We start from the raw sequence: 72,089 nt of genomic DNA, 5'->3' as shown, positions 1-72,089 counted from the left end.
TCCAGGCTATAAGGCAGAATCTGAATTTACCTTACAATTTGAGGCAGATGTTTTGAAAGGTTCAAAGTGTTTGAAGTCCCATCCCTCTGCAGCCAAGCTGAATGTCATTCATTCTGTGGACTGTGAAGATGGAAGCTGTGTAAACATAAGCAATATCCGTAATCCTACATATAATTTTGATTTACAGGCAACTGTCTTATAGCTATATAGCTATTCCCTGTAGCCTCCCAAATAGCCATGTTCTTTTAAGTTTAGATTCCCCAACAAAGTTTGGCATTACTTATTTAAAATTTTAGTTATTTAGTATCTATTTTCCAATCCAAATATACAAACTAAATCCATCTATATAATTCTTATGTAGTTGGTAATTGTGGTCTTGCTTTTGTAGTGTCTATACCCATCCCTCCTTTAAAGCCTTGACTTCTACATGCTATGGTTGTTTAATTTTTCTTTAATATAAAGTCTGTGATAGAAATGGAATGGAAATTCAAGGGCTGAAGTTGGATGACACACTAATAAATACATGGGAAACTTGGACACATTATTTTAGGGAAATCTACTTGATTTAACTACTTTAACTACTTGAGTTGCAACTCAAGTAGTTAAAGACTTTATTACTGATATGATCTTTGTCTTTAGAATCCATTACTAATATATAGCTTTGGAGGTAATAAAAAAAAAAAAAAAAAAAAAAAAAAAAAGATGTTCTTTGAAGATTTCACATTCAAATCCCCTTTTTTGTTACTTACAAGCTTTGTTTTACAGTTCTTAAAATTCTGAGAATGTACTTCTATGCAATTAAAATAGACCTCTTTAGGTCTTGCAGAAAGAAATAAAAGAAAGATATAAATACTACCATGTACCTGAACACTGTCAGAAGTTTAGCTCAAGCAACTTTATACTTTTTAAAATTTTATTTTAATTTTGTGTGTTCGTATTCTACTTGCATGTAGCAGTATTCTAGCCAGCTGCTAATTGTTATACTTTTTGGCAAATTGTTATTCAAAGATAAAAATGAAAGGTTGTTCATGTTAAAGATGGTATTTTTTGACTATGAAATATAGGAAGAGCTCTACATCTTCTTTGTGGTTCATCAGGTGTCAAGGAACACAGCTATTTTGGTTAATGACAAACAGCATATGCTATCCATCTAGAGAAGTACACTATGCAGTCTGTCAGTTTCTGCACTTTCTGCTATAAACCTTCTGCATCTGAATGTGATTATCAATAAAGATTCTAAGAATCTGTGAAAAGTACTGATGACAAGACAGGATGGATATGTCTGATGCATGAAAGAAAGAATATGTGAAAACAGAAATCTGTACCATGGCTTCAGAGCATGAAAATTGCATAAAATCTGTAATCAAATATTTAAAATCTCCTCTGAACCTATGTTTAAACTTATACTGCAGATATTATTTTAAAACTCATCAGATGCTAGCTCTAAGCTAGCACTGCAACACAAGTTTGGAGAAAAGTGGATTTTTAAGTTTGATGGGCAACTTAAACTGCAGAAAAGAAATTAAAAGCTAAAATATTGTTTTAAAAGTGTTTTTAAAACTTTTAAGGTTAAAACAAAATGATTTATGTGATCTGAAATGTGACTAGCAAACTGTCTCTTTATCTTTATAAGAAAATACCAATATAAATAATAAATTCTTTCTCAAAATGAACAATGAATTGTTTAAAAAATGAAATACTTTAAAACATTCTAAAATAAATTATTCTGTTATAATAATTCAAAGAATAATGCTTTTACATTTTCAGTACTTTCTATTCTTTCTTATAGTACCAAAACAAAGATGCATCTGACCTCTTGAATCTCCTGATTAGATCCTCCTGAGATTATTTTTCAATTAATAAAAAGTCACCAAGTTCTATGTCAGTCCTCCAGTGACTGTAAATCTTCTGTTTACTAAACCATACACTCTTAGATGCTATCTCTTTCTGAAATGAACCTCAAGAAATCTCTACGTAATCCTAAATAGCTAAATTTAACCAAGCTAGTCAGGAAAAAACATGAGTTTTAAACTATGTATCCTGACATCTGTACCCACAGATTAGAAATAGTTTACTATTTCTAATAGTTTACTATTTCTAATCTGAGTCTTTTTTGTTTATATTTTGTTTATATTTTAATGTGACAAAATGATTAGTTAAAGTAATATCCAAATACTGATTCTGATTTATTAAATTTGTCCTTTCTTCACTCCCATTAAAAACAAAAACAAAAACAACTCCAATCCACTATTTTTAGATAAGATTTACTCATTATTAACTTGATTCATAGATAGTTTTAGTTAATGCATATGTTCACAATAAAATAATAGTGCAGACAGACCTCATAGCTCTTGTCATCCTTCAACATTTGGTTCCTGCCTCCTATATTTATATATAGAATATTTATACCCTGTACATACATATATATATTATAAAATATTTCATAATCTTTGTTTCTTAGTTATAATAGCTGAGAAAGTTTCATAATTTCCTTTCTGTGAAAAAAAAAATGGCAAAATCATTTTTTTTTCTCCAGAAAAAGGTAAAAGTGAAAAGTTTTGGAATGTAAACATGTTTTATTTTTACATTTTTAATTGCTATTACTTACTTTTTCACAGTATTAAAAGTTAAAGCTGATTATGAAGAGCTGCAGAAGTGTCTCTTAACATTAGGTGATCAGGCATTTACAAAAGCAATGCAGTTTGTAAACAGGAAAAAAAAAAAAACAAACATCTGAAAGAATGGAGAAAAAAATAATGTACTCATGCTACTGTACAAGTCTTCACTGATTATGCCTAGAAAGAGACTGCTGAATTGAATCATGACAGATAGCTATAAAATCATGAATGGCATGGAAAATCCAAAGAAGGGACTGCTGCTCAGTTTCATATATACAATTAAGAACTAAAAGAAACACTCAGAGATGGGTTAAAAGGAAAAAGAAAGCAGACTAGGACATTTCTTTGAGCAATGCATGGTTAAACTATGGAAACTACTGCACCAGGATTTTACATATGCTGAAATTTATGTAGACTCACATTGTGACTAAACAGTTAATAGAAACTAAAATATCAAAGACTAGTAAACATAAAAGAATAGTTTTTCCTTATGAAGTCTCTGCATGACTAATTGTGTCAGCTAGGTGTTTACAATGTCTGTATATACTTGCCCCAATCTCATTTGCTTCCAAGAGCATCAATTGTTAACCAGTGCTAGAGATAAGACATTGGGCAAGATGGACTTTTGGTTAGATGATGCCAGATAATCCCATGTTATGTTGGTTATTTTATATATTGAATACTCATGATCATCTCATTTCATTTTCTTCTTCCCTTTTTATTTATTGGAGGGTAAAGGGGTGTCGTTTCAGTCAGATCCATTTTCTTGTGATGAGTCTTTGGCCTAAGGAATAACCATTCCTAGATGGTTCAGGCCATCCTATAGAAATCCCTAGGAATTCCCAGGACTGAAGACTCCTAGATCTGATTTTCTTTAAAAAGATTTATGAAACAACTTTACTTCCCAGAACTCACCAACAGTCCTGTTACTCTTGTGAGGCTCTGTGCAGCTGAGCCAGACAGAAGACACAATATATGTGCCTGAAGTGGTTTTCCAGGTTGCCCTGTGTAGTGGAAAGAATAGGTGAAGGGCAAAGCTGCAACACCTGTAAAAAAGAGATAGGGAAATCCAGTTTAATGTTTTATTAAATACAGTCAAAATGAATGCATCCGCATAATTAAAACAATAATGATTTAGTTATGATAATTTGAAGTTCAGTTCTTTGTTTTGAATTCTATTGATAATAAAATCAAATGTTGTTCCACATAGAATTTTATTTTGGGGCAAACCAACTTTTTCTTCTAAGAATTCTTTGAGCAGATAATTCTAGACCAGTTTTGTCTAGAAACTGAAACACTGAATAATGCTGTCTTTTTACACTAGTGAGTGATCGCATGTGCATTTTTTGTCACCTCTTCTGACATTCTGACCAATGTGAGAATCAATTAAAATTACACTTTTCTAGGGATCATTATTTGAGAAAACTCTCACTGCTTTGTGCAGTAGTTGCTTCTTGCAAAGTGCATTGTCTTCATTACATACTATATTACAGTTTAGATTCACAAAAAAAATCACCAAGACATATTTCTGCAAGCCTACTGCTAAGGATAATGAAGGCTTGAGTTCTTTCACTTTTAACCAAAGCAAACAAATGATATGCGTTGTGCTAAAGGGAAAAGACACCACCATGATGCCTGATAATAGAGAACAGAAAATGCTTCTGGGCACTGCACCTCTTGCACAGTTTCAAAAATCACCATTTCTTACACTCTATTTTAAGCATTCACGCTGTTTTCATAACAGTGAATCTCTTTTGTCAAAATATAAATAACAGTAGTAAGAGATGGCTCTGTTTTCTAAAGGATAAGAGTTGGTGGGGGTTACACAGTTGTCACATATGATTACAGCAATTCCATCAGTCTCTTTTTAAGACTGTATATAATTGCCACATGTTCAGAGAGGTGCTTGAATTTCAGGCCCTCTTCCCATTTTTCTGTTGTTTAATGGCTGGCTATGGCTAGTGCTTGTCAAGACAGGCATCCTTCCACCAGCTGGAGATGCTGCCAGATGCCTCCTGCAGCTTGGAGGCGCTTGGCTGCCCCATGCCAATTTCTAGACCTAGAGACATTCAGTAACCTCTACATGCCAGGATGCTCCCCACCCCACTTTACTGGAAAAAGAGGTACCAACAAGGCAGTGAAGTCTCAGGGGGTTCCTCTAACACTTAGTTGTGAAAAGAAATTTAACAGAGGGTGTCATCTTACAACTTACATATTTACGAAAAACTGTTCTGGGTATTTGATATGTCATTACATGCTTTTGAAATACGGTTTGCTCACTGGGAGACACAGGTGGCAACATCAACTGTCTGCCTAATACATAGTACGTTCCTGCACTATAAATGCAGTTCCTCCAGCATCTCTGAGTTCATGCAAGTTTAACTACCTAAACTCTTTAATAACACAGAATCCAACGTGTTAGGGCTGCTGGCAAATGACAACTCTAAGAGAGGTTCAGCTAACTGGCAAGGGCATGGAAGACTACAGAGCATGGCATGATAAATTGATGGACGTGACAGAAAACCATGTGAGAAGCTGACAAAAGTTACAGGTACTGCTGTGAGGGACAGCTGGGTGGCACAGGTGGCAAAGAGAGGTCTAGATGAGAAGTGGCTCAACCTCACAGATAGATGGAGGGGACAACACATTTTGAGGAGCAGTCTTGCAAGGCCAGCAGCACCCAGGTAACCATAGCAGCAATTCCATACAAGGATGAGATTACCAAGGTAACTGTATCATGAGAACCAAATATGAGTGCGGTTGCAGCAAAGCTGGGAACAATGGGGCAAAGAATAAACAGCAGGTTGCTCAGCTGCAATGAGACTCGGGGGGAGGAAGAGGAATGAAGGTGAAAATCAATGTCAAGAAACAAAAAAAGGAATAGCAATGCATGCAACTCATGTGCTGATCCTGTCTGGAGGTATCTGTCGGCAGCCTTGGGCACGACCACTGCCACCGGAGCAGGACAACGAGAGACCTCTTTTTCTTACTGCATCACAAGTGTCAGACCTGCTCCCATGGTCACAAAGGCCACAGAGGGTGAAGCAGGTGCTTTCTCGGGTCAGCAAAGGGAATGCACAGATGGATGGCTCAAGCATAACAGTACCATCATGTCACTGACCACCACACGCCTGGTGGCATTTGCAATAGCCCACACTTCATAATACAAAGAAGTGATTCTTGTACAAATGTACAATCGGTCATATGAAGGCATACAACTTTTTACTAACTTTTGACAGAGAACAAATGAAAGAGGAAACAAAATGTATTTGAGAATAGCAATGGATACAAACTCATTTAATTTAGTTTAGCTCATTTAGTTCATTAAATACCATCTGCTGACATGAGAAAACTCCATCACAGAAGTCAGATGCTGAGGTGAATAACTTGGGCCAGGACCGAAGTTATTCAGTAATCTCAGTGCCAGTAGTAGCACAAAAGCTCCAGAAATATTTCAGGAAAGGACTGTTCAGAACTGATGACACAAGGAACAGTCCTAGGCTGTTCCTGAGCCCATCAGATCAGGATTAGGGAGACAAAACTTCTTTCCTTCATACATGTAATTCTGGACTAAAGCAGGTTAAAATGCTGCCAGAACCACTGCAGGCACCTGCATTGTTTCTAGACCACAGACAAGGCAAAAGTTAAAGTAGAAGTTCAACATCACCAGACACACGACGCCTGTATATTCTGGGTGAGGTGTTATCCCTCTTATGAAAGCAACTGCTGACTGTGCTGGAGAAGGTATGCATTTTATTTATTTTATTTAATTTTATTTAATTTAATTTAATTTAATTTAATTTTATTTTATTTTATTTTATTTTATTTTATTTTATTTTATTTTATTTTATTTTATTTTATTTTATTTTATTTTATTTTATTTTATTTTATTTTATTTTTAGCAGTGAACTTAAAATCTCTTATTTACTTATAATCACTGAAACTATTTTAATCTCCAGAAAGATATCAAAGCCCAGATCTGTGTACTTTCAACACATATACACATAATGGAAAATGTATATAGACATATGGGGGGAGGGAAAAAACGTTCCCTAATGCTGGGTGGAGATAAATCTGTGTATAATCTAAAGGATTCCAGTATTTGCAGGTACAATGTTTGGATTTGTGCCCTTCCCCAGTTACTGAAGTTGTGTGTGTTTAAAGTAACCAAATATTTACCTCAAATACCTTGATACATCTCCTCTAGGAAGCTTGTTGGGGTCAGTTTTATTATTTTCAGTATAACAGCTATAAAAGTCGGGCCATATTCTCTTGCTATTTTGAGTGGATTATACAGGTCCATTGATTTTATGGTTTTCTCTTAAAAGTCTAGTTTTATTTCTCTTACCTAGTTTTTCTGAACTTAGAAACAACACAAGAATATAAACCTCATGAAAATTGCTTATGGGCAGTGTATCCATAAAGATATGCCAAGACATTTACAGAAAAAAGCATTTCTGTCTGCTGGCCCTGAAATAAAACTTGATTAAGATATAAGGCACTCAAGCACACATTCAAATATACACACTGTATTTGTGAGACTGTTAGAGAGCTTCATATCGATCTGTTTGCTCACTGCTACATTTTCACAAAGTATGCACTGCAATAAGAGCCAAATGTCATCTGATAGGACAAATCATATGTGTGTGAGGAACATACATACCCACAAAGCTAGGGAGTTTAGCTATTGAAATCTTAGATGAATAATATTTTCTCTGAAACTTCATGATTTTCAAGCAATACTACTGAGCGTCATTAAACAGCTCACTAGACAAATCTGCAGGTATGAGTAACCATGACAAATTAGCATGTGAAAGCAAAATACCTTTCAGCTTCTTATGGAATAGAGTAGTATAGGAGCTGCTGGGAGAATGAGGAAAACAAAGAGGATCAGAGACATAAAATGATTGAACAAAATAGTACATATAATATCATCTTGCTCATTCTCAAGGATTTTATTTTAGTCAGTTTTAGAAATGGGGCTTTTACCCCATCTGTACCTTGTTAATTTTCCAAAAAAATAATAATAATAAAACAAACTGAAAGCCCACATCACAGAATGGTCTGCTCCAAATTAAAAGGGCTGTTATATATTGAGTAAATATATGCAAAAATTACATGCACACACATTTGTCTTGTCTTGCATCTGGTTGGTCATAGCTACAGTCTCTGTGGTTTCTTTTTGTTATCCAAATACTTATTTATGCTTGTGAGAAACAACCACTTGTTGGAAGAGATAACAATTGGTCCTGGAAGACAAAGCATAATTGCTCCAGGTTTGCCAGTTGGAGAAGCAGAGAACCAAAGGAGCCAACAGTTTGTCAAGAGCAGACAGCAAAACAAAACAAAAAAATGTCTAAAAGAAGGTGAAAGAGAAGTAAGCGGCAGGGCAAAAGCTGCTGCTGTAGACCCTGACAAGCCTTGTGGTTTGTATTTGTTGTTGAAGTTCTGCTTTGTAAGAAAATGTATTGTCACATCTCTGAAAAGTACTGCAATTTATAAGCTAACCTTCTGCACAAGCCAGTCTTGTGACAGCCTAATAGACATCACTGTCAGGGGAATTATTTAGTCTAGTAAAATATGGTGTGTCTTGAAACAATGGAGCTTAGATTGGGACATATCATATTCTATTATTCCATTAAACACCCTAAATAATCTTCTGGTGTTTTCTTATCCTTCAAATATTAGTAGATTTTTGTCAACCATCCAAGTTATGCACATTTAACTCTTCTAATTTTTCCTCCTAAATGATCACCTCCCTAATTGATTTTAATCTTCTTCTCTGAAATCTCTTCAATGTTTTTCTGGCAATGTGGTGCCCTACATTTAAAGCAGCATTCTGAATATAGTCACACTGCAGCTGTACAGAAAATAATATTCTTTGTGGCAAAACACCTGTGAGAATTTAGCCCCAAATTATTTTATCTATTTTTACTTCAATATCACATTGCATACTCAATGTTAGTTTGCTGCAATTGTAACCATGACATTTCTTTATTTGTTATTGCTTCCTAGATTTCTTAGATATTAATCCTACAAAGACCCACATGGTGCTCAGCAGAGAACATGGATGTGCTGCATGCTGTTGTTACTACTACAAACCACCACAGGGAGGTCAAGATGTGAAGGAGGAAGTTCAGTAAGGCTGGAATTTTATTTCCTTGTCCCATTTGGGAACTATACACTTGGATGGAGTAAGTGGTTCTACTTTCATGGCCATTTCCAGCTGTTAGTGAGCAACTAGCCATTCACTGCCACGGTACATGTCCAACCACTGCCAGCATCTTACTGCTGCTGTACCTGTTACCAGGAACCTCAACCACCCCTAGTGTATCTTCTTTTGCAAATACCTCTTCCACAGTTCTATTCTACCACAGGAAAATGAACCTCCCATAAAAGAAAACACTTGTCCTAGGTATTTGCCACCAGAAAGCAACAGTAAAACACTCCTTTTGTGTCTTCCCCCACCCTTACTATGTTGTCCTGATAAGTAACAATTCCCTAAGTTTATTCCAAAGTATCCTTCATGAGAGAATTTTACAACAGGAGGAATGCTTACACATCAGTATCAATATTTTTTGGTAGCTCTCAGTACTTTTGTTTACTGAGTATTCTTTTGGATTTATTTATTTATTTATTTATTTATTTATTTATTTATTTATTTATTTATTCCTTGAGCATACAGAATATAGCATATTGAAAAGTTGGTAGCTGCCTGTAATATCCTTTGTTCCACTTTCCTATACCATCTTTCAGTCAGCTTCCACTGGGAAGACACCCTGGATGTGCTCTGAATCTGTCTCCTAACGAGTAACTCCTTCAAAAACATTATTTATTTATTTATTTAACCAAGGTGTACAAAAAGGTGTTCATTCTACTTTTGTCCTACTTGTTCTTTTTGCACTGAAATATAGATTTCCCTCCTTCTGAGAGCACAGAGAGCACACAGGCTCAAGCATCAGTCCTCATGACTCACTCACAGCTATTGTTCTTCATACCTTGTTTCTGCCTGAACCTACTAATACAGCACTGAGATTCTGCAGTGAATGCTCAGAGAAAGCTGGATATGAAGCACTAAACCAAAAGCATAGCACTTTGTTCACAGATTCACATATCAGTTTCTAAAATTCATCTGTGTCATGCTGAATAAAAGCCAGAATATGCAAGAATATATAAACCATTCAATTCTCTTCCCATCACATCGAGTGCCTTAACTTTTCCCTAGAGCCTCTAAGACCAGAAAGAAATTGCTGAGGCGTATGTCTCTTTCCTCTGTCTTTTCTGAACCCGTGCTTGGTTACATCGCTGTTCCCCTAATATTCAACTAGCACCATTAGCACTGATGTTCTTCTGCTGGGAGTCCAAAGCACATGTCCCAGCATTGTGTTCACACTATTTTTCAGGTCTGATGCAGACCTGAAAGCATCAGATAGTCTCTTTGCAGAAAATGTATAATGTTGGATAAAGAATTGTTCTGTTGTCAGTAAAATCCCTGTCGTTTCATTTGCCTTTAATAATAGATTAAATCTGGCCATGGCTGAGGAGGCAGTCAATTGTCAGATGTTAAATACCTATCCCAAGGACATCACATGTGTGAAATTGAAGCTGGCTGGGCATTTTGCTCACGTAAAGTCTAGTTCTGTAGTTTCTCAGCTCTTTTGGCTAACATTCACATTCCTGCTGGTTTATATATTCTGTGATGATATCTACCTCCATTTTTCAATTGGTCTCCAAGTGCACACTGGCTTACTTGGGTGACAAGTTGGAAGTATTTTGAAAATTGAATTTGTTGGAAGCCTTCCTGCCTTTTCAGCCATAAAATAATTAATTCACAGGTTTGTATTCTCCCTTGTATCCAACTCTACTGCAAATAATAAATTAATCTAGAGGCATCCCTCCTGCAAAAATGATTTTAATCAAGAAGTGATTTGTGGCTGCATGTAAGTAGTGTCAGGTAGGGAAGGGATTCACAGTATTCATCCTGTTCCACAAACGGGAGCATGACACGAATATCAGCTTCACGTGCTGATCCACAGCAGGCAAGCTTTGCTGCACACAGCTGTTCTTTTGTGAATTGTTTGCATTTCAAATGTGCTCTCTGTCTGCATTCCGACTGAAGGATGATACCATTCAGTTCTTGCTGGGAGCCTTCTGGGTGGAAGCTGGAGAGAAGAGCTACATGGTCACACGCATATTCCTCACGGGCTCCTCCACTATTTTATTTTATTTTTAATTCAAACAGATACCTTGAAGGTGGAAGCATAAGTTAGCAGTCCCCATATTCTCTCAAATTATTTTCATACCCTTCTCACCCCTTCTCCAACTCAAAAAGGGAAGTTCTTTTTGGTTATGTTTTTTTTTTTTTTTTTTCATGATAGACCAAAATGAAAACCCTATACTATCTTGATTTTGAGGTTGCAAATGTTACAGCATGAGGTGAAGGTCTGCATGGGAACATGCCATCCTCATGTCCTGCTAAAATTATAATTCTCATTATATTCTGTGGAAGTTTTACCACTGATTTCAATAAAGTATGATTTCTTCTTAAATGTCCTCCCTTGCAGTAACAACTTTGCTTTCTCAAGCACCTATTTAATTTCTTTCTATGCATTATATTTTAAAGAAAAAAGAGGACAGGGAGTGCATAAGGAGCATGTCTGAGGATACAAAAGTTTAATTGTTTTTCACATCATGGCAAATTAAATAATGTTTTCTTTCTTCATTCTCCTTAGTCATTTTTCTAGGCAGGAGTAACCTAGGACATCCAGTAGAAAGTTTATTAATGTAGGATTCCATGCATATCTTTCTAACATTCTTATACTTCTATTTTTAGGATTCACTTGTGCTTTATAGAAATTACATTTCCAGTTCAGCAAAGAACTTAAGCATAAGTTTAATGTTAAACCCATACTTCATTATTTAATACAACATGTGATCTTATGATTAATACTTACTGAAGTCACCGAGAGCTTAGAATCTGCACAAGAATTCTGCTGAACTGCAGCTTTCCTCACAAAAGTTGGATTTTGGAAAACTTTACATAAGAGATGCTGTTGATATTTTTCAGCTTTCATTTAGAAATCAAGGTGATCTCCTGTATTAAAGTACACAAGTACACTTCACAGCACTTTAGCCCTTATTTTTTCTTTGAAGTTAGTATCCTCTGTAACTTAATTGATGTGTTGTTTAGAAGCGGAAACTCTTCTAAACCATTAGTAGAGGAACAGAATATAACCTGACCACCTTCTCTGGCAGTAACCCAGCAGTCATTTCCTACTAAGTCAGGAGTTTGCTGCTCATCATTTCCCTTTGTTTACTATCTTCAATCAGTGCTTCATCCACATGATAACATTCATATTGAAGACAATTTAAATTAATTTTGAGAGAAGAGTTTTATAGAACGCAGTATCAAATATTTTCCTTAATTAATTGGAAATGCATATCATATTACTCTTCTCTTTCATCCACTAATTTTATAATTCTATCAAAGAAGCAATCAAGTTTATCTGGCAAATCTTTATTAAATCCTTTTGCTGCTTAGCTCTAAAAATATGAGAATGAATCCCAAAGTTCCTTCTCACAAAAAAAAAAAAAAAAAAAAAAAAAAAAGCAAACAGAGCTACAGGATTCTGATATTATAGTTATAAGAAATGATTTACTGAAACAAACAAACAAAAACAATGTGGATAATGCAATGATTAGGGCTTTCTGCTTTGATTCTGGAAATGTTTTTGTACTAAAAACTTCCCAGCCAACCCTGGTAAACATGATTCTTCATGCTTCGGTACCATACATCTTCCTCTGTAATGTTTACTCCTTAGAAGTGCTTCTCCAACTCATAAAGGTGTAGTGAGAAAAAATAAAGCAAGTTTCTCTAGTAAGCAATGCCCCCATATTTCTGAAAGTCTGAATTCTCATCAGGTTATCCAGTGTATAGTGCTATCATGGATGCTAATATTAGACAGAGATAGCTGCCTGTATAGGCAGTATCAGTCTAGACTTAGCTATTTGCAGTACCACCACCAACTATGCTGTAGCAACCTGAGCTTTCTAGTACCTATACAGGACATCTGGAAATGCTTGAAAGTTATCTGGCTGCCAGAATTCTCTTCACCACTACCCCAGTGCTGTCAGTACCCAAGCTGGCATGACCACAGGGGGTGCAGTTATATCCACAGATATTGAGCAATCGATTCACTTTGAAAATGCAGCAGACAGTTGTTGGGGAAGAACACAAACGTATTGGCACAATACTACAACCTCCTGCAGCTGCCGCGTAGCTGCAGCAGGTAAATGTACATATCAAGGGAAGCCAAAGAAAGAAGAGACTACATTGCCTGACCTGAGAGCAAAAACCTCACTTATCTCACTTTCTGAAAGGCCTAGAATAAGGAATTCAGAGGCTTAGCCTTTCACCTCTTGGTCCTCAAGGACAAAGAAAATAAAAAAGAGACCTTCCAGACTTTTTTTTTTTTTTTTAAATAAACTCAGATGCAGGTTTTAAAATGCTAGTACTTGTAGCCTTATGTCTATGGTCTGAAATACACGTATTTTAATCCTTTGAAGAAATGCAGTGGAGTCAAGACAGCAACAGGAATGTTAGCATACAAAATTAGAACAAAATCGATGAGTTTTACAATGCTATCTTCCACAAATTACTAATGAATCAACAATAATCTTAGAATTTTCCAATTAACTAAGATTTTTTGCAAAAGTGAATAGCACTCAAAGGAGTCTTTCTATTAATACTGGTACCTTGCAACATTTTTTTATAAAGCTGATGTCTTTAACAAGGAGGTAAAAATCAAATAAATAAATATGCTTCTTACTTCTCATTGGTCTCTATGTCTTGGCAGCGACATGATCTGAACACAACAGGAAACAATGGAGGTACCTTCTCCCTGCGCTATTCCTGTATTTGCATACAGAGGGTGGGTGTCATTTTACTGAATTAAACACCATATTCTGCACATTCCCAACTCCACATCTTCATCATCCTACCGCTCACCATCTCTGGGGAAACTCCGAGTTCCTCTTCTATTAACCATTTTCACAGCTAACCAATCGTGCTATGTAGAAATACATACATTTAATGATCAGGTACCCTGTGCTCCATTCAAGCAAAGTAATTGATCCACATAAAACTAGACAACACTAGTTTAGACATTGTGGGATCAATGGGCTTTTTGGACCGGAACTTAGTTCACATAATCCAAGGAGAGTACTTACTGCACAAATGATTTCTTTTCGTTACAAGAAAGAGAAAGGAGCTTTTAATTTAAGCATATGTAATTGGCCAATAGCATAGGAGGATTTAAGTATTTGTTCACTGGTAACCTAAGCCTTATGAAGTCTTTAGAGGTAAAAAGATAAAATAATAACAGTAAGATAAAAGGTTTAGTAAGACCATCCAACACAAGTGGGCTCATGGACAGTAATTAGACTTAAGAGCTATCAAGTAAGAGGTCTTGTTGTCGGCCAACCTACAGGCTGGCTGATATAATTTTTTTCAATTGAAATTGACAATGCAAAGAGGGAAAAAAAAGAATCATTTATCTACACTATAATTACAGTAATGGTTTGTTAAAAATGGTTTGTTAAGAGCACTGACTCTTGAAGACAACTTCTGAAACAGTCAAAATTTTTACTATGGTCTTAAGAATCTTGGGGTTTTAATCTGTTTTTCTATAGGTTGAAATTAATAAAGACATGATCTATATAAACCCTCTGGGTTTTCTTCTTTAAATACTATTTTTGTGGGGTGGGTGGGGGGAGTCAGTGGGGAGGATCCTTATTTCAATTCACTTCCCCCCTGCACAGACCTTTAAAAAAAAATAATTGTCTTTTTCAAGACAAGCTCATTTTTGACCATCAGATATCTTTCATCAGATCTGTCCCTCTGATTTTTTTTCTGTAAGGACTACTAACATCTCAACTTAAATTGAGTAAATTAAGCAATTAAACTTTCTTACTATGTTCTCTAGGATGCCAATAATTCTCGCTTCCTTTAGCTTTCTGAAAGCTTGGTAAGTAAACTGCATATAGAACCTAAAATGCATCCATGTAACTCATATGAACAGTAAAGTAGAACACATAGCCTGGTTTCTTTCATATAACACATACATCAATATATCTTGGAAGAAATTTGTCTTTTTTATACAGCATTATTATTGTCTTTGTGATTCACTTTAACACCCCAAATCTTCTACTGTGCTTCTTAATTTTTTGTCACCTTGCATTTATGCAGTTGATTGTTTTTCTTAGTTCAGGATTTTTGCACCTTTCATCATGGAAGAAATGAAGAAAAGTGTTATCAATTCCCAAACAGCACTCCAGCATTCGTATAGCCTTTCCCAGTGCACTGTTAAGAGTGTTTTCCATTTCCCAAGACATTAATGAATTGATTACAACTTGGGTAAGGAGGACCACCATCTATTTCCAGGCCCTTTAGTTCTCAGAAGGAATCAGATACCATTATTCTCTGAGATTTTGTTCAGCTGTAACTCACACATATCAGTGTTTCCCAGACTTCTTACTGACAAAAGCCCTGTTTATGGCTATCTACTGCCTGGTGATACTCCCCATAGTATATGGGAATCAGGAAAAGTTAACTCTCTTTAATCTTTGGTAGGAGCTAAGGTCTCCCAGAGTCTAGCAGCAAAAAAGAACAACAAGAATTGGCTGTTGGCACATAGAGAAATAAAGCTGTTGCCAACATGTAGTCAGCATAATTTGTTGTTGTTGTTATTTTTCTTTCCTTTTGCCTTTTATTTTTGAGTAATAATTTCACTTTATATTTAATAATTTAATTAACACGACAGTTTATACAATTCTTTGTGATTCTTTTGACAATTTACAGCTGCAGCTTATCAACAACATACTTCCTATTTTACCTTGTTTGTCAATGATGTTTTAGCAGGAATAAACTAAAAGTTTTTTCATCTCAAGTATAGTGAGTCTTCTGTATTGCCTACCCACCATCCATTAGGCACACTGTCCCAACAATCAACAGAATTAGGATTTTATTTTTTCTTTCCTCTCTTTTTATGCTCTAGGCATTAATACCTCTCTCCTCCTCCTTCCCTCCCTCCCTCCCTCTCTCCCTCTGTCTCTCTCCCCCATAGGAGAGAGTATCTTCTGGGATGTTGTAATTCATCTGCCTGGTGTAGAAATCATTGTTTCTTCCCTTTTGTAAGCCTGCAACCATTCTGTAGTCAAAGAATATGAAGGTTTAAAATATGTAGCCCCGGAAATCTCAGGCACATACTACCATGAACAATGTGTTTCCAGTCAGTTAAGCTTTCTTTTTATTGTCACTATATTAAATTATTTTTTCTTTAAAATTAAATTATTTATTGTTTCACCCATGATGGTAATTGGTAAGTGATCTCCATGTCTTTTTCTTTACCCATGAGCTTTTTAATTCTACTTTCTTTTCTTATCCTTTTGAGGAGGGAGAGGGAGAGAGTGACTGGGTTGGCATTTGGCACACAGAAAAGTTCAACCCACCACAAAACTGCACATACAGTTCACAGTATGCATTAACTAATGTGGGTCCTTCAGAACAAATTCCTGAGCCACTGAGAATTCAGTGTTAAACCTTGCATAAACTGTTATGTATCTATAATTTCATCCACATTTTTTAAGGTACCGCTATATTAATGTTTCACTTAGTTGAGAAAAAAAAAAATTGAGAAAAAAAAAATATCGGATTATATTTTGTTTGAAAACTCAGGGCACAAGCTTTCAACGAATTTGATTTAATTTAATTTAATTATTTTGAAAAAAAATTATTTTGAAATTAAATTTTATATAATTTCAAATATAAATATTTCATATATACATTTGAAATTATTATATTATCAAATTATTTTAACTGTTAACAAACAATATTACGGATAACTATACTGTCTTCCAAATAATTTAAAATGTCTATAGTAAAGAAAGCTAGCAATACTTTAGAGTGCCTGAAATTTAAGAGCTATCTTGCTCCATCCTGTTCTAACCTGGTCCACCTATATTTAAATAAAAAGATAAAATGTGATTTGTAGTGAGAACTTACCTTGTATGCAGTCATATTCTGAAGGAGCTTTTCTGTAGTGATGCCAGAGAATCCAGGGAGATCAAATTCAGTAGGCTGTATTTAACCTTATTAATATCACTTTTAGTAGGTATTTCAGAAAATATATGTGATGATGATTTTTTTTAAGAGACAGTTTCATCAAAACATTAATTATGGGGCTGACGTAAGTATTTGCAGCAAAGAACTTTTAAGCCTAACAATAAGCAACTCACTTCTGTCAGCCATCATGGACAAGAAGAAAGGAAAGAAAGAAAGAAAAAAAGCACAGCACAACAAACAAACAAACAATAAAATAAAATAAATAAATAAAACACCACCACCACCGAAAATCCCAAAGACCTATTATCAGGAGACTTCGAACAAGTTTTTATTACTTTTTTCCTACTATTTCACAAGTTTTCTGGCCATTAAAACATCTTTAAAGCTAGATGGGGCATTTGAATTTTGAGCTTTGAAAACAAGAGTAAAACAATCTAGGAAGCAAATGAACATGAACTTCAAATCCTAATTATTGTTTATCATCGTAAAAAAGAAAGTCACAATTCCTTAATTTTCCTTGCTTTGGCACTTAAAGCAATTTTATCTGGACTGTATCTAAACTTTGATTAGAATTAATGTTTTTTAGATCCTAAACATTTACACCCAGGCTATATCAATTGGAATTATCAATCATGAAAAACAAAACAATACTAAAACAAACAAACAAAAAGTGTTTAGCTATTATAACCTCAGTTTCACACTTCTTGTAATATCATGCTAGGAATTGCTCTGACCTCTTTAACACCTATTAATATTGTTTAAGTGTTAACTTTTTATAGAAGTACATGTATATCTGCATTCCTTCTATTGACATTTACACAACCATCTACAAAAAAGGAACCATTACCTAATAATTTAACCATTTCCATAGATAACAGCTCAACGATGTTACCTACATATACTACCCATTCTAACAGACAGGCAGTCTTTCACAGATTCAGAGGTCTTAGCTTATTTCCACAGACCAGTGACTCTCTTCCACCCTTTGACAGATCATCCTTTCAAGCAAGAAAGTATAGGTTACCTCAAAATGAAGCTATTCCCATGTTTAACAAGAACTCCAGACATCCAGGTTAGCTAATCCTTAAACTAATCATGATTAGCTCCACAAGAAGTGTTCTTTGTTTTCTATGGTAAATCAAACAAAAAAAAATAAAAAGCTTAAATTGTATGCATAACACAAGCAGAATTAAGCACTGTTACAGGGAAGTTGCAGAGCAAGAGAAGTGTCATAATTAGGTGGTGAAGGCAGCCAAAATAATTTCCAAATATTTGTTAAAATGTTTAATCAGAGTATACTTGTAGTGCTCATTTGTTTCCTTTCATTCTACACTGTAGCAATCACATTTACTGTTAGGAACATTTACTGAAGATATGGCTTTTAAGTAACTCTTATGAAGTGGACGGGGATATTCATGTTGGAAACTGTGCAGATACAGTGTTGAGTCATCAAACAGAACCTTTAGTTCAGTCTATTCAAAATAGACAGAAAGTAAATAGTAAGTATGAATAGAACTCTTCCAAAAATACTTCCAAAAAAGTGCTTGGGACACAAGCACTTTTGAAAGACCAATGAGGGATATCTTCTGAAAATCTTCTTCCACAATGTACGTATATGCAACCAAATTCTTTGAACAACTGTAATCCTTGGGATACAACATATTTAAAATCTTTTCAGAATCCATATTGCAAGTCATCAGTGAGATGAGATGCATTATATAAAATATTCATAACCTATTTTGTGTATTAAAATAATTTTTGGCTTTTGTGGCATGTTTAAGAAGAAGAAGGTGCTATTTAACAAGCAGGCAGGCTGTGTTTTTTGTTTGTTTGTTTGTTTGTTTTTTCCTGAAAACCTCATCACAGATGTCATCTAACTTGAGACAAAGACAGTTTATTAGGTAAAGTAAAAGCCATGCGTGCAAACAAAACGAAACAAGGAATCTGTTTGCTACTTCCTATTGGCAAGCAGGTGTTGAGCAATGTCCATGAAAGCAGGGCTCTTCCCATGTAATGCTTTCTTGGGAAGACAAATGCCATCACTCCAGATGCATGTCCCCCCCACTCCCCACCCCCTTCTTCCTTCTTCATCTCAGCTTTTATTGCTGAACATGATGCAACATGGTGTGGAATATCTCCTTGGCCATCCTGGATCACTGTGTCTCCTCCCAGCTCCTGGTGCACCCCCAGCCCCCTTGCTGGGTAGCATAAGGAGCTGAAAAGGCCTTGGTTCTACACAAACACTGCTCTGTAACAATTACAAATATCACTACATTATCATCACTTAGATGTTTCTAATTAAAAATCTAAAACAGCATTGTGTGAGCCTCTATGAAGAAAATATCAGCCTAATAAGGTTCAACATGTCCAAGTGTAAGGTGCTGCGCCTTGGTCGGGGCAATCCCAGAAAACTGGACAGACTGGGAGATGAACTCATCGAGAGCATCCCTGCAGAGAAAGACTTGAGGGTTCTGGTGGACAAAAAATTCAACATGAGCCAGTAGTGCATGCTTGCAGCCCAGAAGGCCAACTGCATCCTCAGCTGCATCAAAAGAGTGGCCAGCAGGTCAAGGGAGGTGATTGTCCCCCTCTACTCTGCCCTCTTGAGGCCCCACTTGGAGTGCTGCATCCAGGTCTGGGGTCCCCAGAGTAAGAAGGATGTGGGGCTCTTAGAACAGGTGCAGAGCAGGGCCACAATCAGAGGGCTGGAGCGCCTCTCCTATGAAGAATGGCTGAGAGAACTGGGGATGTTCAGCTTGGAGAAGAGAAGGCTCCAGGGAAACCTCATTTGCAGTCTTTCAATACTTAAAGGAGGCTTATAAAAAAAAGATAGAGAGTGACTTTTTAACATGGGCAGATAATGACAGGACAAGGGATAATGGCTTTCAATTAAAAGAGGGAAAATTTAGATTAGAGGTTAGGAGGAAATTCTTCACTCAGAGAGTGGTGAGGCACTGGCACAGGTTGCCAAGAAAAGCTATGGATGCCCCATCCCTGGAGGTGTTCAAGGCCAGGCTGGATGGGGTTTTGGGCAACCTGATCTAGTGGGAGGTGTCCCTGCCCATGGCAGGGGGGGTAGAACTAAATGATCTTTAAGGTCTCTTCCAACCCAAACCATTCTGTGATTCTGTGACTGAACTTCATCTGTAATTTTTTTTTCCCCTTATCTAAGCTCATCTTTTCTGGAGCTATTATTTTACTCCCTTACACAAGCCAAAGCAAAAACTATAGAAACACTAGTATAGAAAGGGGGGTGAAGGTGTCATTAACATTTTTCCATATTTTTTTCCAAAATATTTTTAATCATTATTATTTCTCAGAGGTTTTCACAAGTCGGTAGTGCTTTTTGCTACCTAAACCTTAACACAGCAAACATATTTACTCATTTTGGATTTTGAATCCCAACAATTTATGGAATGGTGAATGAAGATGTAACTTTTAAGTTCTGTAATTCTAGCTTCCTCTCTGACTAGCTTCCTCTAGCTGACTTCCTCTCTGCATTTCTCTCCTGTCAGAACGCAGATTTTATTTGGCTTCCATATCTGGGTCTCAGTTTTGTAAATATTTACAACTCTCACCTTCTCTACTTTGAATGAGCCTACTGAAATCAAAGGAATTGCATGCATCATTAAGTTGTGTATAAGTATGTGGAAGACAGAGGGCAGACTCACCACTTTAATTAGCACTTCAACTGCTTTAATCACCATTTGATTCACTTTTCAGATACTGCTGAATTGAGTAAGTTATCCATGTTGTGAACAAAGTGAATGAACTATAACCATACAAGTGCAGTTAGATGAGGGACATAACCAACATTCTGATGAGATAAACTAAATTAGCATTTAATAACATTTTTATACCTGTAATTATTCATAATTGAAAATGTGACAGTTGCCTTCCAAATTACTGAGATGTTCATCAAATTGGTAACTGGATAATTAGAATCATAAATCCAGTCATGTATACCTATAACTAATTGTTGTTAATTATTATTAAGTGTGGATTAGCTCCCATCATAGTTTCACCTACACATTAGAAGCTGTTTTATAGTCATGAATAATTCTGCAGCTGATTTGGGTTGTTCTGCTTGTTTATATATTTAAAACATTTACTAGCATTGAGCTGGAATAATTTAAAATCATTTTTAACATTCTTTGTCTCAACTGTGCTTCAAAAACCTTGTGTCTTTCACTCCTTGATGCAAATGTGTTGTTTCTCTATGTATTAACCATCTTATGCTGATGTCAGTCATATTACATTGCTAATACTTCACAGTTTTTAGGATTTGCCATCACATAGAATAGACAGAGGTTGGCTTATTAACAAAAATTCATGAGATTTTAATTGCAGCAATTTCCCTGTCTTTTCTTCCTGATTGAAAGCTATAGTTTTTTCTAATTGAACTTGTTTTTTTTTTTTTCCTGAAAAAAAAGGAGTGAATCTTCATTAATGTGAAACTCTCAAGCTCTTACAGTGTTGCTTCAAAACCTCTTTGACAGTTTACTTTGTTTTCAATATAAAGAATAATTCACAGAGAATTTAAAGCTAGGTTAGCTGTCTTTCATGTGAGTGAAGTGTAAGGGGTAACCGAGGCTTTTCCAAGTGGAGATTAGTTAATCTTTTGAGAATCATTTAAGGGGATCACTTAATCCATTGCTTAATGTAATACTGTACACCAATCTGTATCTAAATACCACAGTGACAGACTCATTAAAATTACCAAAAGCAGATATGTATACCCATTACAATATTTTATGTTGACCTTCTGGAAGTCTAATGAAGTGGAATGAAATGAGCTCATATCTAAGTGGCAATGAATGAAAAAAAAATAATAATAATAAATCAGTAAAGATAACAAAGTAGCTACATAGAAAAGAAATGAGGAAAAAGCAGAAGCAGTGAGAGACTGGCACAGTTAGCTTCAGTGGTTATATTTAATGCCAGAGAGAATGGAGAAATTAAGGGGGAGGTCTTAAGAGATTGAGATAAAGTGCAGAGCAGAGAGAGGAGAAGGGGAAAAGAAGGGAAATGGCAGCTGGGAGGTCAAGTACCAAAGAAGCTATTGTGCTTCCATAATAAAGGAAGAGCAGAGAGTTCAGCAGTTAAGATAAAAGCAACCAGCAGATGATGATTCTATTTTTAACAGATTTTAAAACTTGACTTTTTTGTATCTGTACAGAAACGGAACACATTTGGAACTTCCCACAAAGGCACATTTTGAATATGCTTCATTTTGGAATGCAATATTTGGAAAAGCATCACCAAAAAAAAAAAAAAAAAAAAAAAACTTTACTTGAAATTTGGTGTCCTTGTTTTTTTATTTTTCTCATTTTTAGTTTTCAGAAAACTGCATTTTCAAAAGAATTTTTTTTTTTTTAACTGAATAGCTGTAGATGTGTTTAAGTAATAATGATAGAACAGCACCTTACAAAATCTAATATGAGTGAAAATAGATGCACATTTAAATAGGTATATATACACTCTTGGGGTTGGAAGGCCTCACATCCTAAAAACTTTTAGCAGGAGTTAATTTCAGAAGCCTTAAATGCTGAGGGGAAGAAAGGAGAGAGAATAAGAAAATACGGTGTTTATTTCTCATAAGCATTCAGTAAGTGTTGTAAACAATTAAAGTAGTAGAGGTGGCTAGTACACAGAAAAAGCTTTTTAAAGCAAATCTACTGAATATGTGTACAGGGTATAGTGGAAAGATATGCCGACTAAGTTAGAACACAGTAACAGGCCTCTAAAGAGGGCACAGTGAAAGCTACTTCAGAGGAACCAGCTCAAATCCCAAGAGAGGCCCATAGGGGCTTTTGTGGGGAAAAGTTAGCTCATTAGCTGGTGCTGATTTTTATTTGAAGGTAAAAGTGGGGTTCTTAGTAGGTTTTCTTATAAAGTCAGTATTGAAAAGCCCTTGGAAAATTTGCATTCTTTCTTTAGAACAGAGTTTTGATGGGTTCCTGATTTTAGATGCTTGTTGGTTCACTAATGGCCTGAAAATAAATTCCTCTTTGGGACTAGTTGAGCTACAGAACTGCTCAGAAATCTTCAGAGGAAATTTTGGACTGCTGGTCTGTACACTGTCTAAATCCTCTAATTAGTTTTTCATTTGCTCAAAACTTGGGCTACCTGTACAAGGAGAATAGATACAGCATAAAGGAGATCAACTGATTATTCCATGGCAGTAATTTTCATTACTATCTCTAATTTCGTTGTCTCTGTGAAACCAATTGAGAGAGACTACTTTTTTATCCTTTCATATAAGGCAGACTGTATTTTTGTTCATGGTTCACCTTCCAAAATGGGACGTTTCACTAGGCTACGCAGCTTTGTAGATGATGCTTTAACCAGCTTGAGTAAACACTACACAGTTTATAACTCTGGTGCATTGGTTTGTGTGGCAGTCAGACATATTTCCTATGAAAAATGTTACCAAAGCTACTGAAGCATGTGTCTGATCTTGCTTATGCTGATGTAAATTAGAGACAGAAGTCAGTGGGAGTATGCACGTGTAAAACTTATGCAAGAATTATATTCTCAGTTTGATGAGTCCTAGCAGTCTGCGTGAAAGAACATGGTCTCTCAGTGGTACTGCTAGTAGGCCCAACTAAAAAATTTCATAGAGAAGTTTGCTGTTTGAAAAGAAAGTTCCGTTGCAATTGAAGTATTTTGCAAGATCCTGCTGATTATCTTCAGTACTACCTAAGGAAATAGGTCAAAACAAATCATTCTGGATTGGCTCTGCCTTGATAACTAAAACTAGTCACAATTTTCTAACCACTCAGCTTTGTCATTAAGTGACAGTGACTAAACCTTGAAAAGTCTCTAAACGAGTCATGACCCAGATCCCTCACATATTCTAGTGATGCCAGGGCTTCAGCTGAGCAAAGACGCCCAGGAACCTAAATCTATTTGGCTCAAAATAAAACGTCAGTCCTGCATATCAACCATCTCTAAGGAACATTTTCATAATGTAAAATCATTATTGCTTACAAATACTTGAAATAAATAGAGTAAAATTATATACAGCTAAAATCTCAAAGTTTTCAATTTATATATATTTGAATGCTATTTTGACAATGTAATGACTGAGTAGCATTAAAACAAAACAAAAAAACCTGTATGTTTCTGAGTAATTTTCTTTCTTCAACATTTTCATTCTAAAAGAAGTAAGAAAGAGCTACTAATCCCATTTTATTTTTCTTTAATTCTCTTTCAGACCAAACTGATGGTCTTTTCAGATAGCTATATCACCTTTCTTTTTGGTGCATATTAACTTCTTGTTGAACAATTCTATAGTATCGGATTTTAAATCAAATTCTGGGAAGGAATTTAAAAGTGTGCGTATTCAAGGAGGCAACCTAGTTTACATAACTTTTTTTCCCATGTAATATGATCTTTTCTGCACAAACCCTATTGTTCCCTTCCCATCCCTATTTGTCAGCACTTTTCTTAGTTGTGCCTGCAAATCTTGTTTTGTTTTGTTTTTTACTTGTAGTTATTTTACTTGCCACTTGAATAAAATTATCATGTCTCCTCTATAAGACTTCTCCACTAGAAGTCTTGTCTTGTTGCTTCAGTGAATCAGTATGCAAAAATTCTACCTGTAGAGATGTGAGCTCTAATTCAACAAGCAATGTAGGTATTTACCTAATTTTCAGCTTGTGAATAGTCCCACCGAGGTCCTAAAATTATCCAGTGATTATTTTACAGATTAATTTATTCTCAGAATATCTCCAGAAGATAAGATTTTGAATTCAGTGTGAAAAACAGTTTCTACAATGTGACCGAACAGCAGCATGCACAGTATGTATGGAAAAACCTGAGGACAAAACTGAGCTCTCCAAGTCTAATTTATTTATCAAAATGTTGTACTTATTTTCAACATAGTAAATGCATTCAGATGGAATACACTTTTAATTTGTTGTTGTTGTTGTTAAAATACCAGTCCCTCCTCTTTCACTACTCAATCTGCAAAAGGTTGCCATAGAGATTAGCAATAAATGAGAATGTGTAGCCTATATGAGCTTCAGGCATAAAAAGTATAGATTTCCTTAATGAGTCATTTTATACTTCATTAATGAATGCACATAATGCACTTTTTCATTCTTCACAGTCTTTTTGCCAAAGAAAGATGTGATATCCAAAGAAAACTTTTAAGCAAACGAGAAAAAAATAAATCTTTATATATCAACATAGAATTGGTAGGATACAGTGTGTCCAGTTCTGTGGCTGTTTAAACAAAGCCCTGGACAAATGTCAAATACAATTGATGAAAAAGTTTCAAGAACATGTTATAAAATGATAAATAAATATATGAAGCTTACTGTAAAGAAGACCGAAGGGTGCTTTATCTCCATGCAAACATATTCTTCTATCTAAATAGTTGGGACTTCTCACTTTTTTCACTTTCTGTTTTTAAATTATTTTTTTATTTAACTTATTTCCTGGCAAATGCATAGCAACACACAAAGACATGATATGGAAAAATACAGGAAAGGCAATTGGATGGTGTATACTGCTGTCGTTTTCACGGTGGCTCATCCTGAGTAAGCTACAGGTGTTAGGACAGATGTGTTTCCTTGATTTGCAATTGACCAGATATATTTGGATGTAAATAATTTATTTTTTCCTGAAATTCTGGGAACTGACTACATAGGAGAGGACAAAATGATATCATATAATGTTCCTTTTTTCAGTGTTTCATTGTCAAATATTACTTTAGGTCAAATAGATTAACAGCTAGAAATCAGAAAGCAATCCTCACCTCCCTCTTGCCCCCTGATTATACTGGCCAAAATACCCCAAACAACACTCATATATATACGTATATAAACCCTCCTCAGAATGGTTTGCCTGCTTGGATATATTTCATATAATCAGTCTTTCACCATGACATATGTCTCAGAAATAGGTTGTCACTTCAACTATATCCAATATATGCGCCTAACAAGAATAGCAGCATACTTTTATATCCAAGACTAAAATATTTAAGTTTTTCTTAAGGTTGTTGCATTTAAAATGTAAAGGAGCTGAAATTAATAAATTCTCCCCTGTTTTTGAAAAGTATTTGAGGTCTCTTCCAACCTAGAAATTCTGTGATTCTGTGAAAAGCCCAACATGCAAGATGAAAACTTCTCCACTTTTGTCACTGATGGATCCTTCAGTGATAATTTTATATTGCACCTTTTTGACCAAACTGTGAGGATGAGCACAGTGTGAAGAGGAAGGGGAGGCAGAGAGGGGCTCTTAGGGACAGATCCCCCCATGTCCAAGACCCTGTGCCACTTGGGGGCATGAGGTGGAGGGGCCAGGGACAGTGTGTCTGGGCTGGGGAAGGTGGTGGGCAAGGCAGGGGGAAGGTGTTTTGGATTTTCTCCTTGTTTCTCTCCATCTAACTCTGTTAATTAACTCTGTTAGTTGTAATTTTTTTCTGTAATTTTTAATGTAATTTTTTCCAGGTTGAGTTTTACCCATGACCATAACTGGTAAGCAATCTCCCTGCCTTTATCTCAATCCATGAGCTTTTTCACTTTATCTCCATGTCTTCTTGTGGAGGGGCAATGAGAAGCTGGGTGGGCATAAAACCAGGATACACATGGTTAACACACTGATGTTAAGTAAAATGTAAAATCTATTTTTTTCTTTCTTTATTAAGGTCTAAATCTCTTAAAGACATATATGAAAACATAACTTATGGGAAGATTTAGGACAGAAAATCTAGGACAGAAACTGTTGTATGGGTGTAGAGTTGTCAGGTGGTATTTAGTGGCTCATATGAGTTACAGGTCAGGTCCTGTAACCTCAGGTCTTTAATGCTGGAAGAGGTAAACCAGCCAATTCTGGAAGAAAAGATTGTGGGGAAAAGAGGGAGACCCATGTATCTTTCTGTCAAGCTGCTAAGCAACAACAAGTGTTCTGAAACCAGATGTGCAAGGCCGTGTTACGCTTTAGTCAAAAGGTCTGAAGGGATCTGTTATTTTTATAATAGTTGCTGACAAATATTTAGAGAAAGGAACTGTAAATAAATGAAGGAAAGAGGATTAAAGTAAAGCTAGATTCAGATTTTTTTTTTTCCTTTGCAAAGTGGGCTACAGAAGATTGAACTGCTTACAGGACAAACATTTATGTGAAAAAACAAAAACAAAAACAAAAACAAAAACAAAAACAAAAACAAAAACAAAAAGATTATTTCAAACCTGACATTGAAACAAAATGAATGCTTCCATTAGAACGTTTTTCTTAAGGAAAAACCATTCTGTCTGATGTCCCTCTCCTTCTCTCCTCTATTTCTTTGGGCTTTTTCGGTACCCAAAAGGAAATGGAATAAAGATCTATGTTGACACGGAAAGTAAGCAGGAAATATTCATAGAAGGAATTTACTTGCTTTTTCATTCTTATTGTTAATTTAAAAATATAGTTGTATGACTTTATTTTTTTTTTAATCTTGGACTACTATAACATGGAACAAGAAGGGAGTCCCCTAAACTTCAGTGATATTTGGAACTAACTAACAGTGCATTGGATTTAGGTAATCCAATATAGCTAAGTCCTCTCCTCTCACAACCCTCCTAACTAATGATTTTACAAGTTTTCATTACTATTTAAACAGTTATTTTTACTGATTTTATCACTGGTCCTTTCCTTTAATGGACCAATGTCTGTCCTGCTTGTCCCTTTTTATTCAGAATAAATTAATTATTTATGTACTAAAATTTGTATCACACATCTAGAAATCTCAGGATTGTGGACAGATGTCACACAATGGGACTACACAAAATGCTCTTTGATTCTCTGCTGCCAGCAATGGATCTTAGCCTTTTTGCAAGAGTTGCAGTTGAATCCCAGACTAAGTCTGCTCATGAGAAGACTTATAACCAAGAGTTAGTGATTAAATGGGGTCTTAGAGCTGCTATTAATGGGTAGAAAGTCTCTATGTATGTATTTATTTATTTATTTATCTTCGAAGTGGAATGATTTGATACCAGAACATGAATTGCACCTTTTATAAGTCCGTGCAACAAATTCCCTTGAATCACAAAATCAGAACGGCAATGGGAATGTTTTGTCTTTCTCTGTCATCTCAGTGTTTAGCACATTCCTCTGAGAAGTGGAGCAATAGGAGCTAATCTTTCTTCCATTTAATATTTCAGTACAGGAGGTACAGCAGATACTGCAAGTACTATTCTGGAGTATCTTATAAATCTTCAATTTAAAACAATCCCATCAGAATATTAAATTGTGGTTTTAAACTCACCTAAGACAGGAGGGTAAATGAAGCTGTAGTTTCATGTGCATTTAGTTGGCATTGCCACCAAAAAAGAAATCTCTTGTTTTGCCTGCCTTATCCCTTCCCTGCACAACTGCTGAGAAAGAAAAAAAAAAATTTATTTCCTATCTTTCACTTTCTCTCTCTCTACTCAAGAACCTACCAGGTCTGTCTGAGTGGGAAATTAATTTCTTTTTAGTTTGTCATTACAATTTTTAACATAAATTCATTTCATTTCAATTCATAAAACCTTTTCCTTACAAAATTGAAATTTTACTTTCACTACATATAAGTGTATCCTGTCTGTAAATATGTCCACATACTTGCACAGGACTATGTTTCTACACTGCAGTGCACAGTCACATACAAATATATGTAGAACTGTTCTATTAATTTTAAAGTCCTTGTCAAAATGGATGTACTCTTTCTATTCAGTTTTGTTCTTTGAGAGCTTTAAAAGCGAATCAAAGGTGGTTGATGCTCCTTTCACTACAACCTGATACACTACTGCCTTTGTAGGAAAATATTTGTCATTAGGTTGATAAAGAACACTTTGAGCTTTCATGATTGTGATTCATACAGATCCAAGAAGTACCACACCGTTTTTTATAAAACAAAAATGTAGTACTTTTTTAAAGGTACAAAAATAAAACCTCAAAACAAAAACTCACAACACAACAACAAAAACACAAGAAACCAAAAGGACAGAACATAAGTGTAAAGAAGACTAAGAAGACTTCTGGGCATCTCAGATAATTTCAATTTAAAGTGCAAGATCTGAGTCTGGATCTTTCGAACATTACATTCTGAGATTTTTTGCTTGTTTGTTTACTTTATTTTATTTTATTTTATTTTATTTTATTTTATTTTATTTTATTTTATTTTATTTTATTTTATTTTATTTTACCTGCTATTAAGAGAGAGCTCTCCAAGCTTTTTAAAAGTTGCAAAGTATCTTCAAAACTCTGGTCACTTATCAGCAGTCTGGGCACTCTCTGTTTTTTAAAATATTTTGACATTACAAATGTACATATTTCTAAGAGCTTTTTCAAAACAGCAGCAATGGATCTTTTCAAGTCTCTTGTGAGCTATCCAAACCTGACAGTGTTATTAATGTTCCTGAGTATCATGTCAATTCTATATTATTTTTCTTAAGTGTGTCTTCTATTTTATTTTTGTTTGTGATAATTCTGATCATTTTCTTCTCTAGCAGTGTCAAATTGAGAACACTGGGAACACTAATTTCTCCCAAGGAGATGGAGTGACAATAAAACACTCTTAAAGCAGATGAAATATATCCCATCCTCTCAGCAGGTAGGAAAAGACTTAAGCAGCAGTAGGCAGAATCAGAAGAAAAAATTCATTTTATTATAAATAAATAAATAGGAAGTGTAAAAGAAGAGGAAGAAGAGAAAAGGAAGCCTCTTCTCAGGTAATTCTGTATTTCAGGAAATTTATAAATCATGGCCTAAATAATAACTATGCTCTGTATAAGAAGGAAGATCCTATTTTTCTAGATGTTTGTTCAGAAAGTACCTTCAACTATGGTGATTCGTTCTTTACTTTTCTTTAAATATATGCAAAACTTAGGGCCAGGTTTCATAAATACTCATTTGCATGCATATATCACAGTGAATGATTTGTGAGAATAGGCTTTGGTGGAAGTGTTAAGAGAACTTTGTAAAACAGGCCTGGTTTTTGTGACAGACAAACCTGTTTGGATTAAAATCTGTGCTTATTTTTGTATCCATCTGGATACATTCTTTCCAGAGCCAATTTTTTCTTTTCTTTTTTTCTAATTCTATAGGCAGTTTGGCACATGTGGTGGTTTTTAAATAACTGGCTACTCCTTCAAATACTATTAGCTGAACTTAAAACTTCCCTAGTTTGCCTAAATTGTAAAAGGTAATAGATTATTTAGTGAGATAGCACAGTTGATGTAATAGCTATTTATTATTCCTCCCTGTAATGTATTTAATATTAGAGTTGATTCTATGCCTCTGGTATTCATCTATGGCTGACTGAAGATGAGCCTGAGAAAAAAATCTCGAATCTGTTTCTGAAGTCTGTGTGTTTATGAAGCAAGGTTCAGAAAGTTCTGAAAACTCACTTCTCATGTTTACACAGCAGTTTGCACACACATCGAAGCCAGTACGTTGTAAAAGAGTGAAAGAGAAATTCCTTGGGAAACTGGCGTATGTAAACATTTCACTATAATATTTGAAGTAATCTATAGCCAATGCTTCTCAGAAAACCATCAGAGAAAGGGTTTACAGTTTTTTTCATAGTTAAGAATCTGAGACTTGTAATACAGCAGATTACTGTTCCAAAGTAACTACAGCCAACCTACTGAGTTGGTAATCAAATAGTTCCTCCTCAGCTTTCTTCTTCTGAATTTCATATAAATTTTTAATTAATGCCTTACATTACTTGAGTTTTTATGCAATTACATGATAAATTATTCATTTTTTGATGTTATGCTTTAGACAGATGTTAAATCAAAGAAGTTAATGATTAAACACGTTTTAATAGATTTGCCACTATAGCTTTTACTTACTTTAAAAGTAGTTTCTGATTGAATTTTAGTGCTCGTGAAAGTGAAAGGCTAAGGACTATGTTTTCAAAAGGCTCTTTACTGAGTCTCTGACTATAATCACACAGATCTGTAGACATTTATGAATTATATACCATAAATATAAACTAAGATAAAAAGGAATTAAATTGCATTAAACATGACATCCCCCTCTCCCATAAAGCCTAAAAGACTTAAGAAATAACAAAGTACAGGACACATCTTAACCTCTGCCCAAAAGCTACACGGTTTCTGGAGTTTTTCTCCATGTCCTAACCATGGCATTTCTCCTGCTTCTAAATAATAAAGAGACCTGCTAAAATTAATCACCGTTATAGTGCAAATCAAATCTTTATCCACTTTTTTTCTGTGAGCATTAATGCTATCCTAGGGCTGTTGCAACTCAGTATCGTTCAAGCTATGCTTCCTCTTCAGAGCTTCTCTCTGGAAAGTAGTGTGATTGGGTGAAAATAGCAGGACAGGATGCAGAACTATTTCACCAGTTCCACTTCATATTCTTTCTCTGGCTGGCTGGCTGGCTCCAGCACACACTCTGGTGCTGAACCCCTGCAAACCCACCCAAACAGGAAGCCAAGATGCAATTCATTTCAATTTTTTGTTCTACGAAGGAGAAAGTATTATGTCTTCAGTTACATGCCTTCAGTAACTTACCTTTCTGCAATAATGGCTGTTTTGTGCTTGTGTGCAAATATTGGGGAGAATAGTACCTAGTGTTGTACTTAGAGAATACAGGACATACTGTAACATACTGTCAAAATGGACATGGTGGAAATCAAACTATTAGAGTATAAGCTATCTATATTCAATGCCATTGACTGTTAGAACTCAGTCCTTCAAGCAGCATTGTCTTTGACTTCCACTTGGTACAGAACTTGAAGGGGAAAAGGAAGGTGAACGGGCAACTGGCCTTTACGGCTGGCTGTGTGCTCTTGGTGTGCTGCCAGCCCTGCCCAGTGGAGCTTGCTGGCTGCCTCTTTTACCTGTCCACAGCTTCCCACAACACCTGCCAGGAATTACATCACCAGTGAAAGAGCCCTTTGCTGCTCTGCACTACTCCACGCATTGTGGTGCATACATAAAACTACACTGCCAGATGTTTATGAGACTGCAGTTCCCTCTCCATGCAGACTGGACAGTTTCAAACTATCTGCAATAGCATTAGAAGTCATCATAGAGGGGCACAGTTTTAGAAATAATCATCAAAATGATGTCCTTCTCCAGCAAGAATACATGACAGTAAGTCAGTATTTTTTTTATCCCAAAATTATGTCAGTTGAGCTGAGGGGACTAGAAGGTGGGCAGTAAAATCTACAACAATAGTTAGACCTTGACTTACCCATATCAAAGTACCTGTATAACAAAGAAAAGATTCTAAAGTACTGCAAAGCTCATAATCAATTTTATTTAAAGACCAAATAGAAATCTACCAGCAAATACAAAGGCTTCCTCCTGGATACAGGCACGTGCTGATTTTTGGATGTAATGTTTTCCTCCTGTCTTCAGAATGATTTTTTAGCATGTACCTTCATTGCCTTTCACAAGTACACATCATTTCTAAGTATCTTCACCTTAAAATGGGCTGCCCATGTGGACGGACAACACTTTCACACTTAAAAGGTAATACACAGCATGTCAAGTGATGCAACAGGAAATCACTGCCTTATTCAGTCTGACAACTGTTTATAGTTTCTCCATGTGTATTCTACCAATATAAAATAGATTTTACTGCTCCAGAAACTTCTCTCTCTCTCACACACATACACACACACACACACAAAATAGAAACCTTTACACTGGTAGCATAGAAATATAAAATCTCCACAGTATTGAGTTCAAGCATACAAACAGCCTTGCTTTTCTATTGTGAAACTACCTGATATCTTTAAATATTATGATCAGATTGGATAGAAGCAAAAAATTCCGAAGTGACCACCCATGATGTTGGTTAGACTAGCAACTCAGATATAGATAGACATATTGCGACTTTTCATCTAAATAAATGACTCCAAAATTCCTAGCAATCACAATCTGAATCACTTTACCCAGTATGGGTTATATTACAGACTTTACTTGCATAAGATGCTACAATATACAAACCTAATCTTTTACAGCCTCTGCCTGTCAGTTTTGAGAACTGGCAATTTTTAAAGCTTATATTTGACTGCAGATTTTTTTTTCTTCTTTGTCTCTCTGTAGCATGCCTCCACTGCATGACTTGGGGTAGGTCATCCTTCATAGATATGGAAGGCATGCTGATTTAGCCAGCAAATGTGAAATGAGAATAATGTTATATCTGATTTCTAATCTCATTCTGTAAGACTGGGCTGCACATAACTTGAAATGGAAAAGAAGAAGTGCTGAATGCAAGACACAGAGCATCACTTCTTAATATGTCATTTTTTTCAGTCGTTCCATCAGCATGAATGTTGGTTCCCAACTAATGACATTGCTCCAGAACTGATCAGGCAGAAGAAAAATGCACAAACAGAATTCTATGGAAATAGTAATTCTCTCAGAATCTGACAAATATCTGCCTGTACTAATAACTAGGTACTGCAGATTTGGGAAGTCATAAACATTCTAATAAACAATTTCCCATTTTTAAAAAGGAAATATTGTGAGATCAATACGCCTAAGCTCTGCTCATCTTTTAATATTTATATGTATAAATATATATACAAGTAATGTATATATTGCTTCCTACGGCACCATTTGTTCAAAGAACATCCATTACCTTACAGCTATTAACAGTTTCAAAAATATTCCTTCCTACATACATCTTATACAAATCAAATATGTTGGTTGTTTTTTTTCATTTTCCCAAGACATCACAAAACAACATTTACTATTTTATTCTGAGTAGTTTCCTAACTGAAGAACTTCCATAAAATTAAAATTTTCACACTCTGAATAATCAAAAAGTGAAAAGTTGCAAGTTTGGCAGCAAGCTATTTTCATTGGAAATAAAATTAAGCCTACACAAATTCACACCTGTAATAATACACTTTGCTTGAAATTATCAAAAATAAATGCACAGTTACAGGACAAAGTGATTTAGCTTTCCATGTTGTATTTTTGAAAAACTGTTATTCATCACTGGAAAGCATGTCTTTGAATAGAAGACAGTAAAACTAAACAGCACATATACAAATATATGTTTATTTTGTACCTGATTTTATTTTTGCTATTGAACATAGATCTATTGATGAAGGTAGAAAACATTGTTACTAAGAATTATTTAATTGAAAAAAGAAAAAAAAGATTTTGTCTAATTTGCATTAAAAAACAGATGTCTTCATTCCAAAACAGAAATTAAATAGCTTTCATTTTGTATTACATTATCCATACAACGTAAGGTGAAATCTTGATAACACTATACATGTATTTAATTTATGGATAAATCTAGAAGCTGGAGCATTTCAACATGGAAAACAAATCAGAAATGAATTATGCAATATTCTGATGAAATTTATCACTTTGATCATTTCTTGAAAATTTTATTTTTCCTATTGTTTATATTCCTGTCCAACTGCAAATTAAATTATATCACATGCAGTATTGTCATTCAGTATCATGTTCTTGACTCTGTGTGCACTCTCAGAACAGTTATGCTCTGGGAGGCAGCCCTTCAGGCTATCTGGTAATGCAGATTACAGCATAGCAAAAGGTTGCTGTAAATCACACTGCACATTTCACCAGATCCTGAATCTGGAAGTAGGTTAGAACAAAGAAGAATCTCTCTTTAATCACGCTCCATATAAATGTGTTCAAACCATGTTAATGAGAACCAACTTCCATGTGTAGTAGAATGACATCACAACATGAAATGGTGAGAAAGCATGTGAAATGGTCTGGAAACTAAAATCAAATAAATTTGGATGAATAAGCAAATTACTATTATAGCTAATATTCTCTTTCATACCTACTGGCAAATTAACAAAGTTATTGACTGGATACTTAAATTTCTACAGGTGACCTTTCCAAAACAAATACAATAGCTTCAGAATACAGCCATTGCTTATATTTCTGTTTTCTTACAAAATCATCATGAAGGGTGAATAATACTGTAAATTTTTAATGCAGTGAGGCAATATTAATTCTACTGAAATCCTCTGTAAACCACACAATTTTGAAATAATTTCTGCTTGGATCAGAAGAAAATTTCTCTATGAAAATCAAGTAACATCACTGCCTCATGGTGATTTTCTATTGAACATCAAGAATGTAAGGACTCTTTACCTTAATGTCCTTTCTTTGATTAATTTTTTTACTCTTCTGCAGGCTCATACCAGAGAATATAAACACATGCTGTAGGAGGTGACTCTGAGTTTCTCACAAACAAAAGACCAAAAATTTTGCATTTTTGTAAACAGAGAACTTAATATTTTATTCATCAGTATGAACCCCAATCTTGGTACTGCTGGGAATCAAACTTCCCACTCAAAAGAACATTGGAGAAGCTAGCAAAGGCTATGGCAAGAGTGAACATGAAAGCAAAAGATTTAGAGTATTAATCAACAGGAAGCTGTGCAATACTCCTTCCCTGAAGAAAAGGCAGGATATAATCCTGCTGTCTTTATTATCAAGCTCCAAGCATCTCTCTCAGTGGGCTGAAAAATTGTTTACTTTTTGATTCAATCTACCTTTTCTACCCACAGTTATCTGCTGGCAGGGAGCCTGGAGAGTATTTAAACCCTTCAGATATATGTCTACAAATGAACAGAAGTTTTTTGGATTGAAATAAACACTAATAAACCTTCTTTTGGAATTAAGGACCATCTCAGAGGAAAACACTGATGAAGAAGCTGGAAGTTACTGGCAGGCTTTTTTTTTTTTTTTTTTCTCTCCATAATTTTCATGCAAAAGTGGGCAATTCTAACAGATGTACATTTATCTTTGTGGTTTTTGCTTCCAAAGTGGCATGCATTCAGGACCATACTAGTGCACAGGCTCAATCACAATTTCTTTGAACTTTGAAAGAACTTTTTTTTCCTGCCAGTAAAGCTGATGCATCCCTGAGTTAAGCTATTCTTGTAATGAAAAAGGACATTCAAAACTGAGTCAGAAGGAGCACGCCATTGCAATGTATTCAGTAGGGCCCTTCCTAAACAGGTACTCAGAAATAAACATTACTAAAAGATTAAATTCTAGTTTGTTTGTAATTTTGCTGTTGTTTTTGTATTTTTATGAAGGTAAGTTCTGATTCAAATGATTCAAAAGACAGATTTTTTTCCCCCAGTAAAATAAAGGCTTAGAAAATACTAGCTATACTGTTGTGTAAGAAACCTTAATTCTGTTTTTACTGTGATATAAATGAGATAATGGTATTTGAAAAAAATGTAGAATGTGTCTTTCAAGTTGATCACCTTGAAAATTGAAGAAGGTATGAAAACACTGTAGTAAGCAACTGCAAATGTACCATTTCAGTCTTGCACATAAATGTGTTGTGTTTTTTTTTTAATAACTTTTTAATTTTTTTCATGGTTAATTCACTTTTTATATCAGAAAACACAGTTGTATGTGATACTATTTGTTATGCGTTAATAGCGTAGGAGTTCAGCACAGAAGCATGTTACTGGAGCTACAGGGCTAAATACCTTCATTAGCTGGTTATAGCAGATGGGGAGGTACACGTTTCAAGAAAGAAAAGGTAATGATACATACCAGTCTGCAAAGGGAAACTCACAGCTTCTTTCTTCCATGTGGAATATCTGGAGTAGTGCACTGGGTACCTTGATTTCAGTAGAATTACTTTGATTTCTGTTTGACAAAGAAAAGAAATAAAGAAAAAGAACTGTTTTTGGTAAAGATGGATTCTGTGTCATCCACTCTGTTCTACTTAATAAACATTACACAGGCACTAGCATCTTTTCTACAGTTGCTAGGAAGATTATGGCCACTCTCCTATAATCACAATACGTTTTTTTTATTGGGGAAAAGTCTGGACTGTCTTTATGATACCATCTACTTTGCAGATAATTTCAGACAGATGGAGTATCTGATGAGACATAAAATGATACACTCTTGTACTGAATACTCTTGTATTCAGTTCACATTGTTATTGTGAACTGAACTTGCATTTTAGATAACACTCATATTGTAAGAGAGAAATCCATACAGTTCCTTGCTTAAACTCTACTTCTACCCAGAAAAACAGACCTGTGCACTGTATGAGGCCTGAGCAGGAATTTTTATTAACTATTTTGAGATTATTTGAGAAGGAAGCCACAAGTTAAAATGAGTACGGGTAACAGAATATCCTTCAATGTGAAATTGTTGGGGTACATAGTTTATGTTCATTTAATGGAATTTGCATTTAAAATGGGTCTAGAAATGCTTTCCATGACTGGATGTGTATCAGTCTACTAAGGACTACCACATCTGGTTTCTGTGATGCATTTACTCTACAAATAGTTATGCCATCTAAGGTCATTAAAGAAACTTCAGAAATAAGACTCAGCTAAAACAAGTTTGATTTTCCACTCACAGTTGTGAGATTTCGTACTCTTTGAAGTATTGGACCAAAGTAATAGGGTTACTAGAATTTTTTTGAAAGGCGAGGAGGAGAGACACTAGGTTACTTTTTGAAGTAAATCATGATTATCACAGGATAGTTTAACACAAATTATGACACTTTAAAACATATCTACTTTTAAGATATATAAGTGACAAGCAACAAATAACAACTGAAAACACATTGCACAGAAAAGAGAACTCCCCGTTGCATTTTCCCCATAGCTAGAAAAAAAAAAAAAAAAAAAAAGAGCCTTTTTTTTGGTGTTACAAGTAAAACAAACAACACATTGGTTTGAGAATTCTATGTGTGTCCAAAACCAATTCTAAACTTGATCATGTTAAAATAACCAAGAATTGCTCTCAAGGAAAAGAAGCTTTTCATTAATCTTCATGAAGATTGGATTCACTGGTATTTTCAAAATTTATCATCTTTTAATTTATCATCTTTGGTTTTGGAAACTTAGACAGTGAAGAAGGAACTTAATCAAAATCTGAAAAAAGCATGTTTCTTGTCCTCATGAATACCTTGGAGCTTTGCAAGATAACATATTGTCATCTAAGGCCTATTTTATCAATGTTTTAAGGATTTAGGATCTGATCCAAAGCATATTAATGTTAATTAGAGTCTTTCTGTTGACTTTGGCTGGCTTGAATTTTATATATAAGTCTCTATTTATGAATTCATAAGAACAGGAAAAAATGTATATTCTAACTTTTTCATTATAATTGCTTTGCTTATGACATTTAATTTTCCCTCTGGGATTGCCATTAATCATTAGCTAAGCATAAGTGTGTTTCCGAACTCTTTTGAGATTGAAAAAATATTTTGTCTCAAATAAGAAAATCAAAATCTATACAATCTAGAAAAATATTAACACCTCAGGTCATACAAGCAAACTTCATATCTTCCACATAGTTTATTTCCATATTAATTGTTTTAATTATATGATAATTAGCTAAAGTTTCACAAGATGCTGTGCTCAGGTAAAATAGTTTTGAATTTGAAATGTAAAAATATAATGTTTTGATAATTTCTCAAAGACAAAACAAAACATGAATTTTGCCACTTGATCTTTTTCTGTTTTCCGTTTGCATAAATCAAGTTTGTCTAGAGAAAAACCTCACAAGAAAAAAACAATAACTACTCTTGATTAGAAGCTCAGCAGACTTAACACTAAAAGTGCATTGAATTCTGTACAGCAAAACCCGGAGAGATTTTGACTGAGGTGCTATATGTATCACCTTGCCTCCTTCTATAGTAGATGATAGACAGGTAGTCAAACTTCATGTATTATAATATAAGATTTCTTCTTTCTGTATTAATTAATTGCATTTTCTCTTTTAAAGGAAAAAAAAGTAAATCACATTATTTCCTATCCATTTGTTTTTATTCTTAAGAATTCTACTGACATTATACTAGTTTTAATCCTACAAAAAATAAAAAGATAAATTTCACCTATGAAGTGTAAATAATTTTAAATATCCAAACTACTGAAAAAATCATCAAAGAATATCTAAAATGATTAAAAACCAAGCAATGCTCCAGAAACAAAGAAAAAATAAAAGAGGAAGGGACACCATGTCCAGGCCTCTCCCAGAGCTGTTACAGGAGAGTCTCAGCCCCAGTGTGCAGGTGTGAAACCCATCACCATGACTCAGCCATGAAGCACATTGCCAACGAAGGGGGAGGAGGGGATGCTTCCTAGGGGTATGGGATGCATTATGAGAAGCAGAGGAAGAGCATTTAGGGATTAAATGCTTATGAGAGGAGGCATGTGGAGAAAAGGTGAGATGAAAGTGGTTTGGGGAGGAACAAGTGTGGGAAATAGAGGCAAAATGGGATAAAAGGGAATAGTCACAGGTGAACAGCTGCCAAGTCAGTTTACCTGCCTGCCCATGTCGACCTGATCAGTGTTGACAGTCCTGTCTTCTTATTATCCTGTCTTTTTCCTGGGCAAGAGACAACCTGTGTGCATGTGTGTGTATGGGGGTATGAGTGCCAGCAACTGCAGTAGGACCATGGGCTAAGAGGCTGTGCACCTGTGGTGCCAGCACTGGGAGAGTGCAGGAATCCCAGTGTGTGTGTGAGTGCTAGCAAAGAACCATCCAGATCAGCTTATGAGTAGGTGAGTAAGTGGCCTTGGAGGCCACTGGTGGACACCAAGTTGAGACCATGAACCACCAATATGCCCCTGCAGAAAATAAATAAAATAAAATAAATAAATAAAAAATAAAATAATAAAATAAAATAAAATAAAATAAAATAAAATAAAATAAAATAAAATAAAATAAAATAAAATAAAATAAAATAAAATAAAATAAAATAAAATAAAATAAAATAAAATAATGCCTGGGCTGCATTAGGCAAAGTGTTGCCAGCAGGCTGAGGGAGGTGATCCTTCCCTTCTACTCAGCACTGGTGAGGCCACACCTGGAGTACTGCATCCAGGTCTGGGCTCCCCAGTGCAAGGCATGGACAATTGGAAAGAGTCCGCAAAGGGCCAAAAGACAATGAAGGAACAGGAACATCTCCCCTGTGAGGAAATCCCAGGAGAGCTGGTACTGCTCAGACTGGAGAAAAGAAGACTCAGGAGGACCTCATTAATGTGCATAAATACCTGAAGGGAGGTTGCAAAGAAGGTGGAGCCAGGCTCATCTCAGTAGTGCCCAGTGACATGACAAGAGGCAATGGGCACAAACTGGCACACAGGAGGTGCTGTCTGAACATCAGAAAACACTTTCTCACTGTGCAGATGACAGAGCACTGGCACAGGATGCCAGAAGGCTGTAGAGTCTCCATCCCTGAATGCATTCAAAATCCAGTGGGACACTGTCTTGGGCAGCTGGCTGTCAGCGTCCCTGCTTGAGCAGGGCAAAAGTCCTTTCCAACCTCAATTATTCTGTGATAAAGACATTCTGAACAGGGTCCAGGTGTGTCTCTATGGGTGAGAGCATGGGAGGAGCTGGCTATTGAGGGATCTGAGGAGTCCAAAGCAGTTGCTGGAGATACTAGAGGGTTTGGGAGTCTCTAGGATTGTATATGTGCGTGAGTGAGTGTTCCTCTCCCTCCCTATCTCACTAGGGTTGAGGCACCTGAAAAGAATGAAATCCAGTAACAAGTATTGAGAGAATCAGTTGTCTGTGTGTGACTGTGAGAGGGATTGTATGACCAGGTGCCAGCAACTGGGAAAATCTGGATCCTGAGGCTGCTGATGGGCAGTCTCAGTGCTTGAGTCCAGCTGCCAGAAGGACCCATATTGGACATATATGTATGGGGATATACATATATTTTCCACTAATGGACCTTCATCCTAATAAGAAAGAGTGGAACAGGATGAGGCCATTGATGCTGATTTTGTTTCTGTGAGTGGTAAGTGTGTCTGTCTATGAAGACACAGCATCATCTAAAGAAACAGTGACAGTGACAGCCAGTGATGAGTGGTGTTCTTCAGGGGTCGGTACTGGGTCTAGTGTTATTTAACACTTTTCTTAGTGACATGGACAGTGGGATTGAGTGCACCCTCAGCAAGTTTGCTGATAACACCAAGCTGTGTGGTGTGGTAAACACACTGGAGGGCAGGGATGCCATCCAGACGGACCTGGACAGGCTTGAGGGGTGGGCCTGTGTGAACCTCAAGAAGTCCGCAGCAGCCAAGTGCAAGGTCCGGCACCTGGGTTGGGGCAATCCCAAGCACAAATACAGGCTGGGTAGAGAATGGATTGAGAGCAGCCCTGAGGTGAAGGACCTGGGGGTGGTGGTTGATGAGAAGCTCAACATGAGCCAGCAATGTGTGCTTGCAGCCCAGAAAGCTAACCATATCCTGGTCTGCACCAAAAGCAGTGTGGCCAGCAGTGTGAGGGAGGTGATTCTGCCCCTCTGCTCTGCTCTCATGATAGCCACCTGGAGTCCTGTGTTCAGCTCTGGGGCCCCCAACACAAGGACATATACCTGTTGTAGAGTCCTGAGGAGGGTCACAAGGGTGCTGGAGCACCTCTTCTATGAAGACAGGCTGAGGGAGTTGGGTTGCTCAGTCTGGAGAAGAGAAGGCTATTTTTTTTTCATTAGATTTTTTTTTTTTTTAAGTAAATGTAGGTCTATCAAGAAAGATTTCCAATTCTTTTCTCCCAAACTGAACACAAGCACTTTTTCACACTAAGATGAGTCTACCAGTTTCTTAATTAAATTAGAAATTCCTAGTGTTAACACATCATTTCACAGCAGGAGCTGGCACTAGCTTTGAAAGTATTTAAAGACACGTTTAGTCATGAGAAGTGAAATACACACTGGTACAGACTTACTCTCCTTATTGCAATGCTGAATCCACGAGGAAAGAGTATGACACCTAAGACACCTAAGACAGGTAAATGTGAACCAGCTTGAGTCTAGGTGCAGTACAGTACAAACTAATAAGTCCAATGCAGGCTCAGTGCTTATTAATTTGCTCACAGCACTGATTCAGCAAAATTATATTTCCTTCCGATCCAAGCTAGGACGTTTGCATTGTATTGTATGAGATTTAACAATTTTGTTCTCTATGTGGATTAAGCATCTTTGCATTGTGCTCCATTGCTTGTTGTGGGCATACAATAATAACCTTGTAGTCTGGAAAGGACTCCTTTGTTGTTGTTAGCAAATGAGAACTGACAGTAGGAAAAGGCAGCAGGGAGAAGAAGCCTTGTCTGCTCTTGATGGACATAGTTGCCTGATTATTTTCTCTCACCAGTATCATTATTCCATTGAATTTCTGATAGTTACTCCCAATTTACCCTACTTTGAGAGCAGCTTGTCTCCTAAAGATGCCATTGCACTTTCCTCAGCAGCAGGGGCTTTCCATGATGTACTAAAACTACATTTTCTCTCCCCTTTCTTTCCGGCAGCATGCTGTGAACATCAGCTAACTAAGAGCCTCCATCCCAGAGGAGGCTGCATTTCATTAGTAATGTACTGTGCAGATATATAGTTCAAATCTGGTCTGAAGATAAAAATATTAATAATTGGATTGGTAGTGTTTTCAATTCTTTATAGCCTCTATTTCAATGCTGCCGTCATCTCTCTGTGCAGTACAAGGAGGACGTGCACGGATTGCTAGCATAATACACTCTGTCCTGAACAAGCAACAAAACCCTACAGGGTTTCAAGGGACCATTTCATTTTTTAGAACAAGTTTTTAGCTTACTTCATTGCCCCACTCAGGGAGCTTCGTACCATAGAAGCTACCAGCCTCTCTTTGGGACTTAATAGGAAGCCTTTGCCAGAATACAGATCAATGTGTACGAGATAATGATTACTGCTGTCACACTACTCATTTTGAAATGTGAAATCTGGACTGCCTTTGTTTGGTGCACCGTATGCAAGAAATCCAATTTTTCATGTGATCAAGGACACACTGATGGATCGTGCTTGATATGACATTAAACTAAGTGCTTCTTAAAGGCACCTTTAAAGGAAACTATTACCGAACTAATGATGTACAAGTGATTGAACTTGTTCACTTCACATCTTTGTGATGTCATTCTGATGAACAAGGGAAATATTGGCATGTGGCTGGTAGTTAACGGAAGCAGATCTTGGCCTGGCATGTATCTTCTATGTTTAGCAAACTTCCCTGTAGACAAATTTTTAATAACAGCAAAGGGCTTAAAAAGAAAGACTTAATAGCATCAGATATTTCTATAATCATAAGCATTCTGACACTCTTGGCACTTCAGTTCTTCAGGAAAGCCATTAATATTAATTTACCTAGGTCATTTCCTGAACCCTTCCTTATATTGTGTCTTTCTAGTGATAGCTATCTTTTAATACAGCTTTAAATAAAGAAAGAAAAAATACTCTTTTTAACAGGGAACTAGAACCTGAGAGGAAAGTTAATTTCCTTTCTAAGCTTTGCCACTGACTTTTTGAGTGACCATCAGCAAATTAATTAATTCACCATGCCTCAAGCCTTGCCTTTAAAATAGAAATTGCATTTCTTTTTTTTTTTTTTTCTATATCTCTTCTGTTTAAATTCATAGCTCTATGGAGAAAGCATTATCTGTTGCTCTATGCTTTTTGAGTACTCAGAACAATAAGATGCTCATCTCTCCCATTTCAGCTAAATCCTAAAGATGTTACTGAAATGCAAAAATTCAATAAAATATACATAGTCAACATCTGCAGTGAGAAATTATTCTTCTCTGACTTTCTTTGCTTGCTGTCTTTTAGAAAAAAACAATAAACCATAATTCACAGTCACTTACTATCAGTACTACAGGGAGGTTTGAGAAGTTTTGAATGAGGCTGGGTGCAACCACAGCCCCCCTCAACTCACACCAGTCTTCACTCCTTTCCTTTATTCCTTCTCTTACCAAAACGTAACACATTGTCAGCTGCGAAGTGCTGGAGCACCCTAGGAAAAGCAGAAAAATGTTCTCCTGAGATACAAAGGGGATGATTTTTTGTACCACCAGGAAGGAAAACAACATTTTCTGCGCCCATTATTATCCCTATATCTGAGGGAAACAGTCTCCCTTCTTTTCCACTGACAGCAGCCTTGCTTTCTCCCTGCTAGAAAGCAGCACGACTGGTCAACTGAAAGGCAAACTCCATTTAGGGACCAGCAGCCCTTCGCTCTTGCCATATTCCTCTCTTCCCACGCTAAGACTGACAACCTAATAGGTCCTGCTATTAACTTGGATAAAAATAGGGTGAGATGGTTGCTTCCTGGAGTGCTAATAGAAGAGACAGCTGACTATTATCTTATGTTTTCAGTTTGGTCTGGAGTCCTGTGCAAAAGATATGGAAAGAAGTCACAATTCCTAGGGTTTATCAGCTCCACATTTATCTTGTTCCATCCATTTTCCCACGATGAATTTAATAACAGATGTAGCATGAGAGGAAAAGGAAGCACGACTTTTGGAATTACATGGTGCAGTTTGTAAAACTGGATATGATGGGTTAAATAAAACATTTTTATTTAATATACCTTCTTTAATAAGGTAAATCTGCAAATCCCAACATGTAGTGTTATCTCCTGCAATGATATAAAGCCAATGTTTGGCAGTTAATTTTCCACTTTATTTTGCATTTTTTTACTTCTCAGCAGTCTTCCTTCTCTCTCCTAGATATTTAACAATGCTGTGACTGCAAATATACTTTAAAATAAAATTAATAGCCCAGCTACATATTTTTTGTTGATCTGACATTGCTCTTACATTCAAGTATGTGCACTGCTTACCATTTAATTCTACGGATTTAAGTCTGGAGTCATGGAAGTTGAATGCCCACTGTGGTTAAGTGCTGCTTATGTGTCACGTCTTCAGATCTTTTTCCTTGTTTCTTCTGACTCTTGGAAGAAAAGTCACTAACTGTTCTGGTGTTTTGCATGAAGTTTTTTGGGGGTCAGATCATACTCTGCCATTCACACTTCAAGAGTCAGTGTCTCTTGTTGCAAACAATAAGACTACTAAGTATTTGTAAAAATAAAATCCTCGAGTGCATGTCCAGCTTTTTTTTTTTCCAAAATGTACCTTATGTTTTTATAGGACACACACTATTGTTACGTATGACATTAATAGCCATTTGTATAATGTGATGTAATGTGCTCACACGTACAAAAATCTTTTTTTTTTTTTTTTGGTTGTTGTTGTTTGTTTTGTTTTTGTTTGTTTTTGTTTTTGTTTGTGACCATGGTTTCACAAGGGAAGTTGAGCCAATATAACTACTTCTGAGAAGGGGCTCTCCTGCTCCCTTATCTCACCTTTCTTCCAAGCACATACTCCTCATCTTCTCCCTTGCACCTAGTATAGTATCAACCCAGGAAGAAAATAAAAGGTCACTTTTGTGGGCTTACTGAACTGAGTTGGTCCAGATGGATCTACTGTGTACCACAGTGGGAGTGAGGGAGGCTGCAGGGGTGGAAAGGACCCTTCCCTGCTGGCAGAAGGAAGAGATGAATTATACATGAAATGGTACCTTCATGCGGAAGACATATTAAAAAAAGAACCTGGTGTGGTAGACAGTAGATATATAACCAATTAACTTAGTATAATGAGACCATTATCTAACACGGATTGATTAAAACAAACAAACAAACAGGAAAAAAAAAAGACATACAGGATTTAACATTGCTAACTTCTCATTAGATGATTTCAGTCAAGATGATGTCTCTTCTGTAAAAAACATTAGTGATTTTTTTCCTAACTAATACAAAATCAGAAAGCTAGGTTTGTAATCACCTTTTCTATCTAACATATGACAGAACGACTGTAGACTAATAGTGACTAGGTAAGGCTCTTCCCCTTTCCTCTGTAACATTTTCTTTTCTCTTCTTCTTCTTTAATCTTCTTGCATTGATAAAAATCTCCTGTGGTGAAATTCGGCCTAATACAAAATACCAGAACAAGCTCTGTGTAGCTCCTGCTTATGCTGTCTTCTGAAGAACAGATTTAAAGAACCAGCAAGAGGGGAACAAATAGACATGTCCATTGTTCCAAAATCTTGGCTTTCAAATCTTGCAACAGCTGATAAATCTCTGTTACATTCACTAGGGAAATAACCAAAAAAAAAAAAAAAAAAAAAAAAAAAATAAGATTCCTTCCCCCACAAAAAAATCTCTAAGTCAATATATCAACTTCACAGATTATACCAATGTATGAAACAAACAAACAAACAATATGAATATGAATTCATATTAATATGATTTTTTTTTCATTTCATTCATCTCTCCATTTTCTCTCTTACACACACGTATTTGGGTGTGTGTAAGGAAGCCAGAGAAGTTGTCAGTAAACAGATGAGCCACAAAGACCATCCATACATCCATACTATCTAAGTCTTCCATACTATCTAAGTCTTAATGATGTATAAGTATAATGATGACACTGTTGTAAAGGTCTTTTGTTTTCTTAATATGGGACGAAAGCTTGACAAGCTTTGGTTTATGTATTATTTATGCTGTGGTCTCACATATTGTCCTTGTTGCAATCGAGCCAAGTAAGAAAGTGTACTACCATAAACAAGTCTTCATCATAGTCCTTCCTTCAGTATAAGCACACCACCACAAAAGATGGTCCCGTCTCCTCACATCTGTCAGACTATGTGCATGGCCACTTACACTGGATCAACCAAACCAGACCGTGCTAGAAAACTTACTGTTGTACCATCAGACCAGGATGCGTCACCCTTGCCTAAGCTGTGTCTCTCCTCAGCAGAAGGAAGAGCAAATATCACCCACAATAAACCAAAAAGCAACCCCAACACAGCACTCTTCTGAGGCTGGACAAATTTTTAACAGGAGCTTTTCAAATTTCTAGCTAATGCATGTTTCATAAAAATCAGATCCTTCCAGTCAAAAGGAATTTTAGTTGCAGCTATGTGGAAAAAATGTTTCCCTAATTATAACTATCAATACACACTCAACTATACAACTGGAAAATAAATTATTTAAATACCTTTCCCCATTTTTTTCTTTGGAAAGGAGCAGGGAGTGTAGCATTCGAAAGTCATCTGAAAGCTGCATTTGTTACACCTCCCAGTTTGATCCTCCCCTACAGACACAGATTTAAACCATACATATAGAAAATATATATATATTTGAAAATTTTACAGTCAAAAACTGTTTGTGAAGAGGTTTGAGATGTCAAAGAAGGCAATAAACGGGAATATTTTAAGATACATGACTCATCTGTATTGGCCCAAAGCTCACACTAAATCAAAAGCTAAAATAAAGCTACATACACTTTTTCCCTACTAGTATATATACAATTTTTTCAGCATGTTGCCTGTGTGTTATATCTTAAAGGGGAACTTAGTTTCTACTGCAATTTTAAGCAGTGACTGCTGGGTACTTGTCATTCTGGTACTCTGTGAAATATGCAGCTATCTGCTGTAGATTATAAATGGGCTTCTTCCATTTTTCTTGGCCTATTGAACTCTCATGATGATATGGATACCTTTTGCTTTAATGAAAAAAATCATAACATGAAAGAAAGTTTCGGCTAAAAGTACAGAGTATAAATTAAATGGATTGTTGTTTTTTTTGGGGGGGAGGGGGAAAGAGCCTGACAGGACCACCTAGAGCTGATATTTGTATTCCCTAACGCTGCTCCCATACAGCATGATTTAGTGCTCTGCATGTCTGAGACTATTTGGCAGTGCCGTGGTTACTGAAGGATCACTATAGTTATTCTAAAGAAGTACCTGTATGACAAGAAAACAAAACAGAACAAAACAAACAAACAAAAAAAAACACAGATCTTTAATATATACTTGTTTATGCCTAGCCAAAAAAAAAAAAAATCTTGAATTTTCTAATGTCATGATTAGCAGATTGTTGCAAATTGCCCAAAGGAAGCAGGGACACAAAATGCAGCTCTCTGCAGTGGCTGTGGCAAAGAAGCAGTCTAATAAAATAGACTTTCATCCCTCATAGTTAAGAGTGACAAAGGGCAATCCAGTTTGCAAATCAATTTCTTCAGAGACTATCTTCTGCATTGAGACCTGAGGCTCTGTCCAGTTATGCCTGAACTAACTCTTCACTAGAAAAGGTGTGTCAGAGTTGCTCTTTACTTGCACTATGTTTATCTGTTCTGAGGAAAAAGGTTATAACACCAGTTCTTCTTGGGCCCCCAAACTACCAAATGTCCAGAGCTATGCCTGTAAACATATTAGTTTGCTAAGTGGATATTCTTGGTTATTGTCAAAGCTGCCATCTCACAGTTGTTCCAGAACCAGCAATACCTAGAGGAAAACAGAAGTATATATATTATTGATATGTGCCTTGGATATTAGCGATTGCTTTCTAGATATCAAAAAATAGCTGGTGACCTAGAAACTGACGTTAAAAAATAACCATAAACATTGCACACATAGCACTGGTTAATTTAGTTGTTTCTCTCAAACCTACATCATTTTTGCTTGTTTTGACTCTGCATTAGATAACCCTCATCAATATCTTTCCATGCTGATAACTGTCCTTTTAAAGTTGGGTCTGAAAGACAAAGTACAAAGCCAAAAACCATTAAAATGTTGACAGTACCAGTACTATAAAATACACTGATCTACCTCAAAAACTGTTACACAAAGAAGCAACAGAATATAGTGCTGAAAGTACAGGGATATCCTTGGATGCTTATCTCTCTTTCTCAAACACCAATCTAATCCTCAGTCAGAGACTTTCTGCAATAGAGAACTCACCAGGAATGCCACTAGTTTGCCATGAGCTCCATATAAAATCTGTCAGCAGGTAAATTAAGAATGAATTGCCCTAGGGCTGTCATGGAGATGCCATGATGATATTTTTCTTAATTTTAAGAGGTTTTGCAAGTGCCAGATGGAATCATTTAAAGATAGATGATGTATGGAAATAAACCTATGAGCCTGGCAAATAAAAATAATGGCATATCCTTGAAGGCATTAATTTAACTGAAACACTTGCAATTGTCATTTTTAAATTTGGTCTAAAAGTATTGCTTAGCTTAGATGCAGTGGAACATATCTCAGTAGGAATCTTGTTTCATTTTACAACACAACTTTCTTTTTTATATATCTTCCTTGCACCTCAGATTACAAATATTAAAATATGAAAATAAGACTATTTACAACAGGCAGTAGTCACTGCCATATTTATTCAGCTCATGATATACAAACAAACAAACAAAAAAATTCCTCAGCAGTTCTTTCTGTAGAAAGAATATGTATTCCATGAGACTTCAAGGTAGAGCAGACTGATCTTGCTCTAACACAAATTTGCTTTCCTTATAAGCTGAAACCTTCCAGTTAAAAAAAAATAATAAATACATAAAAATATAATAATAAAAAAAAATCTTTGATGGGAAATAAATAATGTGGAACATGTAGGTGACATTTTACAGGGTGACTTTTACAGTCTGTTACTATGATTTAAAATGTAATTCTTCCTCTGTTGCCTATCCATTGCTGTTTGGCTATTTCAAATGTTCTCACACGTGAAATGAAATCATCACTTGTCCTTTATTTGGAAAGAAAAATTGAAGGAAAAAGTGTACTTCTACACTAGAATTGTCAAAGCTGATTCTGATAAGGCAATAGTAAATCCACTGTAGTCTACAAAGTGGTATTTATATGAACAGTGTTTTGTCAAGGAAACCAAAACTGGGCATGCATTGTCCAACAGTGTTTGATAGATATTTACTAACAATTATTCAAAAGATGAAAAGTAAAATGCTAATGCTTCTATTTTAAAGTTCCTTTTTTATGCAAGAGCTACATCTTGAAAACAAAATATGCATCCTTAGCATTTGATAATGCTTCCAGTGAATTGGACATCAAGAAAACATCCTAAATGAAAAAGGAACATAGCCTTCTTTTCATAATTAATGACTGTCAGACATTACATTTCACAAATTAGAAGTCAATTGAATAAAAGCATCACATAAAATAAGTATTCTTCAGACATCTAGTCAAGATAATATTCATTCTTGTGTAGAATCTAAGACATAAAACCTAAACAAAGGGAAGAAAAGCAATGCACAGAACATAACACAGCTGAGGGTATACCATCCTACAACAGCCTCACTCTATACTTTTATGTCATGTGGAATATACTCTTTCAATAACCATCACAGCAGTCACTAGCTGTTTCTCCTTAGTTTCATTCTGCAGACTTAGTTGTACTGTGATAACTGCAAAGACCTGGTTTGCTGACAATAAATGCTCAGAAGCAGCATAAAACATAGTTGACTTGTGCGTATTTTAAAATAGCCGAAAAATATGGCCTTCTTTTTAAAACTGTAATTTAGAAGTTACACATGGGAGTGCATTTAACGTTCTCTAATACAGTAAGCATACTGTGAATGATTGTATTTCATGGATTTCACTCTTGCCTCTCTTCACCATCCTTCAACTCTAAGAAAGAGGCAAATCTTTTGAATTTGAATGGCCATGGCTTGATCTGCAGTCTACTTGAATGCTGTTGCTAATATATATTTTCAGCTGTATTGGCAGAAACTGCCCCCACATAACAGCTACATGCATGGAGCAGTTTCAATGAAGCTTAGTTGTTCAAATCTTAGTTGGTAGATAGTGTATTGAAAAAACATTTATCCCATTGCTTTTCTCTGATTTATCTCTGCTCACCATTTTCTAACATGCCTTGGATAACAGGCTCATTGTAACACAGTTTCTGTCATTCCTCTTTATTACTATCTTTTAAAAAATGTGCAAAGTGAAGCGAGGGCTTACAAAATGTTTTAGACAACTGAATTTAACCACACAGTCTAAATAACACCTACATGAAGAATGTAAATAGAAGTGTGCTTATATCCCTGCTGCAGAAACCACATCTAGGAAAGATATCCCAAACCACTGTACAAAGAATTTTAGAAAAGCGTATGATGATATTGGTTATGGTTTACCAAACTGTACCAACATAAAATAAGTCTCTCTGTAGGTTACCCGAGACAAATGCAAGTTTTAGATTTCTTCTGTAATAGCTAGTATCTCTAGTTTTTATTTCATACATTTAATGCTTAAGGGAACATAATGGGAAAACAGCAAATCTGTTTTGCTTGGCAAGTTGATAAGCATAGCTAAATAGGTATGCCCATGCATCAGTCTCATTAATATAGATGTTCAATTTACTAGAAAAGGGAAGAACAAGATTTATCTTGGTCCACATTTCAGTGTCATGAAACATCCACAAGACTAATGATTTAATGATTACATTTTGGCTGTAAGGAGATCAATGGCAAAAAAAAAAAAAAAAAAAAAAAAAAAAAAAAAAAAAAAGGCAAAAATCCCTACACTTTAACAAAGATGGGAAAGCTGAGACAAAGGTGAAGCTCTGGGATGAAGATAGGTGGGTATCATGCTTCCTTAATTCAGCAGGATCAGGAATGAACCCAAAAATGTCCATTTCAATCAAGAAGAATAAAAGCAAGCCACTATTGGCTGTTTTTGAAAATCCTGGATCAAAGTGACATGGGAAAATTAGGGACTGTATTAATAAAGCTGTTCATTGCAAGAAGCACCAAATACCTAAGGTTTGTTCAAAATAAAAACAATTTGACCCCAACAATCTTAACAAAGAAACCTCTGTATGTTTGTTCTCCCCGAGATTCACAGATTAGGTTTTTAAACTCCTTAAACAGATCCAATTCAACAGAATCACTCTTTAGATTCAGGCGGAAAAAATTCCACCCACTTAAGAATTTTACATAGCAAGTACAGGGATTTTCTGACATGAGTTTAAACTGTAAAAAAATAGTTTTATAACAATAGCACATTGGAGTTTAATGATTCTTGGCTCAGAATATTCATTTCTAAACAGAAATAGCATTAAAAATAAAATAACAAAAAAATCGGGGAAGGAAAGAGAAGGGAAGGGAAGGGAAGGGAAGGGAAGGGAAGGGAAGGGAAGGGAAGGGAAGGGAAGGGAAGGGAAGGGAAGGGAAGGGAAGGGAAGGGAAGGGAAGGGAAGGGAAGGGAAGGGAAGGGAAGGGAAGGGAAGGGAACTGAGACCAAACCAAAATTCCCTTCTACATCTGGCAAATATCACTTAATCCCAGAAAAGCAAAATGCAATCTGAGAATAAACCTGTACTGGATGATTTTTATTTACCAGTGTCAGATTTTCAAACTCAGCAATCCTTTTGTTTAGAAATATGCTGCCTCACTGGATTCATGAGATTCCATCACTGCTAAAAAAGAGCAGAATTTACAGTTGCCACTGAAGCGTCAGTACCAATACTCCTGAGGGTAACTGGTTCCCATTTTTTCCATTCCAGCATTCTTGCAGTGCTGTCTCTGCTGTGCTAAGAAGACAAACGTGAAAAAAAATGCAAACTGATAAGACTGATTATGCATGGGGAACATACCAGGTAAAAAAATGACAGCACCATTTTTTACCAGTAACTTATCAGAAAAGAGCAATCCACGGCCAGAAAAATAAAGAGAAAAATAAGAGAAAATCTGATGTAGTCTTTGGGAGAAGGAACCTCCCCTCCTCCAACAGCCAAACAGCTTTTGCTCTGATGAAATTTCTCTCAGCTTGCAGATATATGAGAAGTGACAAGACAGGGAAGAGGGGAGTTTGTACTTTAAATTAAAACTTATTCCCCAGTGTACAAAGGAACCTGTATAGTCTATTAAAGTCATTTAGAATAATTCTTCCTACTAGGGAGTAAATCTGGACTACCACTAGTAAATGTCTGAGTTTCATTTACTATTCTACTATTCTTGTCAAGAGACAGACTGCTGAGTGGTGAAGAAATGTGTAGTAACTTTTTTTTTTTTTAATAACAAGTTATTAGAAGGTGAAATTAGAGCTCTTTTTAAAAGTAATTTATAGCAAGTTAAAATCAATAATTCAAAGCCTAGAAAAAGGAACCTTGGTACAGACACATACCCAGGTGGACAGACAGATACAAATGGGCTTATATTTAATTACAGTAATGATGCAAAGAATATAGAACTGACAATTTTGAAGCTGTAAAAGGAAATAATTAATATTTATTCTCTTATTGGAATATGCATCAAAAACAATTTCATAATTATAATACACAGTTTGGTGCTTGTGGTAGATGATTTACTTATAGATCAGACTTAAATAGGGAGGAAAGCACAACAATTATACCATGTGATTCTCTCCAGCAGAGATTTTAATTCTATTCACAGAAAAATAAAATAAAAAACAGTCTAACTGAAGATTTAATATGACATTAAGACAAAGGAGACAAAACAAATGCTCTATGATGACATGCAAGGAAAAAGCCAGTTCAGGATTTAAATTCAGTACTTTTGTTTTCTCCAATATCAATGCAAGGAAATGTCACAAAGGTTCGCCAGGGGAGGTTCAGATTGGTCTTTAGGAAAAATGTCTTTACTGTGAGGGTGGTCAAACACTGGAACAGGCTTCCTGGTGAGGTGGTTCATGTTCCATGCCTGCCTAGGTTCATTAACATGTTTTAACTTTTGGTTGGCCCTGAAGAGGTCAAGCAGTTGGACTAGATGATCTTTGAAGGTTCCTTCTAATTGAACTATTATCTGTTTATTCTAAATCTGTTTTGTTTTGTTTTGTTTTTACAATTTAATTTTAATGCCCATCTAGCAAGATACAAATTTCTAATGTGAGACCAATTCCCACTGAAACAAATAGATGGGAAAGATTGCAAACAAAATTTAACTACTTTTTATCCAAAAAAAAAAAAAAAAAAGAAAAATCTGCTGTTCTTCTTTAGGTACTCCAGTTACTCTGGAGATTTTACTGTGAGCATTTTAAACCTAAGGAGCTTTGGACTCCTACATGAAACTTGAACAATGTTCCAAACTGGCAGCATAGTCTGTGGTTACTGTGAGGAAGTTATACTTATCCTTTCCCCTCACCTTGAACCGGCTTATTGAGTTCAAGGACAGATGAATTGTCTTGCTCTGTCTTCAGCACTTGTGGAAGACCCATAACTGAACCTACCACGAGTTCCTACTAGAGTATCAGTTTAGACCACTGCCTGGTGACTTGTGGAGCCAAGGATGCCAATCACAGACCAGAAAAGACACACAGCAGCTGCTAAAACAGTTTGATGTCGCTCTTCCCAGCACATAATAGAAAGTTTCAAAGCATTTAAGAAAGGTTAGAAAATAAGTCAAAAACTGCTAACACCTCAATTCTTTAACAGAATAATTCAGCGTAAAAAAGGAAAATACAGTTTAAAATGTGTGGTATTGGGTAGCAATAATACAGCTCATGGATTCTTTGTTTCTTAGGAACATTTAATGAAAATGCTTTCAGTTGGCAGGTTTGATTAGACTTGATAGTATTAAAGCTGAAAGCATAAGACTCCATTCAGTGTAATAGAGACAATTGTGTTCCTCAAGCATTTACCTAAAAGTTTCTGAAGTACAGTCTGCTGGCTGTGCTGCCAACATTTCTTTTGTTGTTTTCTTGTGACTGACTTGGGTTTCTTTTATATAGAAATAAAAGTTACTTTCTAAGGACCAGGAAGAAGGACTTTAGAGATGTTCCTTGCCTCTCTGACTCATGTACATCATAGCTATGAACAGATGTAACTAGAAACAACCTCTTTGGAAATTTAAAATATGTCTGGAAAACATTAATGTGCTGATACCAACAGCGATATTTCTTATTCCCAAACACATGTGATTACAAAGAAGCAGGAAGTAAAGAGGACTGCTTCCCCCCCCCCATCAAAAGAAAAAAAAAAAAAATCTTGTCCCCATTTTGAGTATTTGTGCTTAGTTTTAATCTTTGTTCCCCCTCACTTTCTTTTTCACAACAAAGTAATGCTACACTCATCCCTGTGTTTATCAGATGCTTTGAAGATAAACCTGTTTTAAAGGGTCATTTGAGTACCCTTGTCCTTGAAATATAGTCAATTGTTCATCAAAATAAATGCAAGTCGCATGGGTGTTGGTTGATGTGAAGCTCAACATGATCCACCAATGTGTGCTTGCAGCACCCAGAAAGCCAACTGTATCCTGACTGCATCAAAAGACATGGGGCCAGCAGGGTGAGGGAGGAGATTCTCCGCCTCTGCTCTGCTCTTGTGGGACCCCACCTGGTGCCCTGCACTCAGCTCTGGGGCCCCCAGCACAAGAAGGACATGTACCTATTACAACAAGTCCAGAGAAGGGTCACAGGGATTATCACAGGGAAGGCTGGAGCACCTCTCCTATGAATACAGGCTGAGGGAGTTGTTCAGCCTTGAGAAGAGAAGGCCATATAGCAAGCTTCCGGTACCTAAAGGAGGCCTACAGGAAAGCAGGAGAGGGATGCCTTGTCAGGGAGTGTACTGATCAGACAAGGGATAATGGCTTTAAACTAAAAGACGGTAGATTTAGATTAGATATTAGGAAGAAATTCTTCACTCAGAGCGTGGTGAGGCACTGGCACTGGTTGCCCAGAGAAGCTGTGGATGCCCCATCCCTGGAGGTGTTCAAGGCCAGGCTGGATGGGGCTTTGAGCAACCTGGTCTGGTAGGAGGCCCACGGCAAGGGGTTGGAATTGGATGATCCTTAAGGTCCCTTCCCATCCAAACCCTTCTATGATTCCATGATTCTATGAACTTCAACAAAGGAAAATGCCAGGTGCTGCACCTGGGGCAGAGTAACACTGGTCACAAGTTCAGACAGGGAGGTGAGTGGCTGGGGAGCAGCTCAGCAGAAAGGGACCTGGGGGTTCTGACTGACAGCAGGCTCAATGTGAGCCAGCAGCATGCCCTGGCAGCCAAAGAACAAAGCACATTTTGTGGTGCATTAAACACAACACAGTCAGCTGGTCCAAAGAGGTGATTCTCCTGCGACATTCAGCATTGGTGCAGCCCCACATTGAGTGTAGTATGCAGTTCTGGGCTCCTCAATACAAAAAGGACATTAAGGTCCTTGAAAGTGTCCAGAGGACAGCAACAAAGCTGTTTAAAGGGCTGGAAGGCATGTCCTGTGAGGAAAGGCTGAGGACACTTAGGTTGTTTCACCTGGAGAAGAGAAGGCTGCAAGGCTCTCTGCAACCTCCCGAGGGAAAGCACAGAGGGAGGTGCCCGTCTATGCTCCTTCCTGGTCACCAATGTCACGACATGTGGCAAAGGCACGAAGCTGCGCCGGGGAGGGTGAGACCGGACATGAGGAAAAATGTCTTTACCGTGAGAGTAGTCCAACACTGGGACAGGCTTCCTAGCGAGGTGGTTGATGCCTCATGCCTGTCAGTGTTCAAGAGGCACTTGGACAATGCCATCAATAATATGCTTTAACTTTTGGTCAGCCCTGAAGTGGTCAGGCAGTTGGACTTGAAGATCTTTGTAGGTCCCTTCCAACTGAGCTATTCTGTTCCGTTCCATTCTGTTCCGTCCTACCCTACCCTACCCTACCCTACCCTACCCTACCCTACCCTACCCTACCCTACCCTATCCCATCCCATCCCATCCCATCCCATCCCATCCCATCCCATCCCATCCCATCCCATCCCATCCCACCCTATCCTATCCTATCCTATCCTATCCTATCCTATCCTATCCTATCCTATCCTATCCTATCCTATCCTAGTTTTCTAGTTTTTTTTGTTTGCTTTGTTTTGTTTTGTTTTGTTTTGTTTTAAGCATCAGTACCATGGATAATGTTTCCTTCACTGACTTCTGTATTGCTCACTATTTCTGCTTTTATAAAAGCAGGAGCATAAAGACTAATGACCCAGTGACACTTGAATAACAGAGCCTGGTGGGACAAATTCAGTATTAGCTTAAACACTGTGGGTTCCCACTACGATTGCTGCCCAAGGCAAACTGAGACCAGCTTTCGAGCAGCCACAGAGTTTTGCTGCTTTTGAACTATGCACAGTCCCATTCTTCATCTCAGCTGAGGTTTCCAGAATTCAAATTTCCATTTATTAGTCAGAGTCATGTTACTTTTCCTATACTCTGAAGTTCAAAAGAAGCCTGATTTCTACAATTCATGATTTAAACCAGTCCCCAAACTATGATTGAAAATAATGGATTTGTCAGTCTGCAGATCTCTACTCAGAGATTCAAAACATGTGTATAGTACTAGTGTAAGGAAGAATCAGATAGTACTAACCCTTTGTACCATGAAGGAAAAGGCATAGTCTTTGAAACATAATGAAAACTACTCTTTCACTAAGAAAAACAGTAATTTTATGTGAAGTGTTTTAGACATGTTTCTTCCTATGCAGAAATATGACATTTTTGAAAATGAAAGCTTTCAATTTGTAAGGCATAATAAAACATTGAATAACTCGCTCATTGCAGGTAATTAGTTAAACATCTTTCTCTCTCTCTCCCCTCTCTCCCTATTTTTGTCTACCCTTAAATATTAGGAAACTTTTAACACTTGAATTTTTACCAATTGCTTCATCTACTTAGCTTAGGGTAATACAGAATTCTAAAATCATGATATATTGAAAAGCGCTACTGGGGATTTCACCAGTGGAAAAAAAGTCCTGAATTAATTCTGCCTTAAATGATCTTACATGATGTTCCATAATTTTAACATGCTTTGATATGATATTCCATTATCTTAAAACTATTTTAAAAGGTAGAATACAAATCTAGGTATTGTTGTTTATTTTAAATGGTGGATCAAACAGGAAGAGTTCATCATTGTGCTCTATGAGATTTGATCCAAGCTTCACCTTCTTGTATGGATTTTTTGCAAGGAACCAGTTACTCAGGATAAATAATTGAAAAACAAGCAAACAAACAACAAAACAAAACAAAACAAACAACAAAAAAACATGTCACCATTGAAATATCTTTCAGTTTCATGCTACTGTAGTTCTAAGACTTTATCCTACTTAAATCAACCCAGATATTCACAGAGCCTGCCAGTACAGCCATCAGTTGCGCTATAGTGAAGTTCCTTGCCATCCTCCCTTAACCACTTTTGCAAATGTCAATGCCTCTCTGCTGAGTATCTTGCTACCGAAAGTAATTCTCATCTTTTGATCAGTCAGCCCTAACTCACTGCAAATTTTAATGACCTTCTGGTTGTTCGATGTAAATATGAAAAATATTTTTCGTCCTGAGAGCTGGCTTAATGTAGAGAAACATGAAAATACATCCTTCCATCCTTCATTCTTTTAACTACCTGGGAGGCTGCTGACAGCTTAGGGAAGTATTTCATAGAATCATAGAATCATTTAGGCTGGAAAAGACATTTTAGATCATCAAGTCCTACTATCAACCTCACCTACTAAGTCCCATTACCAAATTATGCGCCTCGGTGAGACATTCAATTGTGTCTTAAATACCTCCAGGGATGGATACTCCACTACTTTCCTAGGCAGCCCATTCCAATGCTTGACCACCTTTTCCGTGATTAAATTCTTCCTCATATCCAACTTAAACCTACCTTGGTGCAACTTGAGACCATTTCCTCCCATCCTATCAGATGTCACCTGAGAAAAGAGACTGACAGCCTCCTCACTACAGCTGCCTTTCAGGCAGTTGTACAGAGCAATGAGGGTCTCCCCTCAGCCTCCTCTTTGCCAGACTAAACAACCCCAGTTCCCTCAGTTGCCCCTCATAAATCTTGTTTTCTAGTCTCTTCATCAGCTTCATTGTTGGTGATATTTCAATATCATTACTGTGGTTTGAAACGTTGAAATTTAATTAATCCATTAAAAGCCTGTAAAAAAGCAATTAAGACTCAAAAGCATCTGTGAACTGCTCTGTCTCTTCCTTAATGCTGCTATTTCAGTTCAGGAAGGGCACTCGTTTTCAGGTTCAGTCCACGCAGCAATATCTGGAGGTTATTTATCCATCTGGAATACCTGATTCATCACAAAGTCCTCTTTTTGGTCAATAAACCACAATTACTCAAAAACCAAGACAAATCCTCAGTCATGATTATTTCTGTACTTTTATTTGCTCCTTTACTTACCTGATGTTTCACTTACCAAAGTGGTACTAAATGAATTTCATACTGTCTAGAGAAATACAGCCAAAAGACTGTGTTCTAGTCAAATCTTTCAGACTCAATTTGTTCAGTACCTATAACAAAGCCAGATGGCTGCAGCTTCAGTCCTGGCCTGTAGCTGTAGGTAGCATCTATGGCAGTCATCTGATCTTTTTAGACACTTACAGAAGAGGGAAAGAAACAGCTACAGGAGAAGGGGCTTGAATGAACTTTTGCGCCGTTTGATATTGAAACTGTGGGATATGTCACTCTTCACTGAAGTGTTACTTCTTATTCAGTTTGTGTTCTCCTCCAGAGACACAAATTTGTCAGAAGTTCCATTTAAAGGTGAGATAAATCATGAAATGTTTTATCCCCCCCCCCCCCAAAAAAAAAGCTCTATATAAGGAATAATTTCTCCTAACCATAGGTTTATATAATGCTATAGCATATACCATATACCAGTGAACAATGTAAGATACTCTACTGTAGAACAACAGTCATTTTTTTAGTTATTTCATATTTTTAGAAGATTGATATCATAGACCTTCTAAAGTAAGTTAGGTTTCTTAAGTGATCCATGTAATATCTGTGTATGTTTCTTCCAGGAAATTTGATGAAACAACATTTTTGCCATTGCTACTTTTCCTGTTTTAAGTTTGTTAATTTTCATATATATATAATTTTATAAGCTTTTTAACAGTAGTTTGAAATGCAAACATTCCATTATACAGATAGGGGAGTTTATTATAGGCTTTTTTTTTTTTTCTTTTTTTTTTTTTCTTTTTTTTTTTTTTTACCAGCACTATTTGCTTATTTTTCACTGCAGGCTATGTTTCTGTTCAATTATTATTTTTTTTCATGACTGCCTCATGGCTTATACAGGTATCACATTTTATTGGAGTGGCTTTCAGATTATTGTTGTGAAAGATTTATGGGATTTGCTCATAAATGCCTGTCCTTTATGGAGTCTCTTGCACTTTTCTCTTTATTGTAGTTCTGGCTGTGCCTCGAAACCATATGCTTCATATTCTTCTCTCTTCTCCTTCCCTTTCCCCTTCCCCTTCCCCTTCCCCTTCCCCTTCCCCTTCCCCTTCCCCTTCCCCTTCCCCTTCCCCTTCCCCTTCCCCTTCCTCTTCCCCTTCCCCTTCTCCTTTCCCTTCCCTCCATTCTCATTGTTCTTCTCTTCTCATTTATTCCTATTTTCCATTTTCTCTGGAAACTCACTTCACTGACAAATTATCACAGACCTCCAAGGCAAACAAATTAGTATCTGTGTAATATATTAAGAAGTCCTGTAGTGATATCCGAGGGAAAAAGAACAGCCCACTTCAGTAGTTTTCCCTCATCTTCTTTAATGAACAGTTTCAGCTCAGGTATAATTTTTATGTATGTTGAAGAACCTTTTAATAACAATTACACAACCCCTGAACAGTTCATTTCCTTCACTCCAGTATAAAATCCAGTGAAACGCTTGAGAATGTTCTTCAGTGTTAGCAATATTTTATGATGAATAATAGTTTTATATCTCGAGCTTGGATTTCTGTTTAAAGAGAAGCGAAATCTGAGTAGTGAAAGGCCAATGAAATGGTAACGTTATACTCTATAATAGCAATATTCTACCCACAGCACACTTAGCTCAATTTATGGCACAAGGCTTTGGTTCATAAATTACTGGTGACGTTTTTTTTAGCACCTTTTATACCATACAAGCTACTAGCTCAAGACATCACCAGAAGTCACTAACCTGCTTGCTTTTGTGAATGTATTTTTCTGAAAATGCAATTAAGACTTCTCCTAATGTTTGAAGCTATGACTGAAAGTAGGACAGTGTCGTGGTTTAACCCGACCGGCAGCTAAACACCACGCAGCCGTTCGCTCACCCTCCCCCCTCCCTCTCTGGGACGGGGGAGAGAAATGGAAAGTGAAGCCCGTGAGTTGAGATAAAGACAGTTTAATAAGACAGGAAAAAAAAAATAACAAAATAATAATAACAATAATAATAATGATGATACAATGGTGATAATACGAAAGTAATAATAGTATGTACAAACAAGTGATGCACAATGCAATTGCTCACCACCCGCTGACCGATGCCCAGCCTAACCCCGAGCAGTCCGGCCCCCTCCCCCCGGCTAGCCACCCCTATATATTGTTTAGCATGACGTCAGATGGTATGGAATACCCCTTTGGCTAGTTTGGGTCACCTATCCTGGGTCTGTCCCCTCCCAGCTCTTACTGCACCCCCCAGCCTGCCCGTTGGCAGGACAGAGCAAAGGCTGAGATGTCCTTGGCTTAGTATAAGCACTGCTCTGCAACAATTAAAGCATCGGGGTGTTATCAGCACTCTTCTCATTCTAAGCCAAAACACAGCATTCCACCAGCTACTAGGAAGAAAATTAATTCTGTGCTAACTGAAACCAGGACAGACAGCTAAAGGAGTCCTGCCTTCACAGTAAAGATCCCTCTGTGCATGTATTGAATTTTGTGGTTGATGACTTCAGTGAGCCAAAAAGTCACTAAGCCTTTAGACAGATGAAATGATAAGAAGGGACAAAGCGTAGAACTACTGTTACACTAGGGCTAGTAAGAAGCATTAGAGGGTACTTCATATCCTTATCTATCTGAGAGTCATAAAAGCACCTCCAACCCTTTCAGCAAAGACTTCCTGGCAGCTCCACCTGACGCACATCTCAGTTGCAGACCTTGCTGAATACTGATTACAAGGAACATATGTACATGTAAAAATAAATACATGTACTGGAACTTCATAGGGATGCAGCTGGCCACTGAAACACAAGAACAGAGAAATAGGCATGCCATGCAGAGTTTCTTTAAACTGCTTTGGTAGGAGACAGTAACAATATCTGAATGACAATGAAATTACACAGTAAGCAGGAATCATTCTATTCAGACTAAGCTGAGGTACAAATAAGCTTCCTTATATATATATATAAAACTTACATAAATATAAATAAATTTATATCCTTATTGATTTCAATGGTGTCACATATAGAACAGTCTAACACAAAAATAAGCCCCCCAAAAAACAATCCCAAACAAGTCACACATGAATTTAGAATTCTGCAAGGCTCATGGTTTATAGAATTTATTTTTTTTTTAAGTGTATAGACTAGAAATATATACTACTATAACTCCATTAAAGTCTGAGAGTTTCAACAATACATAATGTAACATAAAATCCCCTGCAAGTTATTTAGAGTCTTTCTTCCAAAGTTTTCCATTATACTATATGCTAACAATACATTTAATATTTTTATTCAGTCACAGTGGCTGGACACACACTTTGATATACTGGGGGAATCTTGTTCTCATGCATATTTTCTTTTCTATTTTTTTAAATACAGTTACCATTTATTTTTCCAAACTCGCAGCACAACCAGAGAAGTTTTTGATTTATGATTTGAAATGTGTTCTTGAAACCAAAACTACTTAATTCTCCATTTTTTATAACCCCCCCTGAAAGCATAGCTTTTGCATTACAAAGGAAAATATACTTTAAAATAAATACATAAATCCAAGGGAATCATGCATATTTCTATTCTTCTTTGTGTGTGTGTGTTTAATAGCAATTTCATTGTTCTATGTTCAAGTAATCTAACAAAGGCTCAGATGGATGTGAAGTAATTTTATGACAAAAATTTCTTAAGATTAGTAATATATCCTTAGTCATTAGTAATTGTAATGTCTAATTACTATGCTTCATCAGTCAAAGGGATCCAAAAGATCTAAGTGAAATTGCTGCTTTAAGGCATACTCACTACAGTCTCCTTCCCCCATTTTCTTTCCCCCTACCCTCTCTCCACACCTAGGCAAAGGGCTCATGGTTGCATACAAATCTCTGTGTAGAGACATACATACAGGTCCAGGCACACAGAAATGCATACATGCACACACATTTTGCTGCATCCCATCGTTCTGAAAATAAATTAGTCTCGGTTCGCAGGCAGCCTGAAACACCAGTTACAAATATGAAGTATCCCATTCATCTAAATGAGGTACTAGTGTCCAGAAGGATTGACCCCCTATTAAACTTTAGCTACCCCTGGACAATTCTGTAGGACTCCACAGTCTGCCTCAAGTTTTCTTCACCAAATAGAAAGTAAAATCAAAAAAACCTATTTGAGTGAGGCATTTATTTAAAAATGAAAAAATTGTGTTCAACTCATTTAGGAGCAGTATCACAAGGTGTGGATTTCTGCTGTACTAAAGAACCAGCACTAGAAGTTTGCATGCGTACAAATGGTATTTCCTTTATATTGATTTTCAATAGTACCTAACAGAACTATCTTTTCTCTCTAATTTCTGACAAGGGTGATCTGGATGGAATCCAGCCAGTTTAGACTTAATCTGGACAAAGTGGGCATGATGAAGACTGGCAGAAAGAAACACAGAACCAAGGGGCTGAGTTTTCCACTTAAACCTATTCTAAAGACAATTAAATCATAGTTATTTGGGAGAAGCAGACTTCTTCTCTATTCCGACTGCTGATTAATCTGTTAGTAATCTTAAACTACGCTTACATTAGCAAATAGCACGGATCAATAAATCCGTAGAGAGAAACCGCTGATGCAGAACACCTGATTTATGTGCTATGCATATTTCATATGTTGGTTTGGTGTTGAATAGCCTCTAATCTGGTCCCGTGGCCTAAATGTCCATCTGAGGTAGCTGGAAGTGCATTTGACAGAGTACTGGAGTTCATTTTTCAGCTTAGATTCACTGTGAACACGTACTGTGAAACCATGCCCTGATGAGAGCCGTGGTGCAGCTAATGCAGCAAAATGGGATATTTGCTTCACTGGAGCTCTCCCAAACCTGGATGAAACACTGATGTGTGAGCCTGACAAGGCTTGGCAGAATTGCTCCATCCCTGTGTTGTACTGGTGGCAAACACAAAGGACAGCAAGGTATTGTCACTTGCTATATTTTGTCATGGCAGTGCCTCTCTCTGCAATCTGAATGACAGATGACAGGACCCTAACTTGCACGTGGCAAACTGGCCTGCTGGAAGCTCCTGTAGTATAGTATAATGCAATATAGTATAATGTAATATAGTATAATGGAAGGCCTGTTCTTCGAGAAATATATTTCAAAACAGGAACATTCACAATAGCTGTTTATGGATGGTATCTTCCACTTAGGGTATAACTGTCTCCATCTGAAAGTCATATACCTCACTCCTCTGTACATATTAAGTCCTATGCTAATCACACTTAATTCATAAGTTTTGCCCGCAGGTAAATTTTAGCCTTAAGACTTACTGTTCGGTTTGTCATGGAATATTTCATGCTGATTTATTACAAAATTAATTAAATTTAATTACAGATGAACAAATGAGAAACACTGATATCACTGTAATGTCATGATGTTATGTCAGATTGGATAATAGATGATTTTTCAAGTAATTCTTTCAAAAATAATTACTCAGTTATAGGAACAGAAAGATATACAATACTTGCAAGATTAATATCTTAGAACATTACATGTAAAGGCATGAATAGCTTAAATCAAAGGTAGTTATCCCTTTTCTGAATACACTTAAAAAAAGGTTTGAAAATAACATTTGAAACCAGAGCTTGATAGTTATTTCAGTACAACAGAAATATATCAAGAAAAGTGTGTTTTGCACCACAGTGTTACAGACTTAAGAAAAAAAAAAGTCTTTGTGTATATCATAAAATTAATTAAAAAATAAGATTTCCACCCTATAATGATTGTTAAAATACTAAATCCAGCATATTTAAAATTAATATTACTAAATCCTTAAGAAGATGTTTGCACAAAGTATGCACAAATGAAATATGATACTAGGAGTTAATAATTAACATTCCATCTAACAATGAAATCACAGCACCACCTTGGCTAAAATTTTCTAAGGACCTCAGGTGGTATTTGGAATGCCAATTTGAAAACCTTAAAAAAATACGTTTTACAAAAAGTAGTCAGAAATATGTAAAATGAAACTCTGTAAAATAACTCTGAATAAGAATCCAACGTTGAAATTACAAGCAGCTTATAAATTTGTGATGAAGCCAAAATATGCTGAATTTCAATTTTTAATGTTAAGTACAGGAAGGGCTTTATTTATTTATTTATTTAGTGCAAGCAACTCACAAAAGCTGAAATACTAGAAATGTAGACACTAAATTGTTCTGACTGGGCCCAAAACCAGGAAGCTTGCTATTTCCTGTTTACTCTAATCAAATGTCTGGTGCATGTCACACAAGTACGTGCCTTTCTACTCCTTGTCTCTCACAATAAATCATCTACATTTTCTTTCCATGTCAAAGTGCCAGTGACATCAGGAGTTTCTCTTGAAACTCTTAGCTAGCCTGGAACCTTTAACTAGGCTATAATCAAAGGTTGGCTGGAAACTATTTTGTGTGGTTTTGTGTTGTCACCCCTTCCATGGGGACTCTATTCCTTAATATGCATGTAACAGTATTCATTTATAAAATAGATTTGTTTTGTGAGAGGAACTTTTGGATCTTGCTTAAAGGAAGAATTTTGGGACTGTTTTCATGAGGGTTACAATTTGTTTCAGCTAAAGTACTCAAAGAAATACTTAATTCTTGCATACACTCTCCTTAGAGCAGTTATTTTTTTCCCTTGAACTGATCAAACTCCTTACCAACATCAGCTATGTGCTGTACTATCAGTAGGAGCCTTATTTCATGCAGTTGCATGATGTGCCAACCCCCAGCTAGACAGAGAGAAACATGGTCCTCAGTTTGCTTAAAAACATGTGATTAATTAATATTACTAGTAATTTACAGCTTCTTGATCTTGGGGGAAAAAAAAAAAGACTGAAAGCAGAGTTAAGGAAAAAATAAGCTAACTTTTGTAATTCTTAGAGGATGTGTTTCTTAGAATTTTGAGAACTCTTGGACAGCATTTCAGAACAGACAATACTTGATAATTATTATAATTACTATGACAAGCTGAACTAATACTCTATTTCATCTTTCCTCAGAAAAACATTTTTCAAAGGTACAAAAATACCAATATTGCTAATTAGATCACTTGTTTTACAAGATATTACTGAAAATTGGGCACACACATTTTTAATGACATGCTTAATGACTATCTTATTAGTTATATCAGAGCCATATCCACCCACAATGGAACTGCAGACTTTACTATATGATCCACAGGTGCATGGAGAAACACATCCTAGCCTTAGAAGCTATATTCCCGAAGAACAAAGAGCGTGGAGAGGAGAATGGTGGGTGCTGAGAAATATGAAATCCTGAAGGCAATAAAATAAATATTTTTGTTAAAAATAGGCATTTTGATAGTGCTTAACACTTCTGCACATATATAGCTGGAGAAGAGCTTAACACCTCCATCCACTGGTGAAGTCTGATGATGGTAAATCAGCATGGGCCTGGCAGATACTTGTTTTGGCATCTCATACACCATCACATTTATTGACAGTTTTACTTTTAAATCAAAGTACCAGTGGCTATTTCTAAGTGACTTCATTTCAATCTTTCTATCATGGAGCTGAAATTAGACAAATCTGCCTGGAGATGAGTTTTATCTTCAGTTGTTCTTGCAAACTCTGCAATCCAAACTTTCCCTTTGCTATTACTGTAGCTAGATCTCTTCAACCACACTAAAGAAAAGTAAGATAACTCTAAATGACAACATAACAATACAAAGGCTCTTGAGACTAAAGTTTTGGTCCAAGAGTAATAGATACATTCTTTCTGCAAGGAAATGAAGAGACACAACACACCCAGGGCACTATGTCCCACTGTGAAAAGAGAATCTGCTGTGGATACTTTTAATAAGAGATGCCATGCATACCTGGACCACTGAGTAAAAATACTGTTTTGTCTAGGACACGTAACCTTCCCCAAGACAAATTTCACAATGAATATTCAAAACAATATATTTTCCTTTTTTTTTTTTTTTATAGAAACTTAACTGAAAATAAATACTGAAAGTTAAAAGCAAGGATATTAAACATCCATCTATATATGTATATATTTGCATAAGCTATTTGCATATTTTATGCCAATACTGAATGAAACAGGATCATTATGGAGGCAGCTTCTTATTAGAACTCTCACCTTTAAATCCGAATAAAGACCTTGCTTGATTGTACATGAGTTACAGTGGATTATAATTCTGCTCTTCCTAATTAAACTGATTTCCTAATTTCATTTGATATGCAAAGGTTTTCTCTACAGTCCCCTGGTTTAACACTGATCTCCTAAGGAAAAAAAAAAAAAAAAAAAAAACGAATAGAAGAAATAAGGGGGAAAAAAGATTGCAGAATACAATAAAAATGCTGAGATTTAAAGTATCTTTACTGCAATAATTATATAAAAACTACTCAGTCTCTGAATATCGTCATTTCATAATGGAAAGTACCTTAAGCTGCAACTGTTTTGTTTCAATAAGACCAAGAATGGCACAGCTCTATTGAATATAAAAAACAAAACCAAAAAAACTATCAACCAAACAACAACAACAAAAACACTCAGTATTAATGAAAGATTGTTTCTGTTCTTTCTCAACAAAAATACATGACAGCCATTGTTCTTCACCTGAAAGATACTGGAGACATCTCATTTTAATCAGATCTCTTACCAAGCCTTGATTTTTACTTGTTACAACATCTGAATATGTCTCTCATATAAAAATTTCTTATAACCTGTACCATTCATTTTAGTATTGAGGAAACTATGTGCTCTGAATATAGGCACAACAGATAAATAAATAAAACACACAGACACTTACCAAAGTCTAAGTAAAACATCATTATGTTTATCATGATGAGAGAAAGAAAATCAGAACACCACAGGATTCAAAACTGAGTATATACTTTTCAGTGGAATATTATATTTCCCAAAAATGCTTCTGCCAGTTTTTAAGCTAAGTAATTTAGTCATGTCTACGTATTCTCTAAACAAAGTATCAAATAGGTATGTCTCTAACCTGCAAAGTTAGGAAATGATCATCTCTAGATCATCTCACGCAGTCATTACTGAATACAAATGTTTAAACCAAGGTCACTGAAACAACAACTCTAACAAAATAGTTTTTGTGAGCAAGACTTGACAAAATGTAATGCCTTGAGGATCCCTCTGATGTGGACAAGAATTTTTGCACTCCCAGGGAGGGACTAAGCACTTCCTTTGAGTGGAATAAGAGCTTAGCTGCCAAGACCTGATGCTGAGGACCTGACATTGCATGCATTTTGGAGGGTTTTAATACTTGTCTGATCTTACTGACTGAATGCCCGTTAGTGGGTGTTGAGCATTAGGCACAAGCATGCATCATCTAGGTTTAGTTTCATTATAATGCAAACAATTCCATAATCTCCAAGCCTACTCTGTGATATGAAATGAAACATGGCATGTGGAGGTGACTGGGAGATTTGTTTCAGATAATCACTGCCAATGTGAACTAAACTGGCATATACCCAAGAATTGCTCCAAATTTATCTTTGGCAAGCCAAATTCAAGGAATTGTACATAGGAATTGCTTCTTTTCCAAAAATCATAGGAAGGTGTGATCAGTCTACAAAGCCCTACAACGGACGAAAACTCAGAGGAGATGAGCACAGGTGATGTGCTCATGAAGCCAAGGGAAGAATGTAGTGGATGACTTACAGCTGCAAAGAAAGCTGAACTTATCTCAGTAATAAAGGGGGTGCATGGTAGCCTTTGCTTTAGATAAATTATCCGTGGATCAACTGGCTGTATCAATTGAGTCTATTGACCAGCTGTTTAAATGGCCTTCCTGGAGTTAATCAATAGAGTATTGTCCTCCTGATCTGTCCAGACCAGCGTGGGGAACATGTAAAGGCAGCACGGCCAAACAAGGAAGTATAAAAATTGAACAAGCAACATTATCTTTTAAGACAGCAATGGACTTGAGCTAGCTTCACCCATGTCTTCCTCCCTAGTGATTTGGGAAGCCCAGCATCATGGTGGTGACCAGTAATGGGAATGTTGTTTTTATTGTGATTCAACTGTGTATTGTAATTGCTACCTCAAGCTTGTATTGTGATTTCAGTACATTGCTTCTATCACTGCTAATGCAAAGTCCCATGCAACATCAAATATCTGCAAATAAGTAAATTTGGTATTAAAGGTTGAACGCTTTTCATGGAGGAGGTTTTCTGTAGAATAACCTGGACAAGAGAGTACAGGCTTCTGACAGGGGGGAAATTAAATTTACAAGGTATTATTTATTTTCCTCAAATCATTATGAATTTGTATTCTTTTAGAACATCTTCAATAAGCCTTAGCCAGAAATAGCCATTTCTATTCTGATTTGAACCTGTTATGAATTTCTCTTGTAGCATTACCCTCAATTTGATCACTTGCATACCTAAAATAATTGCAGCTTGGATTTAGATTTAAAAGGTACTTTTAAAGAGCACATTATACACACATATTGCTGCTCTACTGTGTTATCATCATCAATGAGAGTGTTCATTTACATCAACAGCGTGAAAGTCAAACAGGCACTCATAGGAACAGTATAATGAATAGAAAGAAAACCACTGCAGCTGCTAATAGGAGTAAAGCTTTGTCACAAGAACAGTCTCACTAAATCCAATAAAATTTTGCTTTACTCATCCAAATGTCATCTGGGATTAAATTTTTCAGTGGTTGCTGTGGATAATATCTAAAATACCAGATTGTGAAGTCTTTCACTTTTTTTTTTTTTTTTTTTTTTTCAGAAAAATTATTACTTATTTGTTCTTTATGCCACGTGCCTAGTTGCTGCATAGCATAGTTACTGTCATAGCCTGTTCATATCACCTGAAGTACAGGACTTTTAAAGATGCTAAATAAAAGGAATATAGTAACTAATTACATGATTCTGCTTAATTACATGTACACAATAATGAACTCGCTGTGTGTTTTCTGTTAAAAGCTCTTCAAATTGGCTGCAGCAAACTGATTGTGGAAACTTCCCTACCAGCTGTTACTGGGCATTATATTCATTTTCTGACATAATTGTATAAGATATATATCCAATTATATGCATATTATATAGATAAATTATTGTACTTATGGCAAAAATAAAATAAAATAATCCTCTTTTTTCCTTATTCATGGGAGGGCTGTGGAGAAAGAAAACTGGAATGTGGCAAGAATTGACCTCACAATGGTCACCTGGCATTTCAGAACTAGAGACTGTATTTCGAATACTGCACCTAACAGGTACTAATAAGTTGTCTTATCTATTTTGAAGTAATATACCTATAACTATACACTGTGTGGAAAAATACTTATTCCTTGTTTAAGCTTGCTAACTGATAATTTCAGTGAGTGGACTCTGTTTCTTGAGATTAATCACTCTCTATTTATCATCATAATACAATTAATCTCTGCATAGGCCTTATCCTACTGCTCCCTAATCTATTACTTTTACAGGCTGATGAATTCTATTCCATTAGCCCCTCCTGACTCCCCCCACCTTGAATCATGTATGTTTCCTTTCTCTGTTCTGCAGTATCTGATTATCTGTTGTGAATGTCAGTGTCCTAAGCTATCTTCTGCTGTGTGTGTGGTTAGAGACACAACTAATTAAGCTACAGTGCATGGCAGAGCAACAGGGTAATGAACCATTATAAGGGCATGCTCAAAGCAAATCTTTAGCTGTTCAGCATTACTTTCACAATATGGGAGATTGAATGTAAAGATAATTTACTGAAGTTTATATATTAACAATGTCAAAAAGCAGAAAAGCCAAACAAGTCATTCACCATGAAAGGCAACAGAGATGCAACGAACACAGGAAGATACATCTTTAAAGCTGTCACTGACAGACAAGCTGTCCATCACCAAAACCAAGTCCTTATCTCTGGAACTTTGACAAATACCATCAGCACATGTTTGATGAGATGTACAGAGTTTAAGATGTATGGATTTGCACTCTGAATCCTGTTTTCTGCTCTGTTTTATGCCTGAAGGGTTCTTTATAACCCAGTATTATGTAAGTACTGATAAGGGTGGGGATTTTTTCTTCCTCCCCTGCTCTCTCATTCTTCACTATTAACCTTATTTAAGTCAAGGGTTGCTGGACTGATACCATCACTCCTCTGTATAATTGTTTATTTCTACCTAACATTTCCTAGTTAACTTTCGACTCCATCTAGTTTTCTCAGTCATCTTCTCTTCCTCCATCCTCCCATGCCTATTACATGCCTTGTCTTTTACAGGTGCCCATCTTCTTAATAACTGCATGTTTTAAAAATGCTTTTCTCTGATGTGAGGTAAGGCCTGTTAGCAGAGTATTTCTGGTGCCCATTCATTATAATTTCACTGTTAATGGTTTTACTTTTCAAATAACTCGGTATTTGTTGGAAAAACAACCTTTCCAAAATTTCTCCCATTATTTTTCTCCTCCCAGATATACATGACTATGTATTAAGGTACATTTTGTACAGTTTCCAACAAAGCCTGGATATATTTTAACTTTAACTAAAGTTTTTTATATTCATCCAAAGACTTCATAATATTAACGTCTTCTCATGATATGCCATATTATCCTCAATTAGCTAATTCATATAGAGTCATTTAGGTTGGAAAAGACCCTTCAGATCATCAGGTCCAACCACCACCTGACACTACAAGTCCACCACTAAACCACATCCCTAAGCACTGCATCCACATGTCTCTTAAACACTTCCAGGGATAGCGATTCCACCGCCTCCCTGGGCAGCCTGTTCCAATGCCTAACTACTCTCTCTGAGAAGAAATTCTTTCCAATATCCAATCTAAAACCTCCCTGGAACACGAACTATGATGACTTTTCTCTGCATGGCAGCAAAAATAATCACAAAAAATAAAGTTTTTATCTTTCAGAGTGTCATCAGGTCTTGTTGTACAGATCATTTTCATCTTTAATACATTAACTAAGATTCTGTACTCTTTTCCTGTCCCATACAACCTATCACCAAAAGCCACTGGAGTTGCCTGAGAGACAAGGTAACTGGAATATGTAAGTTATGGATTAATCTGAGTTTTATTTTACAGTTATCTTTAAAGTAGTTCTTAAAGTAATTCTTAAAGTAATTCTGTACTCATTGCTACCTCCTACAGATAACTTCAAGAGAGAAGGTAACAGTATATACATTTAGTCATTGTGACTAAAAATATGTCTTACACTATTTGTGTTTTTATGGGCAATTATGCTTGTGGCACAGCTAATAACTAGCTGCTGTAGAAAGATCATCTGGAACACCACTCAGGCAATAACTCGTCATACCCCATGGCACAAAATGCTCTAAAGAAAACAACTGTTTTAACCTATTTGTTTGTTAACCTGTAATACCTGCCTTTTTAAATTTGTGAGATTTACATGGGTGTTTTTGTGTCCTTCCCTTTCTTAATCTGGCCTGCTTAGCTGGTATTGCTGGCCACAGTTTCCTTCACATTCTTTCTAAAGTGAGTTAAGCTTGACCTTACATGTAATACCTTACATTCCTTACATGTAATACCAAATAAGTTGTTCAGTCATTTGTAAACTACTGCCAGAAAACTCTTCTTGATGTTAGTTCCTAAATATCTGAACGTATTAAATTCAGGAAGTCAGGAA

Source organism: Aythya fuligula, chromosome 2 (genome assembly GCF_009819795.1).
Source record: "Aythya fuligula isolate bAytFul2 chromosome 2, bAytFul2.pri, whole genome shotgun sequence".
Lineage (NCBI taxonomy): Eukaryota > Metazoa > Chordata > Aves > Anseriformes > Anatidae > Aythya > Aythya fuligula.
This window is presented reverse-complemented; position numbering follows the sequence as displayed.